The sequence below is a fragment of the Calypte anna genome, chromosome 2 (genome assembly GCF_003957555.1).
Source record: "Calypte anna isolate BGI_N300 chromosome 2, bCalAnn1_v1.p, whole genome shotgun sequence".
NCBI classification, from domain to species: domain Eukaryota; kingdom Metazoa; phylum Chordata; class Aves; order Apodiformes; family Trochilidae; genus Calypte; species Calypte anna.
Window position 1 is genome coordinate 33,401,109 of NC_044245.1, and position 72,089 is coordinate 33,473,197.

The 72,089-nt window shown below is 43.0% G+C and overlaps 1 protein-coding gene across 1 annotated transcript; it reads right to left on the reverse strand.

Moving 5' to 3' along the window:
- Nucleotides 1–13,143: 13,143 nt before the first annotated feature.
- LOC115597806 (uncharacterized PE-PGRS family protein PE_PGRS10-like) lies at nt 13,144–47,994 on the reverse strand. Its single transcript, XM_030444634.1, has 6 exons — nt 47,605–47,994; nt 47,290–47,450; nt 47,008–47,124; nt 26,725–26,865; nt 13,889–13,913; nt 13,144–13,266 (listed from the first exon to the last, which is right to left on the reverse strand). Exons 1-6 carry the CDS (start codon nt 47,992–47,994, stop codon nt 13,144–13,146), a joined length of 957 nt encoding a protein of 318 aa, XP_030300494.1.
- Between the last annotated feature and the right edge of the window lie 24,095 nt (nt 47,995–72,089).

Here is a 72,089-nt window from a genome sequence, read left to right on the forward strand (position 1 = left end):
CTTCCTGAGGCTCTGCAGCTTGTGCTGGGTGAGGTGCCCGGAGGAGGTGATTCACAGCTAGCATTCCAGGACACTCATGTCCTTAAAGCCTGCAAAAATGACAAATAGCTGGAGAAAAAAATAGGGCATATGCACAAAAATGCTGTAACTTTCACAATTACTAGCATAGGAGACGATTGGGGTTGCACAATCCTGTATTTGTACTGTCCTGAGATTTGTACTGTCCTAGACCCCATGCACTTTTAGATATCCATGGAGATGGATTCCAGCATGGAATCTCTACCTTTTTAACTCACTTGAAAGCCCCCTTTCCTTCAGAGCACTTAAATCTTCCTCCTTGTGGATATATGATGGGAACGTATTCCCTACAACTCCTGGTCCAGTGATTCCCTGTCCGCTCCTAGGATAGTATAGTTCTCATCCACAGAAATATTCTGTCCTAGCCCTGGCCAGCAGTCCCTGGGTTATGCTTCTTACACTTGATGTAAGGCATTTTTTTATGTGCTCTTGACTATTGCTCCTCTTCTCTAAAGTTTCCTGCTGCTCCTTTGATTGTGCTGTGAGTACAATAAGCAAGCAAATCCTAATTCTTAATGGTGGGTTCATGGGCACATGAAAGAACCTGGCCAGGAGGAAACCCTGTGGTATCTGATACCACTGGTTGGACATAAAGATGTAAAAGAAAGATACATTTTTAAGGACCACTTGCAAAAATGCTAAGTGTAGTGCTTCTCTATGCATCCACTGGGCTTTCAGGATTCTTACCTTTGGACCACCAAGTTTTCTTTGCCAAGATAAAGGCACAGAGTATGGGACAAAACTTGCTACTTTGAGGTATCCTATCCTCAGTGGCAATTGCAAGATGGTCTCAATACTTAGTGTTTCCCCAAAGTATCTAAGTCCTACATATTTCTGTGCCGAAGATTCTGACATACCCAGGGAGAACCATTTCTAATGTTCAGGCTCATAAGAAAACTTTGTGTGTTCTCCCATAAACTCATAATTTTGGCTACTTTCCAAAACAAAGACCCCAATGTCCTTCTTTTTCTCCTTTGCTCCCCCTTACTGTAGCTCAAAGCTCTGGCATCAACCACAACATTCATTCCCATGTACCACCCAAGAGCTGCAAGTTACCATCTTCACACCAAGTGAATTTTTGTTTATAACCCCTTGGCTAGTTATGAGGAGAGGGGCTTCCCACCTTCAAAAATAAGCACCTGCCTCTTGTTCTGATTTTTTGCACTTAATACCTAGGAAAAATATAACAACAGAAACACTATTAAAAATGTATAAAAATTTTTTCCAGGGTTTATTCAGAGAATACCCAAACACTGTACATAAGCTTCCATGTGAAGCTTATGTTGGCAAACAGATAAAGAACACAGTGGGATAGATTTCCTAAATGGTCTAGGTAAGCAGTGTTCCTTCAGCTTCATTCACATGGTGCAAGTCTGCCCTGAGATATTTAAGCCACAGGCATCATGATTAGGAGTTAAATTAGAGCCTGCAATTCCCATCAGAGCTTCTTGTTATAGAAATCTTTGCTGGAACTGCCATATCTTGGTCCTTTCTGGGGTATGAGTAATTACTGAGGATGTTAAAAAAAAAGTCCTTTGGGATACTATCATACACATACCTACTTTGGCACACCTTTGCAGGGAGCCTGGCTCATTTTTCTGCTTAACACTAGATGTCTGCTTTTCAGGATGATGTTTTATGCCTGTAGATGACAGCACAGGCAAAATGTCAGAATAGTTATTTCATCTGGCTGGTGGAGAAGGAGGCTTGCAATATCCAAACTAAGATATGTTACCCTTTGGAAAGATCACATCACAGCCAATAGGCAAAACAATCAAAACTGCTTATCAGCTGCACTTGAAATAAGCTCACAGTGAGGCTTGTAACTATCCCTCTGCATCCAAGAGCAGTGCACCAAGGTCTGGAGCAGAAGGATGAGAAAGCATCTGAGCTTCTTTGCTGAGTGCTTCCTGTTTCATTTGTTTCTTTGTTTTGAAAAAGAGAAGAAAGAATCTGTCTGGGATGTCATGTATAGAGACTCTGGCACTGAAACTGCTGCAGTCCTCCCATTCAACACCAAGCATCCCAAAGCTCAATGGCTTTTTATCTCCCAGTCACTGACATGACAGGAACTGCGGTTACCATGTCACCGGAGGCTATTGGAGACTCAGAGGGATCAGGACCTTCAGCCACAGGTTATGGACTCCATACATATTCACAGAGTCTGCTGCTCTCCATGTTACTTGGACCCCGCAGTTATGTTGGGAATGCATCTAGTCTCTCTATCACAGCATCTATGTCATATAGCATGCACAAAATCTAAGCACTTGTATTTTTTTTTGTAGTGTTAGAAGAAAATTAATAATTCCACTGATCTACTTTGTGAATGTTTAATGAGCTACAGTTTTGCAAGAATGCTGTGGAATCACTGACAAATTAATAAGGTCTCTTTACCTGCTCTGACATATAATTCATTGGTAAAATGACTCTATTTTTTTTTCCTGTGAGTTCTGCTTGTTCCAGGTTGACTGTTTGAGCCTGTCAATTGTAGTTGGTTAAATCACCACGTAGTGGTCCACAACCAAATCTTATAAGCAGGTGTGCAAGCAGGTTGCTGATGAAGCTGCCAGCAGAAAGCAAAGGAGCAAGTTTGCCTTTTGCAGTCACTTGGTGACCCAAAACTCCATCACATGGGTGATGTTGAAGAGAACACAAAGAAACACTAAGTTGGACAAAGTGAACTGGTTAGAAAATTCACCTGAAAGTCCACAGAAAATACACTGCACTGTGCATCCAGCTCCAGCTTGGGTATCCATTGCCTGCTGTCTAATAAAAGCTCTGTCATGAACTCAAAGCAGGTATTTTCCCAATGTTTTGTAAAACAACCAGAATTGTTCCTGCACCCAGGTGATATTAAGGCAGACCTCAGCTTTTCCAGCATTCTCCTAGTATTTTCTGCCAGGAAATTGATGTCAAAAACTAACCAAAACAGCTATAATCATATTTAAATTAATTAAAATAAATAAATAAATAAATAAGATGTCTTTTTCAAGCTATAGAGACGTTTTTAGAAGAATTTTAGAAGAATTAGCTCCCTTGATAAGGATAAGAGTCGGGTGGGAAGAGAGGGGAGCATGGGCATGGAAATACTGGGAGTTTTTACAGGAGCGCAGCTTCCCCAAAACCAGATTTTCACCAGCTTCCCCGCTGTATTCAATAAACCCATTGTTTCAGTTGAAAACCACCCAGCAGACCAAGTCTGAAGGCGAAAACCACTGAAAAGGGGAGACAGGGGGGGCTACGGCAGCGGCTGCAGAACTGCCCGCACGGTTCCTCCGGCCCAGCCCGGCCCGGCTCGGGGAAGGGGAGTTCGCCCCGGAGCCTCCCGATCCGTGGTGTTTGCTGCCCCCTGGCGGACGCACCGCGGAACTGCGCGGGGGCAGTGGGCGGGCACTGGGGGGGGGGGGGGGGGTCCGTACATGTGTGTCTGTGTGTCTGTCTGTGTCTGTGTCTGTCTGTGTGTCTGTCTGTGTCTGTGTGTGTAGCATGTGTGGGTGCAGCTGTGCAGGGACAGGTGCACCCACGTGCATTTTGTATTTTTATTACTCCGTTCAGTTTTGGTTGCCCCAACATAAGAAAGGCACAGACCTGCTGCAGCGAGCCCAGAGAGGGCCGCAAAGATGGTCAGGGAGCTGGAGCACCTCTCCGATGGAGACAGAGTGAGAGAGCTGGGATTGTCCAGCCTGGAGAAGAGAAAGCTCTGGGGAGAACTTAGAGAGGCCTTCCAGTACCCGAAGGGATCTACAGCAAAGCTGGGGAGGGACACTTTACAAAAGCATGTAGCAAGAGGATGAGGGGTAATGGCTTTAAACTGGAAGAGGGTAGATTTAGATTAGAAATTATGAAGAAATTATGTCCTGTATGGGTGGTGAGGCACTGGAACAGGCTTTCCAGAGAGGCTCTGGATACTCCCTCCCTGGAAGTGTTCAAGGCCAGGTCGGATGGTGCTTGGAGCAACCTGGTCTCGTGGGAGGTGTCACTGCCCATGGCAGGGTAGTTGGAACCAGATGATCTTTAAGGTCTCTCCCAACCCAAACCATTCTATGGTGCTCTGATATAAATATACACACACATATGTATGCATATAAATGTGTGTATGTGTGTATATATACACATCGTGTATAAGATCATATGTCTCTGAACAAGATATTTCCTCCACCCCGTTTCATAGCTTTGGGGACATATTCAGAAGATTTGGGGACTGAGTTTAATAGCACCCCATAGTGCTTTCTTATCAGGAACAAAGATATAATCCAATACCAGAGAAACACACACACCCACCACGAGCAAACACATTTTTTGCGTGGAATGAAATAATCCAGGCCATAGCAACAACTGTTGCTCAAGATGCATGAAGTTTTTTAAAACCACAATTTTTTTTTCTGTTTCTTTGTTTTCTGGTTTGTTTGATTGTGTTTTGTTTGGGGGTTGTGGGTTTTTTCCCCTCTTGTTAGTTTTCCAGCCCCTCCTTCTATGGAATTGCTTTCCCATGTTGAATTCAGAGACATGACACTGTGGGAAAGAAGCCGAGCTGTACTTTGCCCTGCTCTGTTGCCCCCAGCATGGATCTGGCTGCTTTCCACATAGCATTCTTGTGCAGCCTCTTAACTTCATGGAAAGGGGAAAGCCGAGGGTTAAGGAGGGGGATCTCAGGGTTTCACCATTGCAGGCAGGTAGCCCATGCTATAGAAATGAACGAACGATGCCATAAAAGTAGTTTAAAGTCACAGTTCTCATAGTCTGAAGAAAAACATAATATACAGGAAAACAACAGGCTCAGCATTCAAAACCGTATGGGTGCAGACTGGTCCCACAGAAACCAAAAGAAACAGTTGCCCAAAACAGGTCAGAAACAAGCACGGATACTGGGGAAGGTCTTTGAGAGGCCAGGAGCCAGGGTTCAGCAGTGACCCTAAGGAGCTCATCAGGGACCACACGCATTTCACCGCAGGGCCTGCTCAGCTCCTGGCACAGTCCCTGGGAATGACCAGTACACCAGGAAAACATAGGAAAGCAGGGAGGGGTACCAATTTTGGTCAATTATTTCCAATTATTAGGGGATGGGAGAGAGGATACTTTCCAAGCACTTTGGCTAATCTGGCATGTTCACTGAAGCATAACGTTTGTTTCTCCTTGTTACCATAGCAGATACCTCCCCTTGGCTGTGGAGCCATCTCCATTTTCTTGAGCCCTCACAACTCAAGGCCCCTTTCACTTCTCAGCAAGCTATGCAGTCATTTCTTGAAGGACTGAATTCCAGCGTGTTATTCTCTAGGGAAGCTTTCTTATTTAGAGAGAAACCACAAGCCAGGGAAATCTGGGAGAGGAGGAAAAAAAAAAATTAGGTTTGCTTAGAAGCAGCAGCTAAACAGCTGGGAGATCTTTCAGTTGGTTTATATTTCTAACTTTGTTTGGATCTTGCTTTACAACCTCGAATGAAAACAAATCAGGATTGTTTCCTCCTTCTTGGAATGTCTGTTTAGGATTTTCAAGGGGAGGGGATGGAACTCTGCATGAGTTCTCAGGAATCACTGCTTTCCCAGCTCCTGCAGCCTCTTTATCCCCCAGCTAACCTCCCCTGCCCACACGCGTGTGCACACGCACACACTCACAGACCCCACTGTCTCCCAGTCACACAATACAAACAGAAACATTCGTAAACTGCTCCTTCTCTGGTAACAAAAATGGCTTTTCACTCTTCTCTTGGAAAGGGGAATGTTTTGGGTTTTTTGTGTGCCATCTCTGCAGGACAAACTGTCGTGAACCATCACACAAAGAGGATCTATTTAATTTTTTCTTTCCAAGTCACAAAAGCAGAATGCCCCTCAAAAAAAAAAAAAAAAAAAAAAAAAAACAGCAACAACAAACCAAAAATCCTTTCCTTGCTACATACGAACATACTACATTTATTCTTTCACGGGACCAGTTCTAAGTGCCAAGCACTGAATTTAAGCAATTTTCTGTTTACATGAGCGTTTGTGATCCATCACAATGTGGCTCCGAGAGGCATACACGGACACGGAGCGTCACTGTACCCGTGCTGGGCAGACGTACACAATGAGGTTCTTTTAGCCCAGGTTTAAATTGTTTAAATTACCAACTATAAGCAGTAGTCTCAGAGCGCTCCGTCCGCTAAAACAAACTTAAAAAGATGAAAGAAGGAACTGCAATCTCCCCAGGAGGAAAAAAGGCAACCCCGGTGAAAGCGGGATGAGAACACGGGATGGACCCGCGGGGAGCGGCGGCTGCATGCGCCGGAGGGAGCTCCGAGGGCGGCAGCGGCCCCGGTGACCGGGCTTACTGTGACAGTCTCGTGGCTTGCGACAAGAGGATAAGAAGTAGTTCAAGTGATCCTGCCGGTTCGTGGACGTTGTGTAGAGGATAACTTCCCTTTTTCACACGTAAAATTAAACGCATAAAACACAAACCCCTACCCGTGTGTGTGTGTGTGTATGTATATTTACACTCCCAGCGTGGGGACCCGGGCGTGCAGACCTAAATCACAACCGAAGCTCTTCGGTAAGAGCCGGTGGCCGCGCTGCAGCTGCGGGCTCTGCCGCGGGAGGGACGGGGGAAGAACTGCGGGGTCGGACCCGCGCAGAAGCTAGCGAGGGTGGCCCCAATCCGGCCGCGTCCCTGTTCGCCTGCCCGGTGTCTGAGGGTGTTCCAAGAGGTTCCCCCAGACCCGCAGCTCCCGGCCGGGGCGGCCCGGGGCAGCCCCAGAGCCTGACCCGGCAGCAGCGGCTCTGCCGTGCTCAGCCCGGGCGGGGAGAACCGCTCCGGAGGCGTCACTGAAACCACCCCGTGAAGCCCTTCTTTCCGGTCGCTTTCCAGGGAAGAAATAAACCCCGCGCCAGGGATGGTTTTCTTTGTTTAATTAATTCTAATAAAATTGCCGCTTCCCATGGTCAAGGAAAGGAAATTCGCTAGATAGAAAATTAAGGTCGAGGGGAATATTGAAACTCCCCGGGTGCCTGATTTTACTCTACATTTTTGTCGCCGGGCAAAGGTGGAAAAAGTGAGAAAATTCAAAAAATTAAACAGGCAAGCAGTGCAAACAGCTGCCTGCCCCGTCTCCTCGTCATCGCCCCGGCCGCTGCGGCCCGGGACTTGTCTTTGTATATATATATATGTATATATATAATAATTTTATTTTAGCAGTGCGGGTCAATCCCGACCGCAAACCCCGCCGCAAAGCCCCTCCGCGGAGCGGCGTCTCCGAACCGCGGCCGCCGCCTGCCCCGACACGGCCGCTGCAGCGCCCCGAGCCGCCACGGGGCGGCGCCCGCCCACACCACCCACACACCCCCCTCCGGGAGCCCTTTATTTGCATACGCAGTGCGGATTGGTCAAAGCTTTCATGCGCGTCACAGTGACGCACGAGACCCCCGGCCAATGGCTCTCAAGGAGCTCTGCCATTGGCTGGCTGCGGGGATGTCAATCAGGGGTAATTTGCATTCGGCGGGGGTGGCGGGGGCTGCCGTGGGATCGGGGCGGGGATGGGCGGCAGGGCGGTGACAGCGCCCGCCGGTCACACGGAGACAGGGAACGTCATAAGGGTGACGCCCCCCGGTACCGCCTCCCTGTCCCTCTGTGTCGCTCCGGGGGACGTCAGCTGTCGGTCCGCACGCGCAACTGCGATAAGGCCGTGCGTCTGCCTGGCCGGCGCGTTATGATGTGCAAAAAAAAAAAAAAAAAATTTTAAAAATTAAAAAAAGGGTCAGAAAAAAAGCGATGAAACACAGACGCGTGTGCCAGCGGCGCCGTGTAACCCGGTAGTTATCACCGGGTGCCCGGCTCCTCCTGCAGCGGGAGGGGAAGCCTTGACACCACCGCTACCGTCCCCGCCGCAGCTGGCACGGTCGTACAGCACGACACTCCCGCCCCCTCCAACCCACCTTCCCCATCTCCCCGCGGGATGTAGGGGCCACCCTGCTGCTCCCACGGCCTCTCCCTTCAGAAGAAACTTAAGGAGGGAAGACAGGGAGAGAGATACATCCAACAGCCCCTCGCTGGAGAGAGCCCCTCCGGAGGTGCGGGGCAGCGCCAAGCGGGAAAAATGGCGCAGGGGTGCACGCAACATGTCGCCGCTCGCTCTGTTGCACAACCCGTGTGTTTGGGGCTCCCCTCTCGAACCCGATGCCCTCCCCGCTAGCTCCGCTCTCCGCATCCCCGGCACTGTCGACACCCCGTGCGTCACCGCATTCCGTCATTCCCCCCCCCAGACAAAATAAAGGCATGCTGTGACGTCATCGATGGCGAGCACCAATCAGCGAGCGGGCTGGGAGTGCGCGGGTCCGACGATTTATCCGCTTCGGAACGCGACAGGGGAGAAAGGGCCCAAAGTGCTACAGCGGGTCCTGGGGTGACACCGAGGGTTCTGCCGGCCGTCTCCGACCCCCCGGTTTCCCTCCGCCCCGTGCAGACGCTCGCTGGTATTTTGGGGAGCAGCAAAGCAGCCTCTGAGGCGCTGTCGTGCTGCCTGATCTCCCCACACGCCCCCAACACACCCGGCGATGGGGTACAAAGTGGCTGCTTGGCAGGGGGGCTTTTTATGTGTGTTTACAAAACAAACAAACAAACAAGAAAAACCAACAATCCCAGGTGCGTCCTGACTCTTTCACTGCCCTTATTTACTGCAGAAATAGAGGCTGGGCAGTCTCTGAGAGGGGGCTGGGTGACATCACAAGGGAGGGGGCCGTTTCGTCACCTGTGATGGGTACTGAAGGCTGGTTCCGTGGATGCCCCCTGCAGTAGCGACTGCCGCCGGGTGTCGGGTTTCCGAAGCGACGGCGAACTGATGCTTTAATTGCCCGAAACACCTCTTTTTTTTCCTCTCTTGTTTCTTCTCTCTCTCTTTTTTTTTTTTTTTTACTTCTTTCCTTGTCTTCTTTTTTTCAATTTTTTCCCTTGCAAATAAAGTAAACACAAGAGGGCGTTTCGAGCCTTTGATCCCCGCTCTTTACAGTAAGGAAAACAAACCGTGAACTTCAAAAGGGATGGAGGCATTCTGGGGTTGATTTCGCTTCCTAAGCGGCTGAACACGGCAATAAATCATAACTTCCCTCCCCTCCAGGAAAGCGCTAATCGGAGGAATATGTACCAGAAGCGTCTTTTACCATTGGCAGCCTCAGAGACGGCGTACGCTGTCATCTGACGGATCAAACTTCTTGAGGGAGATATTATAAATCAACAGGTTTAATAAATCTTTTGCAGGCGACGGCTCCACGGGGCCGGGGCGGGGGAGTGTCCGGCGGTAATGTGGGTACCGTGAAAATTCACTTCCTCACAAGAACGGCATTAAGTAAACCTAACACCGAAATGTTGCCTGGCAATCTGTCTTGAAAAGGTTACAGCGTGTTAAAGATTCTGAAAGCTCCATAAAGCAGTAAGGGTTATGAAATACAGCTTAAAGGTTTATCAAATGACTTCCCGTGCCGGGACAACCTTTAAACCGAAGGCAAGACCTGAAGCCTGTGATCTTTCCAGCCTTAGCCCATAAATGCGTTTGAGGGCGGATTCTGTTTTCCGCCGCTTTATGGTATCACTTCTCTACCGCGTAATTTAAATCTACTTTTCAGGAGTCGATATCTGGCAGTAAAACTAATACCGGGCAATTAGATGTGCTGCTTTAAAACCGCGTCGGAGTAAATGCCATCCCGAAGGGGTACACACTCAAAACCAGGCGCTGAGGAGTGGGAAAACATTCCCTAAATCCGGCTGCGACTATCCTGAGAGAATGGGGCAACGAGCCCGTGCTGGGACCGGGGAGCCCCGCCAGGGAGCGGGGCGGTGGGAGCTGGATGGGGAGATATGGGGGTTGTTGTGATCTGTAGAGGCGCAGAGGTGCCTGCGGGCTCTCCCCCCGCCGGTTTCCGTCCCAGGGCTGCCCCGCTGCTCCCTCCACACGCACACACCGGCTCTGAATCAGCCGGCGGGTTTAAGGGAGCTCTTTGATCTGGCCAAGTGTCAGAGTCCCGAAAGCCGGGACTCAAATAACACGTCGTTACGGCAAACAAATTTCTGCAGTCAGCTTTATGGCTTTATTGTCTATGGCACGAATAAACTCTGGGAATTAACAGGTTAGGGGAAGGAAGGAAGGAAGGAAGGGGGGGAAAAAAAAAAAGGCAGAAAGCTCGCCTGAAAAAAAGTACACATCTGTTTCCAGAACAAAATATAGTAAAAAAAGCCCACCGACACAAAAGCCGGTATAGTCGCCCCTGGCGACCACAGTCTTCTGTATCTAAGTGGATATTTACATGTATAATAAGTCTTTTAATCAGCCACTTTAGAATAATCCGTGGTGTGCGACTTTTGCAATGCAGACATTAAAACAAACAAGACAGCTAACTGTGTCCATACAAACATATGTTCACAATTCCTTTTGCCTGCACAAGCAGGCGCACTTAAGGAGCAGACCACCATAAAATTTAAATAGGGGTAGATTTTTATGGGCTTGTGTATTAATAGTCTGTAATAAAATAAAGCCTACTGAGTATGTGTGTGGTTTGTGTGCATACGGCTACACTCACCATCCAGTTTTCAATTTGTTCGATAACCAGTGCAGGTAGTATTAAAGAGGGCATATACATATACCCATTAACACGTATTAATAAATCGCTATACGTCTATGTGTGCACACGTAGTGAAATCTGGTTTCCAAACACAGAAAACAATATATCATCTCTGATATTTCAACAAGTGTAGGGTTTTTTTGATGTCTGCAATATTTCGTGAGCTAGACTACACAACTGGAAATAATGGATTTTCTATGAGATATTAAATAAAAATCGAATAACTTTTTTTTTCCCCCTTTAAAACTCTTTAGAAGTTTGGAAACTAAAATCCCAGAGGTTTTCAGGGGCATGAAATCATTTTGTTCCCTCTTCGTGTGTACGCGTGGGTGTGCCCGATCACAGACATCCTTGTGCTGGCGAACGCCCGCTCCCCTTTGTGCAGGACTTTCCGTCAAAGCCATGAGAGGGCACCGATGGATGTGAAATCACACGATATAGCAGTTTTCCACCTAATTTTCCTTAGGCTTTGCGTACTTTTTTTCCCTATGTATTTTATAAATAAATATTTTACGTGCATATAATCACATCGCATATCTATCTAGACGTGTGTATATTTACACATTCTATACAACAAGAAATGCAGAGAAAATAGTTTGAGGTCCGGCCCCAGGGAACCTCGGCGGACCAACCAGGGTCTGCCTAGAGGGGGCTGGTGGCAGATTCGCCCGCCAGGTCCCGTCGTGCAGGGGAGTGCGGACCGGCGGGGAGCAGAGGTGACTTGTGTGGGGAGAGAAAAGGTGGGGTGAGAGATGGGAGAGGGTTGGAGAGTACAGGCAGGAGGGGGGCGGCTGGCCGGGATTGGAGGGTGCCCCAGGCTTTATTCCCTACTGTAGCCCACATCTTCGAGTGCCTTTAATAAGTCCAGATATTTACCCTCTAGAGATTTGCTTTATGTGGCTGCATGAAGGCCGGTAACCTTTGAGAGGGGCCGTCACACAACACTCTTCTGTAATGGACCACAGTGTGCGTACATCTAATTTATTGTGCTAAAAGTTATTGCAGGGGCTGCGGGAGGGGGTCTCCAGACTACAAATAAGCGTTTTGCCACTGAGCGGAAAACATCGCCCCTGGGTCAGCCGGGCAAACCCACGGGCTATCCGATTCGACCCCATCATCTATCCCATGTGATGCCACTTTCATGGTTTTTTGAAGAAAAATAAATACAATAACAAAGCAAAACACCGGATACTGCAACACGATCCCCTGATAATGGGCCAGGCAATATTTTGTCAGCGTATCCGAAAAAAAGGGAGCGTTTCCCTGAAGGGTCCCTGGGCAGGAAATCGTTGCCGGGTACTCGGGGAGAAGTGGGAACCCCCCCCACAGGCGCGGCTGGCGGCGGTACCAACGCCGGTCCAGCGTCACCGGGAGCTCCGCGCTGGGACCAGCCACGCTGCGGTGCGGGCTGGGGGTATGGGTGCCTGAATCGAAGCCTCCCGCCTGGGGTGAAAGCAGCCCTGGGGACCTTTTAAAAGTGGCGGCCGGTGCAATCTAATAAGAGGGGGGACACTTCAAGCAGCAGCAGCGGCCGGCAGCAGCACCCGTGGGGGCAGAGCGGAGGAAGCCCGGTGGTATATTACCCTGTTTGCTTTCCCTTTGATCCGTAGGAAATAGGTCCTGCACTGCGTGACCCATTAAACTAATAAGATTATAAAGATCAGCACGAGGGGATGGGGTGGCTAATGGTTCCCATCTGGCCCGGGTTTCAGCGTTATTAAAAACGGCGAGGAAGAGGGCTTGGGTTACAGGGCGGCGGTGAAAGCGGAGAGCGGGGACCACACATCGCACCAATTAGCGCGGCGGGGCGGAAGGGCCCGGGGAGCCGGAGGGGCTCGGGCCGCCCATAAACCACGGCGGGACATTTAGGGCCCGTGGCCCCGCCCCTCTTGACCACGCCCACTCCTGCATATACAAATAAGCGACGTCTCTATGCAAATGAGATCCCTGGCTCCGCCTCGGGCGGGTGGTGCGCTGGGCGGGATGATTTGAATAGCTCCACCCACAGGCGTGACGTCTGCGAAGCTTTCCTCCAATGAGAGCGCTCCTGGTCTCAGGTTGCTCCTGAGCACGCCCCCCCGCCCTCTCCACCTCCCCGGGGCACGCCCGCTCGTTGCACTTTCCAGCCAATAGCAGCGCAGAATGCAAATGAGGCGTGGGCGGTGCGCGTTTCGTGGGTGCGCATTGGGTGCGGAGCGCCGGAGCCGGTTGGCTCCGCCAAAGGGGGCGGAGGCGTCTCGCTATTGGCTGTCCGGCGGGGGCGGGACTGGCAGGAGGCGGGGTGGATGACGCAGTACGGGGCGGATGATGCATACGGGGCGGCTGACGCGCTATGGGGCGGCTGACGCGCTATGGGGCGGATGACGCGCTACGGGGCGGATGACGCAGAGCGTTCCCCGCCCCGCTCCTCCCCACCGCCTCCGCATCCCGCCTTCTCTCCGCCCCGTCCGGCCCTGAACCACCCACCGGGGCGGAGAACGTCCTTCTGAAGTCATTTGCGTGGCTCCGCCCTACTCCTCCCTGTCCCTGAGTCGCTGACGCTAACGCCCAACCCTCCGACCGTGTACTGGTAGGCCCCGCCCTGCAACCGTCGTTCTGAGGCTGCGTCTGTTTTCTTTTTAAGAAAAGGGGGGGGAAAAGGAAAAGAAAAAGACCTGAAGGGGTGCGGGCCGGATCGTTTGTAGGAGCAGAACCGCATCCCCCTGAAGCCTGTCGCTAATTGCCCCGAGCTGCCGGCGGGACGGGGGGGTACGGGGGGGGGGGGGGGCTGGGATCTCACTTGGGAGCCTAAAAGTCCCTTGGGAGCGGGTGACAGCCCCGGGGGGAGGAACGATCAAGTCAAGGCAAGAAGTGCTGACGTTAAAATACAGCTTTTTCCCTACAGCCGGGACTGGGAGAAGTTTGGGGGGGGGAAGAGAGGGCAGGTTGTGCTTATTTGTATCCTCCTCATTTCGTGTGTGACGGAGGAAAAAAAAATAATGTAAATTGCAGCTACTCCGTTAATAGCAAAGACACCGGTAATGAAACGCCGTCCCCCGAGCTGCTGAAGGAGTGATTAAGCACCAGTTTTAACCTTTCCCCAAGCCTCCCCTCTGCGATTTTTAAATGAAGCAAATAGTATTGGAACTATTCGCCCCCGGCAGCTTTGTGCTTTTTAAGTGCCCAAACTTTGCTTCGCAACAATTTAAGTGATTCTCTGAAGTGATTTAGGTGATCGTCTTGCCATAAGCGGTTACCTCGGCTTTTTTTCGTTGAAGTCGCCTTCAAAGCAGAATAAAACTTTTGATGGTCAATAAAGTCTTAAAGGCTCCGTTTTAAAGCGTTTATTTTTAGCTAACAGCTTAGGAATGAAGAACGTCTAAAGTGTAAATGTATCTATAAATGTGAATAAGCATTCTTCACTCTTCTTTACAATTGTTTTTTACTATTTGTCCCCTACTATTGAGAGACCATGATTCGCAAGCTGTTTTTCCCTGTATTTCTTGAGTATGCACTAATTAATCTCTGACAACAAAATTGCGGGGAAATAATATAGCAATATTTAAGGCTGTAGCAGGGACTTTGGATCTGAACACAGAGCTGGCCAAAAATCCATAAACGACGCGAAAATCTCAGAACAGCAAATAAATATTTCTTTCCAGTATTCTACAGCATGTTTGTACATGCGGGTGTTTTATAATGTACTCCTCTATATATTAAGGTTTTTTTCCATATTTATTCCAAACACGAAGTAAAAAAAACTTGCCATGTATTTCTTTAAGTGTACTGACAGCCCAAGAGACGAGGGTTCAGGTTCTGACACCTGGGCAAGTTTGGGCTCTGATACTCTAACTGCTAATGTAGTGAGTGCTTGCTATTTATTAGGACCACTTCTAGGATAAGTTGTTCGTAGCTTTTGCAAAAAATAGGGACAAAATCCCCGCTTAAGGATCAAGCAAACGAAAAAATTAAAATCCACCTAATGGAAAATAAATCTATTGAAAAGTCAAGGCAGTTACCTGAGGTGCTAGGTATGGCTCACTTTTATGGATCATACTCGGGTAGAAAATTGATAGAAGTGCAGGCAGTTTGTGGTGGCATTGAAAACTAAGTCAAGCTCAAGTTTGCTGTGTTAGAATATTTGGTGTATGACATTCCCTTGGAGTCTGAGAGAGGGAAGGGAGAGCCTGCAACTTTTATCTTTCTGTGCTTGACAGAATGCCTCCAGGGCAGTTATTTTTAGATTTAGAAGGTGGGTCTAATTTAATTCAAAATAGGTTAAATGCCTTCCCTTTCCCTTTCCCTTTCCCTTTCCTTTTCCCTTTCCTTTCCCTTTCCCTTTCCCTTTCCCTTTCCCTTTCCCTTTCCCTTTCCCTTTCCCTTTCCCTTTCCTTTCCTTTCCTTTCCCCACATTGTTAAAATTTTTCTGTATTTGCAGGCAAAAGCTAGCTGAATGGTTGTAGCATGCCCACACGACAGGACTAATTTATACCTTAATTATGTATTTTTCTAGACATTATCTGCTGCTTATTATTTAAAGACATTCTAAAGTATGCAAATAATTCCTTGGCTGTTCATATGAGAGTATTACAGATTCCTGATGAAGAGACAAAGGAGACAATACAACTGCATCAGCTTTGGTTACCTGAGCAGAATTGCTATGGGTAGGAACATCTTCCACTCTCTGGGGATATGTGATATTGACAGGTTTATATGCTACTGAAGTCCTGGGATTTAATTTTCTCAAACTGTAAAGGAGTTTTGATGGGTAAAGATACAGGAGGAAAAAAACACAAACAAACAAAAAACAAACAAAAAAAACCCCAGCAAAAATCTATAGCTGAACAACCAGTGTCACCTTATTTTTTTCATATCTTAAATCTTGTTTTAGTTTAACTTTCCAAATTACTTCTGAGATACAGATCATCAGCATGTCTAGAACTCAGTGCACAAGGTGCTACAGATCCAAAAAAGGATTTTTTTAAGGATTATGTAGCTGTGTGGATAATAGAAACTGAAGTACTGGTAATACATGCACATATAAGGGGTATTAATACTTACACATCAGCGTGTGACCAATAATTAGATTTATGTTGCTGAAAATTGTTTTTCAGGTTATTATTGCTGAAAACCTGGTGCAGGTTTTTTCCTAATTGCCTGTAATGGGTTTTCTTCTTGTCCCTTACTTTGAGTCATCTGGGACTGGTATGTCTGAAGCAGAACAATGAAATATATAAATCACTTTTATTTTTGCCCCTGCATATGTATATTTTCCTTTTGAATATCATAAATCAGTGTGTTCCCTTCTTCATCGAAGATCTGTTCTCCATTAAAATAACTGGGAGTCTTTCTGATAGACTTTGGAATATGCCCTAAAGGAATTCTGCAATGCATGTCATGCCAAAGAATAAATAAGCATGGAATTTTATTATATTTGCTTTTCTTGTTAACAAATCTTCTTAGATTTGTTATTGTTTGCACAACTGCTACATAACATTTTGCAGGTCTTCCACATTTATTTATTTGATGCCTAGGTGTTATGTAGGCAGCTACTCACAGATAGAAGGAGTAGACTAGTTAGTTAACTCTGCAGGGAGACCACAATAATTAATTATGGCAGCAAAGATTCAAGAATGGTTTACACCTGGGACTGTACTATTTAGTACAGTCTAACTCCCAAATTCTGCTTCCAATCCTGGGGACAAACCAGGTGTAAGAAAAAGAAAAAGAAAAAGAAAAAGAAAGAAAGAAAGGAAAAGGAAAAGGGAAAAGAAAAGGAAGAAAAAAAGAAAAGAAAAAGATAAAAAGAAAAAGAAAAGAAAAGAAAAAGAAAAGATAAGAAAAGAAAAGGAAAAGAAAGAGAAAAAAGAAAAGAAAAAAGGAAAAAGAAAAAAGGAAAAGGAAAAGGAAAGGAAAAGGAAAAGGAAAAAGAAAAGGAAAAAGAAAAGAAAAGAAAAGAAGAAAAAAGAAAAAAGGAAAAGGAAAGAGAAAAGGAAAAGGAAAAGGAAAAAGAAAAAGGGAAAAAGAAAAGAGAAGGGAAAAAGGAAACGAAAAGAAAAAGGAAAAAGGAAATGAAAAAGGGAAAGGAACGAAAAGAAGAAAATAAAGGAATAGAAAGAAGAAAAGAAAAGAAAAAGAAAAAGGAAAGGAAAGGAAAAGGAAAGGAAAAAGGAAAAGGAAAAAGGAAAAGGAAAAAGGGAAAGGAAAAGGAAAAGGAAAAGGAAATAAAGAGGAAGGAAGAAAACAAAAGAAAAGAGAAAGAGAAGGAAAAAGAAAAAAGAAAAAAAAAAGAAAAAAAAGAAAAAAAAAAAAAAAAAAGAAAAAAGAAATGAAAAAAGAGATATATGAATGTAACTTTATCTAAACATCAGATGTGTAAGAATGTGAATACTGCTCTGGAGATTCCTGGAACAAAAAGATGAGAATGTCGTATGATGAAATGATAAAGAAGCTCAAAGCTCTGTTCGGAGGCAAGGTCTCAGGCTGTTTCACACAGCAGCAGGAGCTTCTCCGGAGTCCGACTTCTGGAGGCTCCTCAGAACCGAAGGCAGGGTCGCAGCCCTCAGCTCTCACTGCGCACGAGTTGCAGGACAGGCAGTTCGGGATAGCGGGGCACTGAGGTAATTCTGTCATCAGCCACAGGAGGGTCGGGGCACCACAGCGAGGTTGAAATCTAACTCGGAGGGGTTGCCGCAGTTCTTCACTTAAATCTTATGGCAGCAAATCAGAATGAGTAAAGAATAAGGGAAGTGACGGGAGTGAATGTGATCTTGGTGAAACAAAAGCTGCGTTAGCTCAGGGTAGCACTGCCTCTCAACATGAGATGGCTTTGCATTTCTTGGACAGGTCTGTTTTTCAAATACACAGTTATGTCAATGCTTCAGTCTCTGTCTGTGCTGAACAGTTTTGTGTAACCTGTTTTGGTCATTCTGCACTTTTTCTCGTCAGTAAGCTGAAGTACCTGTTCCATGGTTTTTAACCATTAGAAACCTTGTTCAACACCAAAGGAGGCAACAATAGCAAAGGACAAAATCTCATTCCTGTGCCCGAACACACAGCAGTGGCAGAGGCACTGAGGAGCTGCTGTGTTTCAGATGCAAAGTCAGGGCCAGGTGTAAGGTTCAGTCTCCTCTAAGAGAGGCAGAAAAGCCTCTTAATGCCACTTAAATGGATGTCTCCATGCTGTCATCTGCCCCAACACAGCAAGTGGGGCTGCTGTGCCAGCCATATAGGGAGTGGGAGAACCCACAGCCAGGGGAGCCTGGGTGATCTGGTGATGTTCATGCTGCCACATCCCAGACCTGGGCAGCCTGTGTGTCTGTCACTTTTCTCAACCCAAACATCTGCCCTTGCACACCCACCTTCCCAGCTCAGAGACAGGGGTGCCAGGAAGGGACAGGCTGGCTCTGGGGTGGAAGAACAGATAATGCTGCCAGCTCAAAACAGAAAAGACTGAATTTGTCTGCAGAAATAATGTCATCAAGTGCACATTAGAGGCCAGCCGGTCTCTCCTTTGCCATAGCATAACTGTAATTTGCCTGTTCCCCAGAGCTTTACTAGTACATAATTTTCAGATTATCACTTCCATCTTGTGAATATGGAGAAGCTGCTACAGTAGAGTTCATCCTCAGGAGAAAATATTATGCATTTTAAATTACTCTCCTTGTCTTTTCCCTGCAGATATATTTTGTGCTAACAGGGATTCCAATCTCCAGCACAAACTCAAGAACAACATGGTGAACTATAATCATTATTGGACCTGTTAGGTCTATTGTGGAAATAAATCTGCTGTGAACCAACATTTCCCCTTATATGTTTCACAGAGAGACAGTAACCCTTCTGCTGTCAATGAATTAATTTGCTAAAAGAAGCTGGAGTTCATAGATAAATCTTGAGATTGTTTCTCATTTACATATTAGCTTAGCATTTATGTGCACTTCTAGTTGTGTGATACTCCTGGGGGCAATCCAGGAAACAGTATGAATCATCTAACGTGTGAAAGTTAGGCTACAATAGAAGGGGGAAAGCTACCTTTTTCTTTGGGTTATTTTTTGTTTGCTTTGGGGTTTTTTGTTGTTTTGTTTTTTGGGGTTTTGTTTTGTTTTGTTTTTTTTAAGTTTGAATTATTTGGAATGGACTTTGTGAATACTTTAATTATCTAGCACTGTATTCATAGTATTCCAGAGTAGGTTTTGCAGCTGTCTGATGTTGAACCACGCTTGAGGAAAGCTTTCTGTGCCGGGACTCATTCAGGGTGCCTGTTATCCTAAGGACTGCTGGTGAGGGCTTGTGTCTCAGACACAGATTGGTTTTTTCTTTTTATTTATGGTTAAGAACCCAGGTCAGAGGCATAACTGAAAGCAGGACCAGTGTACTTTCTATTTCCTGTGGAGTCCCCAGAGCTCTAGTTTGAAACCATTACTGTTCTTAATTAATGATTTGCCAGCTGTCTGCACTAATTTTATAGCATTTATGTATGCAGAGCCATTGTGTCTCAGATTCCTGCTATGGAGTCCTGTGTGTGAGACACTGCAATTACAAAACCAGCATCACACTTACATGTTCATTTGTTATTTTGAATGTAGTCTGATCCCAGATAAATTCCCTTTAGCTTTTCAAATTGGACAGTTAGCAGCAACGGGGTTCTATTTTGGGGCATTTTAGACATTTTCATTTCAGATCTTTTCTTGGTTTAGGGAAGCAATACACTAGGACAAAGGCAAAGTGACCTTCTGCTGCTTCTTATTTTGAGGATATACCAGAGTAAAACCAGAGTGAAAATGCTGGGCACTACAGTGCATTAGCCAGACAGATTCTTACAGAAAACATAATTTCTATTTGTCTTTGTCACTGTCCCATTACCCTGAATGCCTATACTCAGCTGTGATGTATGGCTTTGCTTGCCACTTTCCATTACCCCTTCATAAACTGCTCATTTTTAGATTTTTTTTTCTGAAGGTTTGGGAAACCAGATGGTAGCAGTAACAAAATTCCCCCTGACCAAGGCCATTTTGCTGTAGCAGTCCTGCAGTTACAGTTGGCTAAAGGTTGGGTTGTTTTTTGTTTTGCTTTGTTTCGTTTTTTCATTCTCTCCTTTGAGGGTTTGTGTCCATGTGGGCTGTTAAGCAGCTGTAGGATTTCTGCCAGAAATGGCAATATTTCAGTGGTGGCTGACTGTACACACACACCATACAGTTTATAGAGTGGGATCTTGCTACTCCGGAACTGATTAATCTGAATGGCTGTGTTAGTGTTTGGGCTAATTCTGACCTCCTGCTGCTTCTAGTTCCTCTACAAGCTTTATATTTTTCATATCTACTCCTTGAAGTTATTGTTTAATTTCTGTACTATTCCCTGTAGCCAAAAGACTCCTTCCTAGTGAGAAAAAATTTTTCAAAAAATTTAAAAATCATGAGTTTAAAGCATCTACATAATTCTCGCTTTAAAAAAGAGCAATAGTTTAAAATGAATGTGAAAATAAAGCAATATTATGGTAATTCCAGTTTTCAGTAATCTGAACAATTATATAGTCCCTATGCCCTTGAATTAACAAAGTTTCATTGTATTCAAGTTTAAAGCAGTAAATGGCAAAATTTCCACAGAAACCAAGGGAAGGTGCAATGGTTTGGAGTCTTTTGAAATAGGCAGTGTTATACAAATGTTGAATTACCAAAGTAACAAAAAATTTAGGTCAGCTGGTTGGTTTATAGGCATATGTATAACACAGGTGTGATCTGAAGAATTACAGTTCTCCTCTAAAGCCAGGTTGTGCTTGTTTCTATATCACTTTTACACTCTCCTGATTCAGCAGTCTGCAGCTTCTGCTGTCTTTATCAGATCTGGTCATTTATGGGCAAATGCCTTTCAAATAAGCACCTTTAAATGCTTGCCTATATGTTGAATTATTATGATCATAAAGTGAGGTAGAAAAAGACTCTTAGATAACAGCAGGCACAAAATACACCAGAGGATTTATCTTTTCCTCCTCCCCAGACCTTCTATCCCAAGCAATCCTTTTCAATATTGAACAGATCTGAGAACAATCCAATCCACAAGGTCAAGATAGGGTCAGATTTTCTGACCTGCTTGCCCCCACCTCTTGATAATCTAGAAATGAAAATCAATTCTTGTCTTTGAGCTTGTGAGGAGCTCATAATTGCTTTAGACTAAAGCACCGAGTGCCTGCTTTTTCTGCCACCTTTCAATTCTTGAAGATGGGGATGTCATTTTTCAAGTCGGGTGCACTGTCAGGATTAGATTGCATGGTAGCCAAGTAGAAAGATTTTTGTTCAGAATGAGATTTTTTCTCATCACTATGCCTTTTACTGAGGTCCAAAAAAAATATTTTTTTTTCCAGTGTTATCCAGAGGGATATCATAATATGCTTTGAGCAAATTATGTGTGGAAAACAATTTTTTTCTTAGGGCCAAAACTGAAAATATTTTGTAGCAGTTGGAAATCATAGTTAAATAGAAACTGAAGCTAAATTATGTTCTTGATCTTTTATCTACACTTTCTGACACAAATCATACTGGTCAAATGTGGATAGAATTACTTTTTTTTTTTTTTTTTCCTAGCCTTTTAGCAGACTGAAGTAAAATGTGTTATCTTTTCCATTATGATAGACCATTTCTAAGTCATTTTGGGTTGCTGCCAGTTGCTGTCCTGCAAATGAGTTTGTATGTGGCCATAGCCCCTCTCTGACAGGGCTTACCTGGCACTGTGGGCTCTGACAGGCAGGTAACTTCCCTGGGAGTCAGGAGAGTGGGGCTGGGAATATGGTCCCACCAAACTCCCAGTTAGGGGAGGAGAGAATTTGCTTAGAACCATATTTCCTTCTGATAATAAATCCTATGTGAGCCTGTAATCTCAAATCTTCAACACTTTTTCTGCAACAGTTGCCAAAATGGAGAAAATAGAGATCCACCTTTTTTATGTGAAAGACCCTGAGGACCTTGTGGGGAAAGTTCAATGAAAGAGTGATTTATGACTCATTTTTCTCCATTTTTTTCCTTTTCGTTCCTCACAAATATGTATATATTTTAATCTATCCTGAATAAAAATACCTTTGAGATACTGGTGAAGACTGGAGTTTTACTGTTTTTGTCACTCATGCCTAGTATTATGATTGTTATCTAAAGAAAGGTCACCCTCACCTTTGGGGAAGAAGAACATATTTATGTGAATTTGTTCCTGTGATTTTCAGAAGTTCTGCTGAACCACTTCCTCACTTCTGATAGTACAGTTATTCAACATTCCTACATTAAAATTAGACTATCCTTCTGCTGCTAAGATTTGTGATGTGGCCATAAGAGCCATTTAGATGACAAAAGAAACCATAAGTAAGATAGTGATTTATTGCTAGAATTATTTAATTTTTTAAAATATAGACTGAATTAACATTTTAATATATTTTTTTACCTGATTTGGCTGCTGAATGTTTCAGTAAGGAAAACTGCCAAGAACTGTGGTAAAATAAAGCCTAAATTTTGTCAGCAAATGGGGGTACAAAATCAATTGCTAGCAATAGTTTACAAGCTAGTGGAAAAAAAAGATGGAAGGAAGGACAATCCTTGCTTTATATCCTTGTGAGGTGAGCAAAATAAAGGCAGCATTACAGTAAAATAATTTTTTTATTTATTTTATTTTATTTTTTTTTAGCTCCGTGCTGGTTCCTGGCTCTTGCTTTCAAAGACTGTTGCAACAGGTAAACTCTCAGAATGAATTCACTTTGAAACCACAGAAAGTCTGATCTGCGGATGGCAGTATCAATCCTTCTTCTCTGACAAGAAAAAGCAAAATAGAAGGGAATCTTTCAACAAAGCAAAACCTATTTCTCTACTGGTACCAGCTGGATCAGGGAAACTGCATCAGGGAATGGCAGCAGAGTCTTTCTTCCATCTTTCTTCTCTCTACGGATTGATCCTTCCTCTTCTCAGGCCAGTCTCCAGGTGGCACAACCTTACTAGTGTTGGTGGGAGGGAGCTTGAAACCAAAGGCCCATCTTTATGCTTCTTGATGCCAGAGAGAACTGCACCCACTGCTTTGGAATTTTGCATTTTGAATTGCACTAATTGATACCAAGAATTTTAAACTGAAAGAAGGTAGATTTTGGTTATATATTAGGAAAAAATTCTTCACTGTGAAGGTAGTAAGATATCAGAATCCATTGCCTAGGGAGGTTGTTGAGGCCTTTCCTTGGAAGTGTTCAAGGCCCGGTTGGACAGGGATTGGAGCAGTCTGGTCTAGTAGGAGGTCTCCCTGCCCATGCAGGGGGGTTGGAACTTGATGATCTTTTATGTCCTTTCCAACCCAAATCATTCTATGAATTGATGGATTGTGTAAGGAGAGCGACCAAGAACTGCAGTAAAATAAACCCTAAATAATAAATTCCAAACAAAACAAGTGTTGCTCTTGAATAGGGAGTGAAATAACATGTATTTTAATCAGTTAGGACCCAAGTTTTACTCAGGTACAAGCTGTGCTCAGAACCACAGATGTCTCTTCCCTGTATTAATGCATAGAATAAAGATATTTTTTTCCATCCAATGTGACCAGAAACACCAAACTCTTCAGTTTACAGTCCTATGCTTGGTACGCTGTCCCTGTAAGGCAAGTTATGGTTTCTGGGGCAGAAGAGGAACATTCTGAAGTTCTAAGGGATTTATTGTATCTCAGCTGTTGTTAAAATGTAACTTTAACTTTGAATGTCCTGTGACTATTGCTTGACCTTGTGCTGTTCTTAGAGAAAACAGTTACCATCTCACTATTGTTTCTTTTTCCTCACTGCCTGCCTTCTCTGTGCAGAGAAGTCCCAGGTCTTGAAGTGAGCACAGAGGTGCTAACAGACTTCCCTTCTGTTTCTCAAGTAAAAAAAAAAAAAAAATAGAAAGAAAAAGAAAAACATTTTGCAACTAAATGTAAATCAAGAGCGAGAGTAACTTTTCTTAATTTTTTTGTTTTGCTTTTGATAATTATACCATATCCCTATAATACGTTCTACACTGAATTATTGATATGCACTTTCAACCTCAGCCCCTGTGTCCCACTGTTGCTTCTGACAGGAATAACAAACACACTTCCCTCTTTAACATCCCTCTCTAGTGGCTAAAGACAAATATTTATCACCACCTTCCTTGCCTGCATGCATTGTGTGAGCTGTGGATGTTAAGCTCAATTGCACAATTTTTTTCCCATTATTTCTTGCTCCCATGAGCTCAGTCTGGGGCCTGGGGTCTGTCCTGCTCATAGGACTGGGATGGCCATGAGGTCCCTGCTGTGTGTGCAGACAGCTGGGCATGCGGTGTGATAGAGAAGGGCATGTTGCTTTCAGAGTCTGCAAGCTAGGGAGAGAGGAGGTTTCTTCCTATAACTTTTGGGAAATAGGGTCTCTGAGACCCCCTTGGTGACCCCATTTTTACAGTCTTTTTTTTGACAGTTTTTTACTTTTACAGGTGCAGCAGTGTCTAGGTTGACAATTTCCAAAACCTGATGACTGTAGTATCTCCTGTTTAGGAGCTCTGGCCTGAACCACATGAAGAAGTCCAAGCAGCACTTTAGCAGCCAGACATGGCAACCATAACTTCTTTTCTCTTTCCTTTCCTTCTCTTCTCTTCTCTTCTCTTCTCTTCTCTTCTCTTCTCTTCTCTTCTCTTCTCTTCTCTTCTCTTCTCTTCTCTTCTCTTCTCTTCTTCTCTTTCTCTTCTCTTCTCTTCTCTTCTCTTCTCTTCTCTTCTCTTCTCTTCTCTTCTCCTCTTCTCTTCTCTTCTTCTCTTCTCTTCTCTTCTCTTCTTTCTCTTCTCTTTCTCTTCTCTTCTCTTCTCTTCTCTTCTCTTCTTCTCTTCTCTTCTCTTCTCTTCTCTTCTCTTCTCTTTCTTCTCTTCTTTTTCTTTTATTTTGCTTTTTCTTTTCCCCCAGTGGCATTTCATTTTGACTTGCAAAGCTACTTCAAAGGCAGTGCTTCAGACTCTCAGCATACTCAGGGCTCTATTAAGTCATATGGCTGCTGGATGTTGATCTAGATCCAAACCACCTCAAAAATAACCTACCCAGAGGCCTTCACTGAACAGGAGCAATATTTCCTTTTTTAGTCTTACTTAAACTAAACAGCAATGTGTACTATATGGGTAGCACGAATGGTAGATAAATCTAGGTTCTGGTTTTGACATGGAATGGTATTGCTAATAGAAGAAAAATGTTTCGCACAACTTCTGTATAAATCATGGTGGTTTTTTTTTTAGAAGATTAAACAATGGTTTGGTCCCTCAGGATATTCATGAACAGATGAAACATTAGCCACTGGGTCTTAAATGTTTTATAAATCTGCAGTACATTCCTGTGGTGGAGAAATAAAGAAACATGATTTATGAGTCAGCAGTCTATGGAGGAATAGTTACTTTTGCAGAGACGGGGCTGCACACTAGGTAGGTTTGGTACATTTTTGCTTATCAAAATCCAGAATAGTCTCAGATGAGTCACAGTTGTGCAGTGAGTTGCAGCTCATCATGCATGAAAGGTAAATTGCACATTAAATACAGGATTTATTTGCTTGCATGCAACAGTTGCATCTCTGGACTTGCAAGATCCAGGTTACCGGACAAACAGTGGATGCAGTAAAAATCCAAGGAAGCACAATTCCCCTGAATTTTTAATGCAAATACAGTATGAGGTAACCTTTATAGCACAGGCTATCTGGCAGCCCTAGAATAGGGTCAGGTCACAGTCTGCCCTAAACATATAGCAGAGAACTTCTGCAAGGGCCCTGAAGAGGCGAAAAGATTGTTCTGGGCTCAAATACAATGTTGACCCCAGGAAGATGGAGAGCAAGTTTGGGTTATCCGAGACCTACTACCCATAACAGCACGGGTGAGACCTGTCCTTATGCCCACGTCCATGCTTAGTCTCTGGGACAGCACTCAACAGGAGGACTTCACCATGGATTATTAAGTATCTGAAGATGTCCACAGGCCTCCAGTGGAATTTTCCAAAAAGGAATGTCACCACCCAAACCCTGTTGTTTCCAGTGATTGGGCTGTGCTTGGGTTTCTTGGAAACCTTCTACATTATGTATGGAAACCTCGTGAAGTTCAACAAAGCCAAGTGCAAGATCCTGCACACGGACTGGAGCAATCCCAAGCACAAATGCAGGCTGAGCAGAGAATGGATTGAGAGCGGTTCTGAGGAAAAGGACTTGGGATGTTGGCTGATGAAAAGCTCAACATGACCCAGCAATGTGTGCTCAGACAGAGCCCCAAAGCCAACTGTATCCCGGGCTGCATCAGGAGAAGTATGACCAGTAGGTCAAGGAAGGTGATTCTTCCCTTCCACTCCACTCTCATGAGAACCCCTCTGGGGTACTTTCTCCAATTATGGGGACCCCAACATAAGAAGTACATGGACCTGCTGCAGTGAGTCCAGAGGAGGGCCACAGAGATGGTGAGAGGGCTGCAGCACCTCTGCTATGAGGACAGGCTGAGAGACCTGGGGTGGTTCAGCCTGGAGAAGAGAAGGCTCCAGGGAGAGATCTTATAGCAGCCTTTCGGTGTCTGAAGGGGCCTACAGGGAAGATGGAGAAGGATTTTTTTTACAAGAGTATATAGTGATCAAATGAGTGACAATGCCATTAATCTGGAAGAGGTTGGATCCAGGTTAGAAATTAGGGAGCCATTCTGTCCTGTGTGGGTGGTGAGACAGGTTGCTCAGGGAAGTTGAAGGCTGGGAGAAGCTGCAACTAGATGATCCCTTCCCACTCAGAGCATTCTGTGACTATTCAGCAAATAAACCACGAAGCTGGGGGCTGACTCCTTCCTCCAAGAGCGGTCAACAAATGCTGAGCGGGCCTCTTAGAGATGGTTTGTCCTGCCAGGGTGGGTGCCCTCTCAGGGGAGGATCCTCCTCTCCCCTCCTCTCCCCCCGCTTCCTGAGGCGGCGGCGCGGCGGCCATGCTGCGGGCGGGCAGCAGGGGGCGCTCCGGGACCGCGCAGGGTGCAGCGGCGGAGGCAGCGCCGGGCCCCGCCCGCCGGTTCCGTGTCCATCGTTTCAATGACTGTAATTAAAGGAACGAGTCTGTGTCCGGTTCTGTGTGTGCCGGTACCCGCGTGTGCCGTCGCCACACCCGTGTGTAGGTGTAGCCACATGCATGCGCGCTCGTCTGCGCCCAGGTATCTGGGCAGACGCGCTGTTCCCGCAGGCAGCATCACGGGTACCAGGGCTGCCGGTGCCGCCCAGCCCCGCCCTGCACACCCCCAGTTATTAGAGATCGGAGACCAAAGAGTGTGCAAAAATCAAAAGAGGAGTACAAATAAACCCAGTCCTGGGTCCATTCAGTAGGACTTCAAGGTATAACCGAATTAATTTCAAAGGCTGAGGTCCAAGCCTTCGGAACACAGGCTACATTGCACAGAGTCTGTTTATTCAAGCTAGCAACTTCAGAATCAAAAGCTTCTCTTAAAATTATCAGGCAGTTGCAGTCAGCTGTGTGTGCTTTTCCTGACTTGCTGTGGTCTTGCTAAGATGGCTCTTTTAGGTTTGGGGAAATGGAGATGATGACAATCATCATACCCTATCACTTACATCTCACATAAGTCCAGTCAGTTATAACCACATGGTAATATATAATTAATTAAATATCAAGGCCTGTCTGTCCATTTCTGCTCTGTAGCCAGTGATATTGATCTTTGTGCTTCTGAGGTTGAGAGTTAAATAACTTTATTCTTGTGCTGCTGGCTGATTGATAACAGAAGGCAACAGCTTGCATTTTTTTTGTTTCCACAATGAAGCATTGTTCAGGAACATAATAATTTAGTGATACTGTGAGGTTAGCTTATTGTCTCCCTGGGCAATCATCTCAAGTTTGGCCTGGAATACTTGTGAGCTTTTGTTCTGTGAATAAAGGCACAGATTAATTTGAAATCCAAATCTTTTTAGAATATGGAGCAAAGCCTGCTCTCAGCTACGGACAGGCAATCAGTGCCAGGCAGGCTATGATGCTATTTCAGATTTACTCGAATATAAAACAAAGTTTAAAATGGCCTTTTAAAATTGCTTATGTATTTTCTGTGTGTCTTGTGCAACCATCATAGAGCTCATCATTGCTTTGGTAACATGTTTAAGAAGGGTTTTTTTTTCATATTTTAAGCCTAAGCACTACCAGGCAATGCTGAGACAGCAACCCAGAAACTCAGAGCACAGCCCAGAGCAAATAAAATACCTTTTGTTTCACCTGTAACCTGGAGAGAGGGGAAAAAATAAATAAATAAAGTTCATTCTGATATAAAAATAAAGTTTTACATGATAGTGTATCTTCACATGAATAGGTTTTGGGGAAGCAGCATCTAACCTGGACTGGGCTTTCTCCAAGCCCTGTGAGTATGGGAAAGGTGGTGCCCTCAAAGTTTGTGTTACACCTACTAGGGCCCTTCTGGGCTGCAGAGGAAAAATGAGGGGTAGGACAGGAAGAAGGAAACATTTTACATTGAAGCTTTGGCTTCGTGGCAGAATGGAGAAGATGAGAAACCTCTGCATTGACCCTGAGAAATGCAAAACAAAGAGAAAACACAGCAGCTGTTTGTTTTCATGTTGATAAATTCCTCAAGCAAAAGCTGGAAAATGCTGGACATGACCACCAAGCTCAGCAAGCCCAGCTTTAACCCCATGTTCCTTGGCATGGAGTTGTAGTGAGAACTTTGCTTCTTCTCATCATTCAAAATACTGAATGGCTGTCCGGAGCCAGCCACAGCTGGGCAGCAGTGCTGCTGCCACCTTCACCACTGTGGTCAGCTTTGCTCAGAGCTCTCTGCCCACCTCCTCAATAGCCTAATGAGCAGTCCATCCAGAAAAGGAGCCCTTGGAACAACAACCCACAATGTACGTGTGGGAAATAATAATCAAATGTCTCCCTTCCCACATTTTCCTTTCTAGAGGGGCCAGAGATTTGGTATTAGCAGATGAGAGAGTGTTTGTGACCAGAGAGGGACACATCATGTTGGCATCTGGAGGCTGGTATTGTTGTTCATCCGTCTTGTCACATGTGATTCAAAAAAGTAAAGATGGAGCCAAGAAGCATCTGAATGCTCTTTGCTTGTGAAAAGACCAAAGCCTCAGCTAGCCAGCTGTGAAGGGCACAGATATCCCCTGCTGTTAAACTCTTCCTTTCACTTGCAAAAGGACCTTCACTCTTCCTTGCAAAAGGAATTCCTTTTTAACCTAAACCATTCTCTGATTCTGTGAAAACCATTTCACCTGGATTCACCTCATTTTCACTCATGTAGGTTTCCCTTGCACTATTGCCCCTTGGGGCACCATGCAAGACATTTTATACAATAAGGACAGTGCCCTAATAGATCACTTCCACCTTCACAGACAAAAAGGCTTCTTTGTCAGGGGCTAGAGGGACATGCTAAACCTGACTTCCCAGATTTCTTCCTGCTGTGAGAGCAGAAAATCTGTTGGTGAACTTCCCTGAATGTATTTTAGAGTTCTGACAGTATCAGGAATAATCAAGGAAGCAATTCTGTTCTCTCACCCATGTCTCCCCTTTCCATGTCTGCTGAGGCTGTCCAAGTGCTCAATTTTTATTTTTTTGGGTGTAGGCTTCTGGTCTTCTAAGAGCCACATCAAAACAAGTTAATTCATCTCAGTGAAGTCATTGAGAAGTCTGGTGATCAAGCAGTGATAGGCCAGGTCCCATAATGATGCCATTTGTTGGTTTCTGTTACTGTTTTCTGAAATGCACACAAGGAATGCCACACTCTGTCTTCTAAGTAACATTTTTGCTATAAGAAGAGGGCCCACAAGGTGGCTCAGGTGGAAAACAATTGCAGAATTTTTGATCTCAGATTAGCACACACAGGACTAGGATAGGAAAGGGCTGCTCTGAAACGTCTACTTGAGACTGTCCCAAAAAATCTGTTGATGTTAATTCAGCTAATGAATAAGAGATGGAGACCTCTGCATCTGTGGCAGTCAGTGCTGAGGGGACCTTATCTCATACCTACTCCAGAGACCAAGGGCTGAGAAATAATAGCTTGGATGTGCAAAGAAATTTGTATCCTTGTGATACAGATCTAAGGACCCTGCCCTTCTGATTTGCCTGCAGGTAACTTTTCCAAAAATTAAAAGTACCCAAGTAAGACTGAAAAGCAGGCATCTGTCAGCATTTTCTTCTGAGTCAGCCAAGGAAGTTTCTGTTGAACCAAGAGTTGCCTCTCATGTTTGGCAAATCCTTTCCAAAGCCTGTGAAGTACTGTGTACTATTACAAGATATTTACAAATGGAGAAGCACAGAATCTGTGTGGCTAACGAACTGCTCATGGCAATAATTCATTATCCTGCAGTTCATAATGTATGATTAGCCACGGGGTATTGTTTTTGCTCTCTGAGTAGATGATGGGACATTTAACAGTTGAATGATGAGAGGAGAACAATATGAAAGCCTGCTGATATAAGTTTTGTGTAATTCAGTATTTGTAGGCTATCATTTATTTCCCCTTGAATCATCTGAAAAGTCACACAAGACACAAGCGAAACAAACCTATCAGTAGCCTGAAATTACATGCAAGTCTGTCCTAGCAGATATGTAGAAATTTCTTCACAACACAGCCTGAACTATCATCTGACTTAGGTTCTGTGCCAATGGTATTTTACTTCCAAATGTCAAGTTCAGAAAGTGACAGTACAATTAGAAGAAAAGTTATTTCTACATCAACCCCATTGCAGTTTTGAAGAAGTATCAAGTAAGCAAAATAATATACATGATATTAGGGAGATAGATGGCAGGGCCTGAATTGCCTGAATAGGGCAGATTATAGTACAGCAGTTATCTGATGTTTTACTTTGTGCTTGCATAAAACAGCTGCCAAATAAATTGTTACTCTCTTTGCTAAAAAGTCACAGTTGAAAGGTGATGAGATGGATGGTTTGGTAAAGTGAGACTAGTCCTTAGCTAGCAAAGACTGGCTCTTCTGATCTCTGTCCCGTATGGTTCCAACTACAATACATAAAGCCTTTCCAATGAAGTGTAGCGGAGGCTCATCTAACTTCTCTGAGACAAGTTTAAATAGTCCAAGCAATAGCCTCTCTGTCTTAAATGCCTTGTGAAGTGTCTGAGCAGTCCTATTCAAAAGCGTGCAGAGGAGAGAGCTGCCTGTCTTTTTTATAGTTACTGGTGACAAATTTCTTCTGGAGAAATAGAATAGTGATTCTTGCTGACATGAAATTGCAGTTTCTCAAATCTGCTGAAAAAAAAGAATGACCACACATAAAGCCTTAAACTTTGACCAATGATTTCCAGTGATGCATTTTGGAAATAGAATATTTTATGATACCAGTCTTGCTAAAAAGAAACAAACATCTATGCCGGTTGTGCTCACCCTATTCAGCACTCATTGCTGAAAGTGACAACAGCAGAACCAAGCAATATTTTTCACATCCAAATATAATGGGGGATGATTTTGCCAGCATGCATTGTTGCCACAGGTATGTTCTCACACACCCATTCCTACAGTGAGACTGGACTCACAGTCAGCAGCTTCCATCAGCTGCTCTCAAAACATTAAGAGGCTGGTCAACAAAAGTTAGCAGCCAAGAATGGGGTTGCTCCACACTAGCAAATGTAATTACTTAGTACTTTTATAAGGTCTCTTTCAAGATCTCTCACTTGTGCACTAAGACATTTCTTATCAGTACAACAGGGAAGAAAGGTGAACGATATAGGGCTTTTTTTCATTAAATATTCTGAAAGAGACCTGAGAACCCGGAATATTTTCGTCCTGGTAAGCCTTTAGTATGCCCCTTTGATAAATGTTCCCCTGCTCTTTAAACACTGAGGATGTTGCCAACAGGGTTCAGCAGCCTTTAATCTGTCAGGAAGCCTGATTAAAGTCTCCTGACACTATGATTTCACCACCAAGTGTGGTGGTGCCTGAGGGCCACAAGTCACTTCTGCTGGCCCCTAGCTGGTGCTGTGACATCCTCGGTCCTTCTTCTGCCCCTGCTCCTGCAAGGCTCCACCAGCACTCCAGGCATGCCCTGCTCTGATGCTCCCCATAAAGTTCTCCTCCTCCCCAACAGAAAACAAAACCATTCTGCTTCATGCTAACGCTCATTACTTGGCATTACTCCTTTGCTTTAGGGTGTCATTACTACCTCTTAATTTCATAACCATGCTGTTTAGAAAAATTAGTTGCAAAAAGTGGTCACTGATATAATAAAACTGAAGTGGTCTAGGAATTGCTTCAAACTAATGTGCTGTGCCAAATATGTTTGAGTAAGATTAGCTAATTCTGCTAATTCTGCGTTCTTTCTGTAGAAGAGAGTTTCTGTAACAGCAGCAGTATGAGATACTGAGGGTGCCAAGATCTGATGAATGACCAAAATAAGCATGACTTAGAAATTACCTTTTCCACAGATGAGAGAAATTAATCAAATTTGTCTTATCTCAAAAACCAAGCTCTTATTATGTACAATGAAACAAGGCCCTCTAATGAAGATAATAATTATTCTCAGAAACAGAAGACATCACAGTAGCTTCCTACCTCCAAATCCCTGGAGTCCACCAGACCTGAATTTTAAGGGAAAATTAGATTTTGCAGAATATGAATATGTTTTAATTAAAATGATCCAGACTAACTCCAGGCACTTGTACACCTCCAGTGGCAGCTTTCTCTTGCATGAAGACTGTCAGTCCAGCTGATGGAAACCCTTTCCCAAAATAATTTTCTTCTCCTATACCCAAGTCCAACCTCCAGCCCCGCTGCATCCCTGATACTCTCAGCCCTATGAGCTGGGGAAGGGAACCTTTCTTGAAGAGCTGGGGGACAGCGACACTCTACCAAAGCCACACAAAAACTGGATTTCTAGAACTAATCTCAAAAAAGCAAAAGAAGATCAAAAGCCCAGTGGGGATGGAGAACCAGAGAGCTTTCCTCTAAATCAAAGGACAGTGGTGTGAGTTTGAGGTAGGATCTTCACAACTACTTTTTTACAGTGGAGCCATGGAGAGAAACTGGCCTCATCTCTTTGTACCAGGAAAGTCCTCAGCAGGGAAAGGAAGCCAGTGACTACCACAAGGAAACTGATAGCAGCTACAGTGATAACAAGTGATAACAAGCTGAACTTGGCTGCATGTATAAGCTTAATGTACCCTGTCTATGGGGTGGCCAAAAGGGGTTGCATATCTGGAGAGGGACATACACAGCAATAACTCCATCAATCACTGCCCCAGCTTCTGGTGACCATGTGCCCAGCTGGTGCTTGAACACCAAACTTGTCTAACAGCTGCTGGAGACCTTCAGACCTGTTATGTGTCTAATAACACCAAAAAGCAGACATAACACTCCCTGTATATTGTGCAAGGTGCTTAATTACAGAAATTCTTCAGTTATAGATCTTGTGGTAACCCTCTACATGCAGAAAGGACAGGTTCAATCTTAAAATACTTACAAAGCTTCTTCCAGGCTGTGACTGAACATTGTGAGGCATAAACAAATTGAATCATATTTCACGTCTCCTGAAATGATCACCGACTGAAATCTCAGGATATTCTGGAAAAAATTACTGCACTTCTTATAAAATTAAATGTTTTTTTACTGTTTTGCATCATTTAAGATAAAGTTGCCTTTCATGTTTTCATGCAAGCTGCGTTCAGACAATCTGTAGTTTGAAGACATGCTTTTTGCCCAGAGAAGATTTTCTGAGCTCAGGAAGTGCCAGGGAGTTTGGCTTGATGAGCACATTTCCAGGACACATGAGGAAAGAGTTAACGTAGAGCTGCTTGCCAGCCTGGAACATAGGAAATGATGGATCAGTGTCCTAAATCAGCATGCATGATAGCAATCACATAAACAATGTATGAGTGGGATGATGGATTATTTAATTTACAGTATGTGAAAGGTTGCTGGATTTTTTCCTTCTCCAAAACTGAGGGTTAGCAGTAAAATGGACAGAAGTTAAAGCATTGCATTAATTCTTCTTAAGAAGAATATTAAAATCTTAAATACGAAGTATCATAGGCAGTACAGATACCATTAAGTGTTTTGAGCTAAGAAATGGTGAGGGAAAAAAGGAGTATAGTTAGTTGATGTTTCTTTTGGGAAATTCTCCCTTTTTGTTAAGTATCCCCATTTATTAATCATACCTAGGCAATTCCTAGCTAAATGGAACATTCAGTGTAGATTATTTGAAATTTAATTTGGAATTCATTCAAATCCTGTTCTCTTATACTATAGAAGTCTTTGGTCTTTGAAGGGCTGATCTTTAGATTAAATGCTTTCCTCTCTGGAGGAAAACCAATAGCCTATATATGCAAGAATGCAGTTAAAACACTGGCACTGCAAAAGGACTTCTCAGATTATTTTTTTCCATATTTCTAGAGTTTCCTTGGAAAATATGCTGTTTGACCTCCTGAGGGAGCAAAGCATCCTCTCCACAAATTAGGTTGGAGAGCTTGGAAGGAAAGCAGCCATTTGCTTCAGCTTTGTGCTCTGTGGGTTACTAATTTGAGTTTCTGTAAAATGGAACCAACTTCAAGTGCCTCAAACGATTCCTATCAAGCTCTGACATTTCCAGGTAACGAGAACATTAGCTCCTATGCTGTCTTTCTCTGTAACCTCAGCAGAGTAGTTCTTACCCTCTGCTTTACAATATCATTGCATGTTTACTCTAGCTTTTGTTTTCAGTGCCAAGTGGCTAGAATGGGAGAAGTTTCTGGGAGGGTTTCTACACTGTAGGGAAGAACTTTTTTTTTTATGAAACAAAACAGCTCAGTAGAAGAAATGAAAAGTAATTTTGTATAGGTCTTGAGGTAAAAAATAGTGAATGTTAGATGGGTTATTTAGTGGGGCAAAGTCTGCTTTGGTATTTGAAACCTTCAAGAGGCTCTTGAAAGAAAGAAATTAATTCAAGAATGTCTTGCTTGTCAGGTTATTGATATCAGGAGTGGGTTTTACTAAGGGCTGTATGGGAGGGAGAAGCCTGGCAGTGTTTTCAGCTATGTGAACAGGGCATGGCTGAGTAGTTGGCATCCAGCATCCTCATTCACTACTTGGTCCTGAAAAATATCATGGGCTTTGAAACTAATTCTGTACTGAACGTCAGGCCTGGTCCTTATCCCACGGTTGCTTCAGCTCAGATGAACCAGGCCACTGTTCCTGCCTGGTCCATACACCCTGTTTCCTGGCCTGTGGGATGAGCAGGGATGCAGAGAAATAGTGCCAAACCCCACAGGTGTCACATTTTTCATTACAACCTGCTGAAGGACCTTGATCAGCTTCTGCAAGAGCTGGTGGAGGGAGTAAGCATGGGGGCTGACAAAAGCCACCTCTGCCTCACATCATTCTTCCCTGGGGGCATCTGTTGGGTCTGTTCAGAGAGACAAACACACATAGAGTCCCACAGCACTTCTCTGTGTGTAATAAAGTCGTGCCTGCGATTCAGTTCCTTCTCTGTGACAAAAAAACCCAAAGCACCCTATGAAGTGCCTCCCGCAATTAGTGTATAAAGCAATGACATTTCATCACTTGTGTAATGAGCTTAATAGCATTTAATGTTCACTTAAGACTATTATTTCGTGGCTGACCACAAAATAAAACCAGGTTTATAGGGATTAATGGCTTTAACACCAAGGATATCCGGATTGGAAGATGGTCACTTTATTTTCACAGAGTTTATTATTCTTGCTTTTATCTGGACTGCTGGTCTTATTTCTAGAGCAGCATTAAGAAAACTTCATTCCATACACTATACAAATGTGTGTCAAGAAAGTGACCATTGTCATGGGCAGCATACTAGTACTGCTACTGCAGGACTATGGTACTGCTGTGAATCTTCTAGATACAATAAAAATAATAGGAACTGATGTTATTTGTTACCAGGGACTGGATTTTTCCTCTGTTCAACAGATATTCAGCAATGAAAGTACTTGAAAACTAATGACAGAAGAAGTTGAAAAGCAGATTAAACAGAATTAATAGCAATGACCATCCAGTCCTGGGAATTGACATCTGAGCTTTGATTTACAGCTGACCTTCATTTCTCAAACTGTTTATGTTATTACATATATGTGGAGCTCTTGAGGATGAGTACATTTGTCTTATTTCCTGGTTCAGTTTTGAAACTACATCAGCCACTGCCTGCCACTCTTCCTCTCCTGCTGCCATCAGAATCACCACCAGCTCCAAATGGGATGTTGTGCATGGGCAGCACCAAGGCAGGATTAATTTTGGAAGGAGCACAGTGTTTGGACACATGACCAAGGGCCTTGGTACAGTCTCCTCATTCCCTCACAGTTTATTTGTTTTTTCTGCTTTGAGTTCCCTCAGAAGCCAAAGAGATTCAAAAGGCATCTTCTTTCTGTGCTGGGATGTTTTGTCGACTGTTTGGCTGGCAAAAGACAGGAACCCTGGTTTTCCAGGGTTGGCATCAGTACCTGATACAGATCAGAGAATCAGACCTCATGCTGCCACAGTGTAACTTACCCCAGAGTATGGCTGCACAACCAGAAAGCAGAAGCAGCCACATTACTCCCAGAGCAGAGGAAGAAAATGTTTCTCTACATCTGATGCCTTTCACTTCTCCTGCTCCTAGTTATAAATATTCTAGTGCATGAGCTCAGATGAATAATGCCCATACTACAAATAACTAAAGCTGGAGAGCTCTATATTTAAAGGTGAAGAATCATTGTTTCAGAATAGAAAGAGGTGTGTTTTATTGTTTTGTTTTTGTTTTTTTCATTTTGTTTAGCAGCTTTCAAACGTGAACAAAGTTTTTCATGAAAGAATTGAAATTATGGGTTTGTGGTTTCATTTATAAACCTAGAAGCTCAGGTACAGCTTTCTATCCAGCTTAGTTTTTAAGACAAAATTAAATACTTCACAAAAAAATATTTTTTTTAAAAAAAGGACAAGTGGAGCCCCACAACTATGAATGGGAATCTATGTCATGTCAGTAAAAATCTTCTAATTGATCATTCCACTTTTAAGTGATCTTATCTACACTGTCTTTTTTTGCTGATGGTTTTTGTTTGATTTTTATTTCCTTTCTCTTCCTTTTTATTTTTATTTCTTTTGTGCTACTCCTCCATTAAGAAACTTCTACGATTGCACAGTTCAAATCCACACACGGAGTCTGAGATTTTGTTGTTCCTCTTTTGCTAGGTTGTGGTTACTAATGACTTAGGTGATGATTCACAATCCATTTGTAGTCTTAGTATCTCCTTGAAGGACACAGACAAGTTTGAGTCTTCTCTTCACAGAGTATCTTATCAAGGAGTCTCTTCTAGGCAGAGCAGTACTGATTTAAACCCAGTTACAAGCAATCAAATAAACAGACAGAATTGGTTTTGAGTAACTGAAAACTTGGGTGACACTGCAGACACCTTTTTGTTTTTAAAGTGCTGTAGTGAAAAGAAAAGCTGGATTTTGCTTTTGTTCTCCCATAAAATCATTTTGAGAAGCAATGCTAAGAAAATCGTGATGCCTAACAGTGACAAACATCTCTGGCATATTGAGGGATTTATGCATTAGGGACAGGATGACACAGAAGCCCACAGACTGATGGGATTATGGTGCAGATCTTGCTCACGGCCATGCTCAGGGTTGTCTCGTTACTGCAACTATTTAGCAAGGAGCCCTTTCCGACCCGCCTTTTAAATCTGTCCCTGCCAAACCGCTGCAGGCTGAAACCAGTCATTTTGCATTTGGCTGCTACCTGTTACCATTCCTTTCTTTTCCAGTTAGGAAGCTGCTTAACCCCTGTGGTGCCTGCTCTATTTTTCTCCTTGGTGTTCAAGCGAAAATGGGTGAACATTTAAAACTTCTGCAGTGTTGAATGGGGACAGTGACTGTTGAAAAGCAAAAACCTTAACAGCTTTAAAGAGGCTGCAAGGTAGTAGCTGCACCTTTGCTTGTGATGTTTAACAAGATGCATAATATTAGTTTTGTAGTTCCTCGTGAAAATTCAAATGCCTTCAATGATTCTATGATTCATATCAGGGCTTCAGCAATGCAAGAGAAGCTGTGCCTTTGAAGGGGAGGCCCACTGCAGGTATAAGTCTGGCACTCCAGTAAAGAGCAGGAATGAAAACATGTAACAAGTTCTATCAGGAAAAGGCTGGATCGTGTTAATTATGAGCCTAAATAAACCCTCAAGATTATGCATGACTGTCAATACACAATGGGCAGACCATGTCGTCAGCAGAAGGTTTGGACAAAGACCAAGCATAGAAACTCACTTGTGTTTCCAGCTTATGCAATAAGTTATTTGTTCATTTTAAGTCAATATAAACTGTCTCCAGGCCTCCTTAAGTTTGCTAGTCCCTAAATGCCTTTCCTCACTCTTTCAGTATTTCTCTATAACACTAGGGGGATCATTATTGTAATGGCTTTGAAAGGAATCCCAAGTCCAAAGACTCCTCCATTTGAAATGCTGTGGGCAATCAATGTGCTACCAATGCATCCTGTCACCCACAGCCTTATCTGTCTCCTGAAAGACATGCACTGGAGCTGCAGTTCAGCTCATTGCCTACACGATGTTCCACCAAAAAAGATAAGTTTTGTTGTCTGAGAGAGAACAGGTAGATATATAATTTAGGTTCAGATTTTGCTCCATGGCATTTGTGATATATGCTCAACAGTACATTTGCAACCCTAGGTCTCTCTCTGTTTATATGCAACCTGCTTATCATGTACTTAACAAACTAAGAAGTATTTTCAAGTTCATTTGGGTGAGAACGAAGAATGAATTACACTGAGTTTCAGATAACGATAATGTTTGTTCATGAATAGGCATGAAACTTTTCACACCTATGGATTAAAGCCAAAGCTGCATTTCTATTTGAATACATCAGCACTTCTTCCTGCCACCACTTAACCACTGGTTTCTAGTCCTACAGAATTTTGTCACACAGAACTGCCCAGCACCTCCAGCTGGGACACATTTTGTGCTTTGCACCATCCCATGCCATAATTTGTGTCCTTGTTAACAAATGCCTTCAGCTCCTCACACTCCTTACTAAGACCTTTTGGATCCCACAAATACTTGGCACCTTCACAGACTTCCTTGGCAATTGATGATTCAAACAGCCACGTCAGACATGAACTCTCTCACACACTCCTCTGTTCTCACAGGCATTGCACCACCTCCCTGCATGCCAGATCCTCAACCCTCACATCTTCTCCCCACCTCCTCCACACCCCAGCTCCTCACCCATTTGTTTTGGTTGAACAAAATTCTTAACACTTCTTCTATACCTAGCAGTTATTTACAAAGCTGCTCAGAGCCTCTGCTCATCTCTTGTCCTTCAAGTTCAATCAGTTTTGGATACTCATGCAACAGTGGCGTTGCCCCTGCCCTAAGAAAAGCTACTAGAATGGACCGTTTGGACAGAAATCCTCTCTCCAAAACCATGCTGGATGCACCACAGCCCAAGTCTCCCAAACTCTGGTACACCATGCACTGGAAAAATGTTCAGCTGTACACATTTCTCTACACCATGTCATTTATGTGCTTGTTCTTAAATGCTTAGCTTTTATTTCCTGTTTGATGAAAATGTTAGTATAATTAAAACAAACAACAACAACAAAAACCAACAAAAAAACAAACAAAAAACCTCACCAAAACCAACTCCACTGACAAGACAGCAAATCCACTCTTTTAGGTTTCCCCATAGTACTAAACTCACTTGCCTTCCTACTACTCTTTTTATAAGCAGTCTAAGTCATGAAAAGTTTACCTATTCTTGTGAAAACATCCCTTAATTAATCCTCAGATTTTTTGCCCCTTTTCCTCAAGGGAATAAATGCCCTGGACAAGAAGAATCTTCTGCTGGGAGAGCTCATTTCTCACAAGGAACTTCCCAAACTGGTAGCAATGCCAACCTCTGCCCAGAGTCACACTTCCCAGCGTGCAACTACCCCATTGTGACATTTGGTGCAAGAAATCTTACTTTAAAAAAGCATACTTATTAGTGTCTGGAGTGAATTAGGCTTTGACTAGACAAAATCTATGTTTAAAAGATTCTTTCTGTACACCACACACTTGAAAAAACTTCATAAACATCAAATTGACAACCTGTGTTCTTTACATACATATATAAGTGCCTGTTTATGTGCATATATTTAGATAATCATATATAATTTAACTTTTTTTCTCCCTCTCAAAAACCCCACTTGCTGAAGCAGAATAAATGGCATTGATTTGCCAAAGTATGATCCAACAGCAACTCCACTCACAAATGCTTTTTATTCCTAGTGAAGGGAAATAATTCCTGCCTGGAGACTGTAAAAACCATTTGTAGTCTGAAGTATTTGATTAGGTTTCTTCTCAGACTGGATAACTTTGAATGTGACTAAGTGACAACATTTTTGTCAAAAGCTTTACAGACCCTGCAATACCTCTACTGCTTATTGTCCTCTGCACTGAAACAGTGACTGTCACCAGTATGCTTCCCTTTATACATCAGAAGTCAGCTTGATGTGGTTACATAAAACTTAGCATTTTAACATTAACATAAAAATAAGCTGCTGTTTTAAGATGATTTAAGTGTGGAGATTTCAAAGCAGTGAGATCAAAACCAATATGGGCCAGACTTTTCATGGAATCTCTAACCTTCATGCTGCTGACTGTAAACAGCAAGTGGTCCATGTAATGCTGAATCTCAGCAATAAATCCTACGAGCCTGAGCCCTGAACTACAGCACCCATGCCCTTGCTTCATTTACATGCAGCAGCTAAGGTTTGCCTTTAGATATTCTCATTTGGTTGCTTGATCCCAATAGGAACTAAATTTAACTCCAAAATTTAAACAACATGGTTTAAACAAGTGAACCATATTGAACAACAGTGTAATCCAGAATTGAGTGCTTAACATTAAGCCAAGAACACACAATTTGAAAAATGAAATCTTTTAAAGACAGCATTCAATTTTCATTGTATTTTTATTCTTGCTGCTTAATCAAACCCATATGGGAAGCATTGTGCTTAATGAAACTGCAAAATTAATATTTCAACGGAAGCCTGTACACAAAGTCACAACTGAGTACAAGTTGAACAGGTTATTTGAAAATAATTTTGAAAAAGCCTTCTGTTAGAGAAATACCCTCCTTTCTCTTCTCTCCCAGGAGTGATCCAGAGGGAGGGCAACTCTCTTTCACCACCAGACTCTCTCCATGCACTATTCCCTGCTTTGGCTAGCTGAGAACACATCAGGTTGCATATCAAAGTTGTCATCATCCATCTATTTCCTCAGTCACTTACAATGCTGCTGTCTGAAACTTTTACCTCGGAGGAACTGTTAGTCTTCCCTCCTTCTTTAGGATTTTATTAGTATTGACTTTTTATTCTGCATGGGTTAGGTACAGCTCTGCTTTCTTGGCAGCGCTCTAGTAACATCTTTCTCTGTAAATTAGAGTTAACTATAGTTTGTTTGCTGACAACTGTCAAAGCACTGCAGGCCCTCGTTGGTTTAGCTTAGTTAACCAGAGTTGAAATAATGGATTTACATAGTATGATAAAAAAGCCCTAAGAATCCAGAATTTGAAGGCTACTTTTAATTTCAAATTCATGCACAGCATCAATTAAAAGTGCAGTGTTATGTAACTATAATATTTTTATGAGCATTATGTTTCAGGCACTTTCTAAATAAAGTATCTCAAGAGGCACAGGCTCCTTTCACAAAGTGTAACTACACACAAAGCTCCTGAATTAGTTTGGTCAATGTACAGTCTGGCAGTTTAACACCTCAGAAAGCGCTTACCAAATTGTGATCACATGGCCATCAAAGTTCACAGCAGGACCTAAATCTTGCTCCACTGACACCTTGCACAGCCTTTTCCTCTACCCAGCTACACCTAGATCTCCTCCTCCCTGTCCCCCAAGCCATACTTGCAGAGAGTACGTTACACAACAGCAGCAAAGCAAATATTCTCTAGTATATGTTTTTCAAACCAAGGACTACAATACACTTTAACACCTAGCATGAAATGCACTTTTTCTCCAAAGTTTGCTTTACATTATCAGTTTCTTGCCTTAATGACTACACGGGGGATGTAGTTATGCAACTCCCTGAAGAGCAAACATGAATGACCTTCAAAAAGAGTCAGTACAGCCAATCAGATGTTCCTTATCATTATTTGAAAGTTTTATGTCCACTTGATGCTGCTCAGTGAGGGGAAACCACCAGCAGCTTCTTTTGCCAGCAGCTACAGAAAATCCTCACCTCACCAACACTCTTGTGCTGGCAAGGTTCTTCTCTCCCACAGGGAAGTGTGATTTGCCATGCCCCAACATGACTTCCCTTACTCTGGTACAGGGAATTTCCCCTGCTGAAGGGGCAAGGAGGCAAAGAGTAAGTCTTACCAATACCAGTACTGTTTGGTTAAGAGCTGCAGTCACACTAGGTGTACTTTGTCAGTCTATTAACATCACTGCACTAGGAAAGCCTTACGCAAAATAAATGAAATTCAGTTGCTACTTCTTTTGGGCTCAGCAATGACTGAAGAGGAAACCCCACTACTTAGAACATTAAAGAAAGAATGTTCCTCCTCTAATGGGATTCAACTTTTGTTTTACACTCAAGCCTCAGCTTGAGCTAATTAGCATACTGGAATCAAAGGCTGATCACTATGTGCTTTACATTACATTTATTCAGAGTAATATTGATATTCTGTAACCCTTCTCCCCCTCTGCCCTCTTATTTATAAACAAAAAGGACTATTCATGTGACAATAAGCAGCAGTGGAAGAAACTGTGGGATGGGGAGAAGACAGCAGAAAAGGGCGGTGTGTGTGTACACATACCTGTTCCTGGGTATAAAGTTAGAAAAAGAATCACACAGAATTCTTAAGGTTGAAAGGGATCTCTGGAGGTCATCTGGTCCAACCACCCTGCTCATCCAGCAGGGCCACCTGGAGCCAGTTGCCTGTCCAGATGGTTTTTGAGTCTCTCCAAGGAAAGAGACTCCACAGCCCCCCTGAGCAATCTGAGCCAGTGCTCATTCACCCTCTGTGTGTTTCCTCATGTTCAGACACAGCCTCCTGTGTTTTGGTCCATGAAGAAACTGAAGGACGAAAGCTGATTACTTACTATACGTCCATTTCTCCAAACTAAGACCATCCTTTCTCTGCCTCTTCAATGGAAGCAGCACCTGAGGGAACTGTTACAGTGCCACAGTTCTGAGACATGGCAATGGGAGCTGGGAGCCAAAGTGGCAGAAGCAATAGCACTCGTTGCCTATATATGAATTTACACACCTCTGAACTCACTCAGCTGCCAAAATTCAGAGTATTAAACAACTCTGGCTTGCCTAAATAAGACTCCTCACAACCTAAATACAATGTTGCACATTAGAGTCTCTTGATACTGTTAATGATGTTCCCACAAGGGCTCCTGCAAGTTACTAGAAAACAAACCAAATTATTTTAACTGCACAAGTGGCTCAGCATTCAGTATTGAGACTTACTTTTATTAATAGCAGCAAAACAACATTTTACCTCTTAAGTTAAGAGCCATTAGACTGGGTAAAAAATTGCCACTAGACAAAAAGGCAGCAATGCCTCACTGCCCAGGTGAACCCAAAACAAAGCAGCAATCATTCATCAGTAGACTAATGCTGAAGTCTCATGGAGCTCAGGGCTTTGTACACTCATTTCAGAATGTTTTATGTAATTCAAATAATTACTTTTGTGTTGGCTACATCAAGCCAAGTTTCAGCTTCCTTGTTTTACAGTTAATTAGGATGAGGTTTCAGCACACCTCCTCTAATATCTTAAATACAAGTTCAACTGCACCAAGGTATTTTCAATAGCATTAGTATTCCAAAAAAATAAAACGTGGTCATAACAAAGGTTATTTCTAGGGAGTACAGTAAGCACAACTTACACAAGGCTGGGTTCCTAGCCTGTCCATGACATGAGAAAATAGCCTTATTTCACTGGCATTTGCCAAGCTTTCGTAACTTCCACTTCCCTCCCAGAAGAAAACATAAAATAAACTTGGGATTGCAGTTCCAGTTTCGATTTGCTCTCAACTCAATGCCCCGTTTCTACCAGAAGCAGGCTCCATTTCTGGCTCCAATGATGATGCAAATCCTTCATTACACACAACCACTGACCTACCTCAGCTGCTCAGCTCTGCTTACCACTCTGCAGCTGACAGGCAAATAACAGCTTTGTGTTGGCAACTTAGGTGTCCTGCCAAGTATTTCTACCTTGCTGTTCCAAGCTTGAGAGAAATGACCATCGCTACACCACCAAAAGCCCAACAAACCAGACTACAGAACTTGCTGCTCTGGGTGGTCTTGCAGGACACATGGATCCTGAGAAGCTTCTTGAACATAGCTGCCCAGGCAGCAGATAAATATAAATATCCCAGGGGTTTTTGGAGTCAGCTCATAACTTCCAATACTTTATTTGTATTTCATTGGACTCTACGGTCTATTTATAAATTGTTTATTTTACAGCTGCTAAAAGTCAGCTAGTGTATTGGTTTACTAGAAACAGCAGTAGAAGTTCTATGAAAATACACATGACAAATATGGCCTTTTTACAGCATTTTTACATCAAAGGTACAAAGTTAGATTTTTGCTTAAAACTTCACTAGCTCAAACCAGATCTCTGGGAAATCAAGTAATCACATTCCTCATCTCTATCAGGTCCAGTGGCATCCTGAGACTAACTAGCTCCAGCCTGGGCAGCTTGCTTTTACTTTATATTCCCTGTGCTTGCTCTTATTCTCCCATTTTAATTTAAAGCAAATTAAAGCAGTTGCCATTTAACACGCACACTTTCTCACAGTCACTCTGAGCAGTGTGAAGCAGAACTAAATCTTAGAATTGTAAGGAGATCCTGACCTGGAAAAGAAAACATGCATGAGGCAACAGCTTTTATGCTTGTAAAATATCTCTAAAATTGTGATTTCAGACTTCAGCACCTACATACATCTAAGCACCTACATACATACACAGCTGGTTCATTACACGCTCAGTGTCTGGGCTGCACTCAGATGTGTTCAGTCTCAGCCTCCAGAGTACTTGACAGCAAACTCCTTTCCTGTTCTCCAGCTTGCAAAATAAATAGGTTGGTATAATTTCCTTTCCCTCTGCCCCTTCAAATAACAGACCTGTACTATTTTGGAAATTTGTGTAATTTACTCAGCATGCTCATTTGCCACTCTTCCAATAAGGAAAGGACCATAATTGGAACTGACACTCTAGAGTGTAAAAAAGCATTAAAAAAAAATTTTTTTTGGAGTAGAACTCCAGTGATGTAGTTCCTAAAAGAAGATGCCAAAAAGCCATGGGAAAACAAATTATATCAATGCAGTTATACAGTTTGGCATTCAGACTTTATTTTACGTAGCATCACCAGTTCTTGTTCCCAACTCCTGCATCATCTTAATCAAGCACTGTTCTTAAAGGGTTAGTCAAGAATCTTCATTTCAAGGCCCCAAGCTTGAGCTACACAGCTCAAGCTGACTTTCACAAGTCCTGCACTTCAATGAAGTGAGGAAGCTTCCATGTCAGGGGACTAACAGATCACATACATTTCAGTGCCAGAACAAAGCACAAAATCAGAAGCAAGCATTGAGCTCTTTCCTAGACCGACCTGATGGCCACATCATTTCCTGTATCAAAGCCAGAGCGTCACCAAAAGGTCACTATTCAGGTATTACTTGTTGGACAGGAGGTACAACATGCTGCAGATGGATGGCAAGGACAACTCAGGGCTACCAGGAGGCCAAGCATTACTCACCTTGCCTTCACAGCTGGTCAAGCTGACCACAGGGGAACTCAAGCAGATGGAAAAATGGCTCCAGCTGAAACATGCTGAGAGAAAGTGGGTGAACTCCTCAATCTCAACAGAGCTGGGCTCAGGTTTGCCACCTGCCACCACATCCAGTGCAGTGCAGCTTCAGGATCTCACCCCCCTACTCTGGGCTGAATTGCCACTGAAATAAGCTACTATGCAAACATGTTACACTTACCCAGAAAAAAAGTAAGCATATGCTCCAGTCTGAGTTTCCAGAACTGTTAATCTACATGGAGTTTTAACCACCAAATGTGAGTATCTAAGAAGCCTTTATAATATCAGCTGCCCTCCTCCCTCAGAAAAAAGGCTATTTAGTACAAAAATTAGAAACTGCAATTTGCATTACATATCCTGCTAGGAAGGAACCACCCCTAAATTAAATACAGTGGGACTTTAGCCCTGACAGTACAAGGTGTTTCCCTATAACTGCACTGATTAAACAGTTGCAGACACCAGACTTCCAAGTCCTTTTTAGCAGACGTCACACTATACACCATAAAGCTGCAGGCAATTGGCCAAAAATGGTTAGCAAAAAGGATTCCTTAAACCTCCAGCATCCAAATATAGCCCTAGCTGGTCACATGGGCTGCCATACAGTAAGTGCTCCTCACTTTACCTACCCTTTGATTAAACAGTTTTAGCTAAAATGCACATACTTAGAATAGCTTTTTAGTTTCCAGCCCAGTTCCATGAACTGTGTGATCTTGCTGTACCTTCCACGTTCAGACTGGCAGAAAGGCAAAGTTGAGTCAGGTTTCTAGTGAGCCCAAAGGGGTTCATTAGCTACAAAAAGCTAACAGACACAAGACCTTCAACATATGTATATACACACACACATCTGTGTGCGCAGATAAAAGCAGCATATCCACCATACAGAACAGCTGCTGTGACCAAAACTCTACAACACATTAACTTTTAATTTTTAATAAATCACCGTACCTTACTCTGACCCCTACGAAATTCCTTGTTTTCATAGTACTCTCATTCTGATGAAAGGTGACTATGTCAGCCTCAGAAGAATTCCACAGCTCTTTTTACATATCAAGAATCTGCAAAATTTCTGAAGAGAGACGGGCTGGCTATTGTGCTGTTGCTGGATTCCAACTCAAACTGAAAAGAGTTGTGTTTGGCCCTTCCTCTCTCAGACCTTAAAGCTGTTGTCCATGCCGAGTATGGTGCCAAGCAAGCTTGCATTCTAAAACCTTACAACTGCACTAACAACTACAGGTGTCACTCATCTCTCCAAAGCTCCCCCTCTCTGTACCAGTGAGGGCAAAGCCTGGCAGCACTCACTTAAAAGAAACCTTGTGATTTTTGAAGGTGCAGAGATTTAAATTAAGTAGCAGCTGTTACTCAAGATAAGTTGGGGTTCTTGGAGAGCAAGCTCAGTGCCCCAAAGCAAGGCCTAAACATTGAATTAGTGCCTTATTGCTTTGTGCTACAACAGGGCTCTGCAGCACAGATTTTTGCTAAGAGAACACACTCTTTTATCAACTCCAGCCCCTAGCTAAGGCTACTGCTCTGTTACACCCCTGAAACAAAGCACAAGCAGGAGCTGTGCCGAGCACATTCACATACCCACCACCGACTGGGCTGCACCGAGCACCAGTTAGTTTCACATTTACACCGAGAGCCAGGCGGGCCTGACTACACCGAAACAACCCTCGGTACCCAGATGCAGCAGCTATATTTACCCTGAAAAAGAAAAGGAAAAAAACCCAAAACATAACACCAACAAAACTTAAAGAGAGGGAGTCCAGGACAGCAGAGAGTTTATTCCGAGGCTGCCGAGCTGGTTCCAGTGCCCGGCAGAGCCCGGGCTCCCCGTCCCGGCAGGGCAGCCCGCAGTGACGTGTCCACCTGAGCCTCCCGGGGCCGCCGCCGCCTCCGGAGACAAAGTTCTGTAGTGCACTGACTGCTATCGTACCCAGAGTCGGAGTGTCACAGAACTTTGCTTCCGGAGACTCCAATCCTCCTCCGGTACCGGCACCGCGGCCGTCTGCCAGCACAAGTTTCCCTGCCTAGGGAGGGAAGGCGCAGACGGTCAGAGATGGAGAAGGGAGCCGGGAGCCCTCTCCAACCCCGCGGAAGGGCTGCAAGGCGAGGAAGAGCTTTTTTTAAAGGGAAAAAAAAAAATAACATAAAAGCCCCCCCATCCCCACCCCCGGAGCTAACGGGCCGCCCTGCGCAAGTCGCGGCCGAGCGGCGAGCCGGAGCGCTGCCGATGGAAATCAAGCCGGAGCTGCCGGCTGCCGCTGACAGCCCCACCGCCGCGGCCCTGAGGCGGCTGCGGCCCCGCTTGGCAGCGCCCGACGGCCCCCCGCAGCCCCCTGGCCCCGGGGACCCGGAGCGGCGCTCCCCTCCCCGCCCCTCCAGCCCTTCCCCTCGGCCCCCGCCGCCGAAGCGCAACAGGTCCGCTCCGGTCCTCTCCCGTCCTCCCCGCTCCGGTTCCGCTCCGTTCTCGCCCGCAGCCCCCGCCGGTCCCCGCGGCATCGGCGGCCTCGTCCGGTGCGGTCGCGTCCCGCCGGGTGGCGGCGGCTGCTGGCGCGCGCGGCGCCGCTCCATCTTGACTTTTGCCGACGTGGAAATTTTGGGTTCGGGGACGAGCCGCGCTCTTATTGGCCGGCGGCGGGCGGGGTCGGAGGTCACGGCTGCTGTCGCCGCTCCGCGCCAAGCGGCCTCGCCGGGCGGCCCCGCCCCGCCGAACCGCCCCGCCCACACGGGGATGGGGCGGAGCCACGGACGCGCCGCGGGGCCCCGGTGGCCGTAGCGGCCGTTGGCGGCGAAGGAGGGGCGGGCGGTGAGGGGGCAGCGGCGGGACGGGCGCTGGGGAAGAGGAGGAGGTGTCCCCGCAGCTCCCCGCCCCTCGGCCTCAGGCAGACGCTGCCCGCCGAAGGCTGGAGGGTTGGGGGGTGGGCGGGGGAGCCCAGGGGGGTGTGGAGGCGGCGCCTGTTCCCGTTATGCCTCGGCGCTGGCGGCTCCGAGGTGTTACTGCCCCGGCCGGTGAGGGCGAAGCTGCGCTCCGGCGGAGGCGCGTAGGGCGGGTCCCGGTCTCGCTCCCGGGGTGCTCGGCCCCGTCCTTGGCAGGCAGCTGGGGACACACCTGAGTGCCGGCGGCGGCGGTGGGAGGGCTCCCGGCGCGGCTCCCGGAGCCTTGGCGGGGAGTGACTGCGCACCTCAGCGGTGGAGGTGCTGCCCGGAGCGCTGCGGGAGCTGCCAGCGCTGCCTGCTGCCGTGCTCCGCTCCGCAGAGCACCTGGGCCGGCCTGGCTTGCCACAGCAGCCCGGAGCGTGGTGGGCGTGAGCCGAGGGACATCCCAGGTGCCTGTAGTTCCTGCTGCAAACTTGAAAGCTTTTGGGAGGAGTGACAGCTTTGAGAGAAGTGAGTTCCCTCTCTCTGAAAGAGCTGAGGGGAGGGCTGTGTCTGAAGAGGGGATTTTCTGCTCTCCTCTTGAGAAGGTGTCGACTTTGCCGTATCTCAAAGTGCGTTACAGTACAACGTTGCCAGAATCTGGATTTAAAACTAATAATTCCTGCAATTGTTTTTTATCTCTTGCGTGGAATTAAAGCCACTGTGGTTAAGCCTATCTTATTGATCAGCTTGTTCGCCAGGCTCAGACAAAACTGCTAAAGCAGTTAACAGCCTAAAGAACTGATCCAGGATTAAGCTTGTAGTCATGTAGGCCTCAGCTGTGAAAATACTCTGCTACGTAAGGCTGGTGGGGAAGCAGTGATCTCTAGGAGCTACCTGTGGATGGGAGGGGGTGTGCGGGCCCTGTCCTGCAGTGGCATCCCTGCACTACTGAGCTCCAGAGCTCCCCTGGGCCATTTAAAACTTCTGCAGTGTTGAATGGGGACCGTGACTGTTGAAAAGCAAAAACCTTAACAGCTTTAAAGAGGCTGCAAGGTAGTAGCTGCACCTTTGCTTGTGATGTTTAACAAGATGCATAATATTAGTTTTGCAGTGCCTCGTGAAAATTCAAATGACTTCAATGGTGCCTTCCAGGGCATAAGTGTTGACCAGCTACCAACCCCAAAAAGCAATAACCAGCTCCTATAGGCATATTGAGGTCCTGGAGCAGGTCCAAACGAGGGCAACCAGGCTGGTGAAAGGACTCGAGCACAGATCCTATGAGGAGAGGCTGAGGGAGCTGGGGCTGTTCAGCCTGGAGAAGAGGAGACTCAGAGGAGACCTCATCACTCTCTACAACTCCCTGAAAGGAGGGTGTAGCCAGGTGGGGGTTGACCTCTTTTCCCAGGCAACTCTCAGCAAGACAAGAGGGCATGGTCTTAAGTTGTGCCGGGGGAGGTTTAGGTTGGACATTAGAAAGAATTTCTTTACCGAGAGGGTGATCAGACATTGGAATGGGCTGCACAGTAGTGCCTGTCAACCCCAGCCTCTGGCTCTCATTTCTGTATCAGAAATGGAAATAAAATGAAAGATGCTTTGAAATAACTTGCTATTTTAAAAGTTTATGTGATTATTTTCTTAACTTAAGCCACCTTTAAAGCCTCAGAAAAGCCGCTCACCTTTAAATTCTTAGATTTTGTCTGCGTTTCTTAAGCTTGTCCACAGAACCAGAAAAGGCAGCTCTTTTCTGAGCCTTCCTGTTTTGTTTATGAAGTGTATTTCTCCCTCCCTGGTAACACCTTCACCATGCTGTTCATTCTTCAGCCCTGTTCCATTTTGTTGTGGTTTTCCATGCGTGGTGTTATTCCTCATCTTCCCGCTCTATCCTTGCTCCCTGAGTGTACACCCCCTCTGCTAGGCCACGGAGTTGGCCTCAACTATGCCGTTGCCACTCGTCTGCGTGTAGGGGAATATTGATTCTACAGTGTGTATGCTCTGTAAAAAAAAAATAAATCAATATTTCAGTAGATTAAGCAGAGCGTACAGCAGTGTAGTGGAGCTCAGCTTGCTAATGTAATGTGCAGGGGTCCTCATTCAGAGATTGAGGTCAGTCAGAAAATGGAAATGTGTTTTCTTGTTTTATTGGCTGTTTCACATTTAATGTAGGTGTTTATGATCTGGTGTTTAAATTGCAGTGGGGCACATGGCTGCTTTAAAGTCACATCCAACAGAATGTCACACATTGCAGGCAACATCCACAAAAGAGCATGCCTCAGGCGTACAATCCATTTTCTACAGCTTAATAAAGCCCCTCCTCCTCTCACCCAATGTATGTTTATCAAACAATAGTCATGAGGAAAAATTATTGTTATAATAATTATTGTTTCTGCAAATAAAAAAAATAATTTTCCATTGTTTGGTGTGTACTCAGGTTGTGATTATGTAAAGAAACACATAGTGCTTTAATGAACTCCCAATACAGCAGTGTGAATCACTGCCTGTGATAAAATGAGTATAAGTGAAAACAGTGAGGGAGGGGAAATAAGGAATGTATGACACAAAACCAGAGTAAAAACTCCCATTGATTTTAATGGGCCTGGGATTTCAGCCAGAGTGTTCTCCATGATACCTTATCCTCTTCTGTTAGCAGTTGCATCATGCCTTAAAATGTAGCAAAAGTGCTTCTTGAAACGACATGTGAAACCGCTGCATTCTCAGACTCAGAATGTAAAGATTAGTGTAAACTGTTGCTTCACAGCTCTGGAAAACCTTGATACACCTTTATCTTTACTTAATAATTTTATCATCTGGTTTTGTTGGAGTCTGTTTCTCATCTACCAAAAACTCACTGCAGCAGTGAATACAGATCTATACAATGGACAGAGGATTAAGTATTACGCGTGTATATGTTTTGTGCTGAATAATGTGCATTTGGAGATGCTACAGGGGCCCTCATGTTCTGTAAAAAGGCAGCGGTATTCATCTGACAATTGCATTATTGGAGCCCTAAATTTGGGAGTTGTGGCTGGGGAGGCAGGCAGGACTGGAGCAGTGATGTCTTAGTTCAGTTTCAAGTCTGGTTTAGGACATGACTCATGTAGAAAGCTTTTGAATGTAAAATATTGCTACCTACAGATGCACACTATACCCACTTTTCTCTTAAGTCAGTTTATTTTCTTTAGTCAGGGACCACTGTTTTCTGATACACTTGTATGTTTCACTCTTTTCAAGAAATATTTGTTACTCTCAAGCATGAAGGTTTTTTCCTTAGAGGAAGCTGTTCTTTTAAGCATTTTTAAAAGTTCATAAAGAAGTAAAATGCAAAAGAAATTGTAGTAATACAGTTACCAGCTGCTAAGCACTTACCACTCTTAAAAACACACCTCAAGACATACCATATGTCCCAATGTATTCTAGGTATGGTTTTAAAAATAATAGTAAAATCCCAGAGAATGTGAAATATGTGAAAAACACTATGATATAATTTTATTTAATTCCAGAATGTCGTTCCCAGGATAAGTATGATAAACTGCACTTATTATTTCAATTTAAATTACAACATAAATATCATAGCTGAAGAGTAAGGAATAATAATTAGAGTTGCATTTTGCTTTAAGAATCCATCTGCTTTGGCAGCATGCTTCCAGTGAAGAAAATTCAAGAAGATGGTCACTGCAGAGGAGAAGGCAAAAGCATATATATGATCCAGAGGACAAAGCTGCAACTTTATTGTGAAGTAAGGATGAGCAATATTTCATGGAATGTCAGCTTTAACTTAAAAGACATGAGTTTTATGGTAGAATTTAATTTATAAACAGAAAACTTTTTTCCATGAGTCCTCTTCTGCCAGCTTTGTGAAACAATAAATTGTTGTGTGTTGTTTGGTTTGTTTTTGTTTGTTTGTATTTTTTTCCATTTGAAACACTTAGAACATTATAAGAATTAGTATTTAAATCTGATTTGAAACTGGACTAATGCAGGTTGGAAAATTAATTATCTTATTAGTTTGTGAACTTTTATGGTATTTATACAGTACATAAAGACTCAGTCCTAAACATCAATCAGTATTATGGAACATTTTAAAACAAATGTAAACAGTTTATATTATGAAAGTTTGTCGCACTACTTACTGATAAAAAATGACACATATAAACTCAGTGGCATATTATTCTAATTCCTAGCTGCTTATTATCTGAGATTTATCTTGATTAACTTTTATTTGTGTTATATTTGTGTAATTCTGCATTCATTACTTTAATAAGCGTCTATGAAAACTACATTATAATGTCCTAATTGTGAAATTGCCATTGAGTAAATTAGGGTTATGAGCACTGTAATGCAGAGTTTTACCAGAATGTTGTATTTCTTAGCCCTTTATTATCCTCACATCTTAGAATAATAAAATTAGTTACTGAAATTAATAAATAATGATAGATAGTCTAAGCAAGTTAATGGCAAGTCAGGGAAAAAATCCAGGTTTCCTGAGTTCCCACTGTCTCTAAAAAGTAGCAAAGTCAGTACCTTGTTCTGCAGTTTTAGAGATGAGTGATTGATTTAATTTTGATAGAATCTGAACTTCAAAATGAGAGAAGATCAAGTGTCAAGTTAAAACTTCAAGACACAAGGACATAATGTAATGAGCTTGGTTTCAAGTCCAGTGGAAATCTTTCTGGTGACTTTAATAAAACTTTATGTTTGCACTATGCTGGCATCAAGGGTATGAATAGCTCCATTGGTTAAGTAACCAATGCAGGTTTGCTCATAACATCTCATAGTTTATGAATTTGCAGAACCAGATCCTAGATGCTTCCTAAAAGCCTACAAAGATTCCAAAGGACTACGTATGTGTTGTAGATCCCAAATGCACTGACTCTCATCTGCATTTTTAACAAGATAGGAGAGGATCTGCAAGGCGATCGCTGCTGAGTTACTGTATCTGCAAAACATTAGTATTTTAGAAAACAATAGAAATTTCACAATTTGCTTTTGTTGTGTGTTGAAACAAAATTAGGACCTTCCTGAAAAATTGCTGCAACAGGCAAAAAAAAAAAAAAAAAAAAAAAAAAGACAAAACCCAACAAGAATACTCCCTTTTACTTTGTCTGTAGCTGTTTGTGCTCTGCATAGCTTCCCCAGAAACAGTCTAACACACTGAATCAATGGCATTTGAACCTCTCTTGCCCATGTCCCCCAGGGAATGCCTGAGCAGCTACCTATTAGGAGGAAAAGAAGGGAAAGTTTGTTTTTCCCTTTTTTTTTTTTTTTTTTTCTCCCTCCAGAAATTCACTTCTGAATTTGAGAAGCCTTCTTACTGGAATAAATACTTTCCCACAAAAAGGTTCCATTTTGACGGGTCAGCATTTTCAGATACAAATAAATATATTGTGGGAAAATTCTCAACAAGCTTTACTTTGGAGTCCTTCAGAAAAAATAATGCCAAGGGAGAATTATTAGAATGGCATTTACAAAGGGGTGCACATATCATCCTCCATAGAATACTAATAAAGTGATATGGCAGTATCTAGGACAACGACTTGAAGGAATTTAACCTTTCATTTTTAGGGCAGTAGAAATCTCTGACAGGAGAAAATCAGCCAGAGATAAATAACCAACCAAATTCTGTACCATTTGCCATGAGCCATGATATGATCAGTTTATAGTAACTTTAATGGGGATTGTGCAGAAGTTCATTGGTAAATTCTGCAGGACTGGGGCTGAGATGTAGCAACCAAGAAATTATTGATGCAACAGGCCCCACTTTCTTTAGAGATGTTTCCTAGAAATGGAAACCAAGGGTCATGTTGCTTACACTGGACTCACTGAATTCAAACCTGTCCTGAAATGGTAATTACCATCTTAATGGTAATTAAGACAAATAACTAGAATAACAACTATTCAGTCTGTAGTTATTCTTGTAGTTGCTCTTGCAGAAATGCCTGGGTCAATAATGAAGTTACTTTCTTCTTCCACCTGCCCAGTGCTGGCTGTTCTGACCAACCCAGCTGCTTTCAGAGAGACCCTTTCTCTGGTGGAAACTGTAAAGCCTTCTACCATCCCTGCCATGTCTCTGGTGAAGATCTGACTGTGGCCTCAGTACTTGACTGCAACTCTTCCTCAAGCCTAGCAAATCACAACTGGTGACCTTCAAGGCTGAGGGAAAGAATTCATGTGGCAAAACTCAATGAATAAATGAGAGGAATGCAACTGGCAACTTCAGACAAGCTGAGAGTGTAAAGAATATTAAAGATTAAGTCACACCCTGTACACACATTTTCTCTGGGCCTTTTTAATAAAGAGGGAAAAGTGGTGTCACTTGCAGCTACAAGTCTTGTAGGGAAGTTTGGTAAGCTTTTGGGAAAGGAGAACTCTTCTTACATACTGAGTAAGTGAAGAAGATGGTGGTGGAAAAATGTGTGTCAATTGTATTGTGCTACAATTTTTCTGGCAAATCCCTTCTTTTTGCAGCTCAGTCCTCGAGGCACAAGCACAAATATTAATTGAAACTTACTTGCTAAGTATCCAACCTAAAATCTTACGTTGTAACTACGTATATTTAAAAAAATAATATTTGACTTTAAAATACCCAGTGAACACTGACTTGATAAAATTCAGAGTATCTCTAACACATTTGTTTCATTTCTTGTATCTGCATCAAAGCATGAATTGGGGGAACATATGGCTATTCAAGGGAAAGAAACAGAAGCTCCAGCAGAAAGGCCATTTCCTTGCTCTCCTTAAACATATACATCACGAATCATAAAAAAATCCTCTGCCATGGAGGCATTTGAATAGAAAAACCCCGCTCTGATGGAAATGCTTTAATTAGCACAGGGAGGGGAGAAATGCTGTGCTTTCCAATGGATCCCAGGGCTGTGGGTTTTTCTAGTTCATTTCAATTCTAGCTCCCTCAGAGCCCGTGGCTGTGCTGAACACTCAGCAGCTTCTGGCTACTCCAGAATGTACCCTGCTCCATGATCATATTTAAAACGTCAGCTTCTGTCTCTGGGGTAATAAGTTGGGTGTGATAGCTCGGAATCCCACCAAAATAAGTGTCATACAACCAGCCTTCAGAGGCCATCTCTCCCTCCTCCAGAACAGTGGTTTTTCATAGGCTTGAAAAAGGAAATGCACTCACTGCACCTCCTGGGTATTTCTGAAGAATACAGTACAAAAGTTTTAATTTCCACTATTTTCTTACTCTAAGGAAACAAAAATATCTCTGTCCTATCCAAATCTTGAAGAGTTGTAATGAAGTTTGGCACCTTACGTTCAGAATGTTAGCAATCACTTAAGACTTGCACCTCTCCTCAGGTCTTATTTACAGCTCTCACCTTGCAGGGCACATAATTTAAAGCACCATCTGATAGGTCCTCAGGGAGAATCTTCAGGCCAAACCATTACAGCAACCCGTTACTCCTCTGGCTTTCTACACCACCAGGAAACAGCAGTGAATGCCAAACTTTTGCAACTGCAAACAAAGGGAAATGGATATTCATCTCTACCATTGCCTTCATAATTGGTTGAACAGGGAAAAAACAATCTTACCAGGAAATCCTCACAAGTCTGAACTACATCTATCAGCCTTGTTCGCTTGCCAGTTCTTCTGATGAACCACAGGAAACATATTCCAACTCCAGCACAGATTGTTCAGAGGAGACAAGCCATGCTCATTAGCACTGTAACCTACAGGCAGCAGGCATGCACACGAAACACTCGGCTTTTGGATGGGGTAGCACAGATGCGACCAAACGCTCTCGCCTGACGTGACTGGATTATGTATTTGTGTTTATGTTGGTCATATAACCCTAGCTGGGGTTCCTTATCAATGCACAGTGACCTTGATAGAGAAGGTTGTTAAATACCAAGCTCATGCGTGTGAGAAACCAGGATAATGTGGCTCCCACTGCATGCAACTTTCCAAAGAGCTGTATTTCTTCTGTGCTGGAGGGTAAGTAGCTCTTCAGTAGAAGCACTCATTGAGGCAGTGACCACTTTATTAATAGTCACTTGAGAGAGTGGTGGAATTGCTGCACAGGACTTCCTAGGCATAGGAAGCCACAGCATGGCTTAGAGTATGTCAGTTAAAAAAAGATATGATTTTGTCCAAGCTATCTGTAAAAGACACCATGAAACATATTTAAATAAATAATTTGAATAACTGAACAGTATAGTTAAAATGAAATGCATCAGAAGGTAAATGAGGTACCTTCCATGGATCTGAAGGTTTCTGTTTGCTCCAGCTGCGTTCCCTATGATTAAATGGAGAATTTCAGTAGATTTATTACTTTTCTGTCTGTAAAACCTTTAGCAAATTTTACATGCCCCACCCAGCTGCTGTCAAATAAAGAAATTAGAAGATGTCTGGCTAAAGAATTATTATTTTTTTAATCATTGAAACCCACAGGAAGATTTCTGTTAAATTCATCAAGCAAAGAAGGAGAACTTTGTAAGTTTCCTTTTGAAACAGATTGCCTGGAATCCCATACTGTAAAAAAAATGTTACTCTCTAGATCCCATCATAGCACTCTGCTAATTTTATGAGTTAAGGAACAGCCTGTCAAAATTCTGAAACACACGAGAGTCCTAATCATGAGCAGCTTGTTCCAGCTAGAATCATATTTCCTATGTTGCAGGACAACTGTGGGAAAAGTGCTTCATTTGAACCTTGCAGAAATGTGCTTTTCCTCCCTGATTTCTCAACCAAATGCAATGGGACATTTCCTCTGGCCCTTAGCAACAGCCCTTAGCGAGGGCTGACGGACAAGAGCAAGGAGCAAAGCCAGGGCTAGCAAAGAGCTATTGATTTGTGAATGAAAGAGAACATTTTCTGAAATAAAAAAATCAGCTAGTCACAGTAACTCTAAGACAAGTCTAACTTCAGTGACTAGAAATAAAAAGGAAAGGCAACTTAAATTGACATTGATCTTGCTGGCATTCCAAGGGTAATATTTTTGTTATGATAAAATGTTCTTTAACAATCCTCCCGTGAATTGGGCACAAACATGCTTTTCTTCTACATTGGTCCTGCCTATCTTCCTGTTCCACCTATTTTTATACAGTTAAAAAAACATTTGTTTAGGCAATGCAAACAAAATTCCCCCCTTCCATGTGTTTAAGTTCCCTTGCCATTTATGCTATAATGTAGGCCAAGACCAGCAAGACAACTGAGAATTGTGTTTCAAGCTAATTTTTCAGTCTCCTTTTCAATCTCCGCTCATAAAAGCAATCATAAAATTTGTCCAAAATGTTAGTAAGCATGTAGGACCTGGATACAAGTTCTACAGCACCCCTTCCCAACACAGAGACAGACGAGCATAAATACATACATAAACACAAACACACTTATGTAGGTGTACAGAGAAGTGTGTTTTCTCCACATACATATTTTTATGTATGATAATATAGAATATTCACAAATTTGCACCTATATATATGTGTCTACTTATGTAGCTGCTTCTGACATTTTTAAACTTTGGTGCCTGCAAGTCAACAAGGGAAAAGATGCAATTACAAATAACCTCAACGGATTCTCATCTTGCATAAGTTTCCATGGTTTTCTTTGTCCGTTTTCATCAGGCAATAATTTGTCTCATTAACATTTTTCATAGCAGGAAAACAGTTTGTGTGCCTTTCGACACTGCTCCAACAACATATAGTAGTGTTGCATGACAAAATATATTGGTAGCAGATAAATGACTATTACTTGTTATTGTAAAGCATCAACAGTGCATTCATGGACTGCATAAAAGACACTCTCTGACTGAAGTCCTGTAGAGTCTCTGTGAAGATTTATGTGATTTTTTTTTCCCCCCTGCAGCTTACGATGTGGCAGAAAGACCCATTTATGATGTGGGTGGAACTTTGTTCAACACATGAAAATGCCTCCGCTCTCCAGATTATGTTCTCCTGTGGTAGGCAGTAAGGCTTTCTGCCCTCCATATGGCCACCATGTGCCAGCAGACACCAAATGGGTATGTGGGTTATATGTAAAATAACCACAAGAGCTCCTGAGCCAATAATTACAAAGCTCCTTTTGATATGGTTAGTGTATCATTATCTGTACTGCGCAATAATAAAACAGATCTCGTGTTGTCCCTCTCTTCTCTTGCGGTAGCTGGGGAGCTCAGTGCAAAACTACCACACACAATTGATGTCCACAAAATGCTTTTCAGAACTGTCATAGCAGCAGCAAAAAGCACACTGAGTTCTCAGTTCTAATTAGACATTAGCTTGGATAAAATGCTGGAAGAAAAAGGGCTTGTTCTGGGCATGCACTAAGGGCACGTACCTTGCATCCCGTTCCAAGCTGCTTGGGGGTCTATCAGCTGATCTGCAGGGCTTCTCAGATGTTTAAGCAGTCTCTCTCTCTATTTAAAGCCTAAATCATCACATTTTAGCAGTCACTATTTGTATGTACAAGGAATTTGAGGCTCTGTAAACAGTGCTAGTTTCCTGCTTCTATGCAGGTGCAGTTCAAGGCTTGGGTGTGAGGCATTTTATGATTTTGGCCTTGCCACAAGTATATAAAAAACCCTGTGCTTTTACCCAACACCAGAGATAAGATGGGATTCAGAAGCTAATAGGTTCTGATAGCTCTAGCTAAAGGGTTAGGAGAGGGTTAGTTAGTAGAGGTCTCATGACAATCGCTTTGTTTCAGTGCACTAGATCCCAAGATTTTCACAAAGGTTTTTTTATAGACTTGAAATTTTTGAGAAGGTGAATTTAGTGGGAGGATTTGTTGAACCAGGAGGGCTTCTGCTGTGTTTTTTTTTTACACTTGGAAAATTCAAATTATAACTGGTCATAGTTCATAATGGTATTTTGTGTATGATTGTGACTGACCTGCTGTGTTAAAGGAAAACAAATAGGACTTGTAACTCATTTGCCTTCTGAACACGTAGTTCAGAACATCTTAGCTGTCCGGTCCAGGATGGGCTTCCTACTCATCTCCTTGCAACATCTAAAGTGATGGGTGAGCACAAGTCTGTCTTTATCTGAAAATGCACAAACATTCCAAATATTCCATAATAGAAAAGTTGGTATACATATAAAACCCAGTTAGAAAGTAAGTCACACAAACCACAAACAGGATTTTCTTTTTTGTCACCTATTTGTAACAACTGACAGTGTTTCTTATGAGTTTTGTAATCTTCCTCCTTATAGTGTATGAATTATATTATTATGTCATTAATTATAGTGCATTAATTATGCCGAATTAAATAAAGAGAAGTATGTCTTGAGTATATAGAGGAAAGCTATGTGTATGTATGAATGTGTGCAGGGACAGGACTCTGTTAAATCTCTGTAATGGGTGGTCATTTTTTCAATGCTTTGGGTGTTACCTCTGGTGGAGGACTTACACCTGAGGGAAGTGAAGGACATTTCAGTGGCAGCTTCTCTGGCCAACATTTGCCACCTAGGCTGCACATTGCCTGCTCAGTAAAACCAACAACGTGGCACTTCATTGAGAACCATGTCACACGTCACGAGTGGCTGCAGCTCCTTCTCACGTTTTGTATGAGTGATTCCAATGCAGCTTTAATCTTTATTAAGACCTACAGGGGACACTCAAGCAAAAAAAGTCTTTCTGATTTACACTGATATATTACATGTAATTACAGTTGTATTTGTAACTAAAATGCTAGTTATTTTGTTTCTTTCCCCACCCCAATCTTTTTATTTTTCTTTTTTTTTTTTCAATTCATAAATTAGTCATTGGTTTCCCAACCCAGACAGCTCCCACGAGTATCAAACACCCTCTAAGTACTACATTCTTGCACTGGCTCTCAGATTTGGCTGACAGACATGCAAAATCACTCACAGGCAGACTGCTCCAAACCAGGCTGGCAGAGGCTGAAAGCTGTTACTATGTGGAGTCTGTCCAGAGATAGATGGATATGACAGTGATTTTGGAGTCTCCTGGCTGACCGATATCTACATCACAAAGCCACCACTATGCCCTTTACTTGGCAGTGGTTAGTACTTTGTTAACAGTCTCCATAGGAAACTGTTAGGAAAAAAAACATAAGAATGGAGAGACAGTAATAGGGAAAACAGCTAAATATCCAAAATAGCTATAAGCAAATATCGATAATGTGTTGAATAAACTGGAAAACTCAAAGCATTCACATGCACAAAACCACGACGTGATAGGTGCCATGAAGTCTTGATGGAACAAATCAGGTACCTGGAATAGGGACACAGTTACTGCTTATTTCAAAAGAATGGACAGGACAAAGCATTCAGACTTGCTTTCCACTTCAGGGGAGGCAGAGAAGCTGAAGTCTCAACTGCCTTTGGGCAAAAATGTGGAAAGAAAAGAACAAGCTGGGTAAAAACAAGTTCTGGACAAAGCTAAATCATGAGAATTATTTTTGTTTGGGCATCTCACAGAGAAGCTCAAAAGAGTCTTCAAGGCACATCCTGTACCTTAATACCTACTCAAAAGCAATAGAGGAGGACACAGGCAGTTGCTGGGGTCTTGGAATATACGGAGGGCAGGATTTTTCTCAGAAGGCAGGGGAGTGAGGAGAGATGATATCTGGGGACACATCTAAAATCGATTTGATTCAGCTAATAATGAGGGGTTCCTTGAGAATCCACAGGTAGAAGATAGTCTGTGTAAAAGCAAGTATGAAATGACATACCACTATTTTAAGAAAAGATTTTATATTAAGGATGTACAACCAAAAAAAAAAAAAAAGCCAAACAAAACCCAAACAGGTTTCTAAAAAAGTGGAAGCTGTGGTGGAGGCCTCTTGAGAAGGTAATTGAAAGGATAAAAGAGTAGGGGACCACTGGCAGATACTGAAAAAAATTACATATTAAAGGTTCTACAACAAGCTGTTCAGGTACAAAGGAAAGAGAAAACATAATTGCAGATAAATGTGGTACTCTAAGGTGTTCTTTAGGCACCTGGAAATCAAAGTGTCACAGAAAAACTGGAAACCAGGACACTTGACTATATAATGTGGAAAGACATAGCAAAATGTTTGATACACGAGGAGTTACAAATAGCAGGAGGCATAAAGGCAACAGGAAAATATTGATAGAATATAAGGTGACAAAAGACATATAGCTACATAACTGGGAGAGCAAATAGGCAGCACAAAAGAGGCCAAAATATTAAATCCCTTTGTTGTTTCAGTCTTCACTAAAGAAATTAGTGACCAATATCTAATAAAATTTGTTTAAACAAAGAATAAATAAATGAATAAAGGTGCAGGCCATAGCACAGACATTCTTATGAACAGGCTGGACACTAACAGAAAATATTATCTGGTTAAGTGCAAGGAAAATTGATACCTAGAAGAGCAAACAGGAAAAGCTGCAGCCACTCAGTTACGTGACACACACAATGGTTAATTTAAATGGAATATTATTGGAAGGTCTTGTACGTCTGTTTTGTGCTTGATATGGATGATACCTGGAACACAGAATACACCTACAAAATTTGCAAGTGGCAGTGAGGAATGGGGAGAGGAAAGCTCCCAGGAGTTTCAGAAACCATGATCTGAATTCAAAATCGTCTTCAGTCCAAATGAAAAAAATTGAGATGGAGTTCAGTAAAAACATATCTAAAGCATCACACTTGGGAAGAAGAAATCAAATTAGCATTTACAGAACAGGAAAGAAATGAAATATTTTCAGGAGTACTGTGGGGCAAAAAAAGAAACTTGAGGTTCTGATATATTTCAAATTCAAATAAATAATATTGTGGTGTTGTTACAAAAAATGCAAGCCTTACTTTGGAAATGTACTCAGATCTACTCTGTGAGTAAGAAGCAGGGATTAGGAAGCTGCAGCAGAAGTCCATTTTCCAGTTCCAGGCACACTTAAAATGTTTGGAAAAATAGAGATGGATGGTCTCTAAGGATCAACTAAAGTTATAAGAATGTATGAATAAAGGTGGCAAAGACTGAGCTGCATTCTCTTAGAGGGGAATTACAAGGGTCATGATAACAGGCTTCCAGGGCATAAGCTTGTCACAAAGATGGTGATGGTCTGCTGGGAGGTGGTAGAACAAAAAAGAATTTAATTTCATTGTCAGCAAAGCGATTGGGATTTGATAGTGAGGACAAAATCCTAGCAATGAAGCAAACTCATTTATAAAGGCTGTGGAGTCCTCCTTCCCTAGAAAAGAACTGTGTTTTGAACATGCATACCCACAAAAAGTCTATAATAAAATAAGATAAAATTTTCTTTTGCAGCCAAGCATCTCAGCCTGTCCTACCCTGAAAAATGGGATGATTACTGCTAGCCTGCTTCACATGCTTACTCAGCATTATAATTGTCATCACCTACAGACGCATTGGGTTCTGATTTGCCCTCCACTGAATTACTGGTTTCCTAGTAACACTTTCTTCAACTCCATTTTTTTAATATCAGTTATTTTTATCTTTGCATCATTTGTCAAACTGCACACGGTAGCAGAGGCTGAGGACTTTTCATGCTGTATGAAGTCTATGTCCTACTATGACAGATAGGCTTTGTTATGCTCTTCAGGAGCTCTTGGGTCGTACAACTTGTTATGCCAGCTCAAAGCAGTCACTTCACCCAGCTTTCCTTCTCTGGCAGTGTCTGTTGCCTTCACAGTATCCTCTCAATGAACAAAGAAAACAGAGAAGAAGAAAGATTGCTCAACATCAATTTTACTCCCTCTCCCTGCACTAAATACAGTTTGGCTACACCAGATATGTGTCTTCATTAGAAAATTATCACTGGAAATTATCACAGAGAACACGAATATTTCTTCCCACACACACATCTACCATGATATAGCAAAAGACACCATGTCCAAGGTCCATGACTGCCTTGACCCTTGCCTTTAGGAAAGAGGAACACTAATACCCACAGTGTCCCTAAATCCCTTCTCAGCACCTCTTTGTAGCAGTTTTTATGTCAAGAATTTGCTGGCTGGACTTTTGGCTTGGGATGTTGTCTCTAAGACTGTTGATTGCCCTTCTTTGATAGAGGCAGGGGACTGTATCAGCTACCATTATCACTTCATTGAGGTGATGGATATCTTCCCTATTAACAGTCTACATGGGACTTAAGGTCAGTTGAAGTCTTTCTCTGGCTGAAGGGGATGGTGGCTACAGGAGTGCAGGAATTACTGGAATGTGAGGTGACAGCCAAGATTTACCAGACAAGATGAGGTGTAAGACAAGTGGGACTGCTCAAGCTCTGAGCTTTGCTGTGTGTTCCAGTTCCTACTTTCCCTTTTGGGTGGTCAGAGATTTTTTCTCTCCTAAAATGCCCCACCACCTCATCCTCTCATTTTTATCTGAGTTGTAACATTACTTTATGGATAATGAAATGAGTGAGGTTTGCAGGCTGAACCTGGAGCACAAGTGCCTTGGAAAAGCATTGGAATGACTCTCTTGTCATTGCTAGCTGACTATGGACCCTCACCTGCAGTTTTTGCTTGTCTTCATGTTCCTTGAGCAAACCATGTTCTACCATTTCCTAGATAAGGGCTTGTTGCTTCAGCACCAGATCTACTTCCCTATTACTTCTCTCTGGCATAACTAGACACATTCAGGATCTTCACTGACTGCCATGAGTGAAGAGACTAATACATAGAATTATTCTTGTCATTTCCTTGAGGTCCCTCACAAACCTGAGCTGGAAAACCTGTTTACAACCTGTGCTCTCTGTAGTGGCACAGAGAGCATGTCCTGACCTCACCTGGTCTACCTCAATGTCTTACATCTGATTTTAATTAGTGGTCTCCAGAATTAAATTCTGCCCAGACCCTGGCTAGAGGCAGGGGCCTCTGTTCATCAGTCCTTGAAACTCTTTAGATAAAGAGTTTGATATTTAGACAAAGTCCTTGAAGACGCTTTAGATAAAGTATGTCAGCTGGGTATGCCAAGAAGCCACTAATGACTTCATCATTAGAAGCACACGTTTCCTAGGCTATAAATAGAGCCACTTTCTGCCTATGAAAGTCCCTTAAATATACCTTTATTATGGGTGGTTTGAAAAAATGTTTAGGGGCCTATACTATTAATACTTATGTAAGTTATAATTTATTGTATGAATGTCTAAGCACAGTCGTGGTTGTCCAAACTATCTAGGCAATTTCATCTTTTCTGTGGATGACATTAAAATAGAAGTATCAGAATTTGATGGAAAAGACACAAGTTTCAGTCACAAATGCTGCCACATTTCAGATACCTCATATTTGTTGCTTGACACAGTTTGTCAAGTGAGACACTGAAAATAGACTCCCCAGACTTGTCCAGGAGCCATCTCCCTTGTGCTGTCTCTGAAGTTTTCTACCAGTTCATATGGCAGCGTGTTAACAGAGACTGAGCACTGGTATATACATCACCTCTACTTTAAATATATTCTGGTTTCGAGCCAGGACCAAGTGCGTGTGAGTGCAGGGAAGATATCAAGAAGAGATTTGAAGGAAATGGAGGCTATCCAGATAGATGGCAGAGAAAGAGCAAATGGTCAGGAAAAAGTAATCCTATCCTGCCCATATCATGTCTTAGAATTTCTGTTTGCCACTTCAGCATTATTTCTGAGTGGCTGTATCATCATCTGTGTCATCATTACTCATTTGTCTGCAGCACAGTCATAGGGAAGGACAAGACCACCAGAGGATCCCATTACAGTCAGCAGTCATTTTGTGCACTTAACTACTGCTCAGAAAAGATAAGATGGCTGCTGCTCAAAAATCTGAGTTTCTGCTCTGCAGACATTAATAAAACAATGCAAAATCACAAAAGCAATTGCGTTCTCAAAGCTTCAGACCAAAGCCCTAAAACTAGGACAGTGCAGTGAAATGGGTTACTTGTTAATGTGCTCCACAGCCAGGATCAGGCACATGGTGCTTCAAAACATCAAATCATAGAGCTGATACATCTCAGGGCAGATGCCTGCGTGCTCCCATCCACACTTCGTTTGAAGGAGATGAAGAAGGAGATAGCAGAGCAAAGCAGAAGCTATAAAACTAACTGGATAGAGTCCCTGAGAATACCATACTTTTACTGTGGTAAAAAAATAAAAAATAACAAAAAATAAAAAATAAAAAATAAAATAAATAAATAAAAAAAAGCAGGTAACTTTGTCCTCAGCTTAAAAAATTAAAAGTAAAGTGGAGGAGTGATGATAGTGCTGCTGTGCTGCTATGCTGCAGAGAGATGATTTGTTCTCATAAATGTGATGTGCCAGGTTATTATGCTAAGCTAATTTATCTTATACTTTGCTGTAGGTAAAGACACTTACACATTTCTTTTTGGTTTGTTTTGTGTGGGGTTTTTTCCCATCCAAAAATAGTAATCTGCTTTATTCAATTGTAGAATATGAAAGCCAGAAGCCTTACACATTCCTTTGAATGTTATGTGTTTCTCCCTACTTAAAGGTTGTAATTTTTCCTTAATCAAGACAAGAACATTTTCTAATTTTTATTTTGGCCTCTAAACAAAGACAAAGTTTGGCTCAAGCAGTGGAAGATTTACCAGTTGTCAGAGGTGCATAATCAATAATTTTCAAAGGGAAGCTGGTGATACCTGGACACTTGCCAAGCACCATTCTCTGGGGAGGAGGTAGTTTGTAGGCAATCTTTGAGGGGTGGAGTGCACATCTGTCTTTGCACTAAGGACAACTAGTGAATAATATTTCAATCCAATATTTTTATATTGTCTTCAGTATTTTTTATTTTTTTTTAATCTACTCCAGGTGAAATTCTGACCTTTGTCATGCCAGTGGTGAAACTCCTGTAAGCTTTATTTGCATCTGGGCTTCACCCATGATGTATCAGAAGAATGAATTACTTCTTAATCTGTTTCCTGGAAGCTTCTTAGACAAAAGGACATTATTAATCTAATGTGTATTCTTAATATAGAGCTATGATATTCTTAACATAGGGCTAACATAAGGACTGAAACCTGTAATGGGAGAATGAAAAGAGGAGAGAAACTTGACTTCCAATGAAGTGTAAGAAGAGTTACAGTTTTGTTGCAATGAAATAATCTCACTAATGGAGCGATCACTGATGCCTGTGTGTCTTTGTCTCAACAGAAGAAGCAGAAAAAGAGCAAAGAAGCATTGGTATTTTGCCCAAGCACTGTCTGCTTCAAGTTCAGCTGTGGGTCAGTGTACACTGATCCCTATTATCCCTGGTGCTCTGGAAGCAAACGTACTTAGCAGAGTCTGATGCGAGTTTGGCTTCAGTTAAGTCACAGCAGAAGCCCAATACCTGCAAAGCTGTGGCCAAGGGAGGAACCAAAGGTGTAAAATATATATCCTGGTCCCAGTTCTTCAGTAACCATGCAGTGTAATCTGTTCACAGGAGGATGGGTATGTTTGTATGACAGGGTAGCATGCCAGGAGAACACAATTTACGCCAACAGTGGCATTCCCTGACATTAAATAGTTATCTGTGTTTTGGACCTGGGAACCACCAAGGGAGAGACATGACTATCTAAAAAGGAGGCTAAAAGTGGTAATGAGGTCAGTCTAACCAATTCTCAGAAAAGTCTTGAAAGTGAGATAAATAATAGCTGCCATTGATTTATTAAGGATAAATTACACCAAAACAATTACATTTTTTGTTATACGAATAGGAAGAAGGAATAGCTGGCATGTCATGGCATTAGTAAAAACCTGACACTCTGCAAAGAGGCAAGCTAAGTGAATATAAAGAAATGAACTTACCAAAGAGTGGAGATACAACTGGCCAGCAAATTACTCAGGGAGTATTTATTAGCTCTTCAAAGGGTCTGTCTTGAGGCAGTTTTCATTTTTTTTTTTTTTTTGTAAGGTGGAAGAATTTAAATGGGTTAATATTAAAGATGCAAACCTGGAAGTCTAGAATTAAGCAGAATAATTGAAAAGCATCTTGATAAACTGAAGAAATGACCTAGAAATTGGATGCAATCTGATAAGTGGATTTTACAGTTAGGCAAGAGTGATTAGCTGCCCAAAGAAAGAATAAGGAATAACTGATTAAGCAAGAGTTGTGAAGAAAGGGATCTGGGGCTTGTTGCAGATCACAAGTTGAATAGGTGTCACGGAAGACACACTGCTATGAAAAAGGCAAATGGGATGGATACAGACAAGTATTGTCTGTAGGACATTTGAAGACATCTTCCACTCGAGTCATCATTAACAAAAACTCAGCTGGAGGCCCATATCCAGTTTTAGGAAATGAGTTCCAAGAAAGTCACGCACCAATAGGGAAGAGTTTAGTTTGGGAGTCTTAAAATTGGGGATGTTTTATCTAGAGAAAAGAAAACTGAGGAACAAGATAACAATCTGGAAGTACTTTACAGAAGACTTCAAAAAGGGGTGGGATGATCTGTTTCCCATGTCCGTGTCATAACAAGGAACAATGGGCTTAAAATTAAAAGAAATAAAGCTACACATTAGAAAATAACTTTTTCTAAATCTTAGGATGTCTAGGGACAGAACTCTACCACTGGAAGCCTTTTAAAACTCAGTTATGCAAACCACTGGAGACACAGGTAAATCAAATGCTGCCTTCGGATAGGAGTAAGAACTCAATGTATTTCACAGGTCCCTACAAGCCTTAGTGTCTGTGCTGCTGTGTTCATTTGGAAAGGCCTGAGTTACTGAGAAAAGATATTTTATAAGTACATTGTAACAAAATTCAAATATTTTATATCCCTATGAAAACCGTGTGATCCAGCAGCTGGTTTTGTAATAGCTGCCATAATAAATTTTACCTACGAGTTAAGGGATTTCATACATTTCCCCTTGCCATACAAAGTAGTATTTTTCATTGGTGTTTTCCAAGGCTACATTCACAGTTGTGTCTTCTGAAACAAGCTCACTTTCTAACATCCACAGATCCTTTCATTATTTCTAACAATTCTGAAGAAGCACCATTGAAACCCATTTAGTTGTAATTGATAGAAAAATCCAAAGAGGTTTGCCTACTACTTTAAGAAGCCAGTGACTCGTTTTCAGAGGAGAAATATACCAGTAATACCAGAGCAGGCAGTGGAGAGGAGGTAGACTATCTAAGCCATCGCCTGCTAAGGCAGGGCTGTTCTTTACCAAGCATTTTATAGCAGTTTTTAATGATTGTTACATATAATGGTTGCATATGGCTGGAGGGTAACATTAGCTTGACACGCAGGGTGATATGAGCAGCCTTTTATGTTTTATGGGTTGCCTGTCATGCTGTTGCTCTTATGTAGTTCTTTGAACATGGTATATAAAGTACATATGCCAAAAAGAAGCTATGTAGTCATTCCAAAAGAGCAAGGGGAAGGGCAGGAAGGAAATACCTGCCTGTTAGATGCATCAGAGCAAAATCACTTTGTTAATAGCATGTTCAAAATCTGAAGGGGAAGAGTATTTGCAGGCAGCTGTCTCTGAACTCTTGAAAAGCAACTCACTCAAATGCATTCATTGTGTAATTGGAAGTGAGGATCCTCTCTGACAGTGCTCCAGATGATGATCCTGTCTTTCTTCCCCCACCAGTTTCAAACACAGGTAACTCAGTGTCCAGAGCTAATCCTGATTTCTGACACTGTGGAGGAAGAATCTGGACTTTTAGGTACAACAATCTAGTGATTTCCTATCAGTACCTATGAGCTACTCAGGAGTGTGACAGTGTGGATCATGCCAGCTGCTAATTTGTTTCATGTCTCGCAACCTGCAGTGGAAAAAAAGGAGCTCTTGAAGAATGAGATTCTTCTTTACGTATTTGTCTGACCAGATGCTGGGCCATCAGGGGACCATTACAGCTCTGCAACACGGTCACCACAAGTGCCATGGGACCCAAGTTTAAGGGAGCAATGGATGATACAAACCCTAGTTACATCTGCCAGATGTGTTTTCCCTGCCCTGGCTGGATGAACATCATCCTACATCTTCCTTTGGCAGCTCACAGGCAACAGTTTACCTGCTGCACTTTCTGCAGGAGATACAGGTCCTTCAGGCTATGGTGCCAGGAAGGGATGATGCAGATGTCACCCAGCATCAGTGGCAGCCCGGGCAGCACCTGCATCTCCCTTCACCCTTCCACTTGCTGCAGGTCTTGTGCTACAACCATGACTGCTCATGAAACTGGACTGGGGAACTCGGCTTGGTTAAAAAAAATTGTGTTTTCTTTTGCTGAGGTATTTTTAACTCGGATCAATTCCCTGATCCAGGTCACCATGCAGCTGCATGAATGGAATAGTTGTACCAAGATGTGCCAGCATATTTGCAAGGTGGAAACAAATGGCTGGAGAAGGCTAATTGTGGGGAGAAGCTTCTAGAAGCCTTCTCAGAGCTTCTGAGCAGGCATAGTGTGTGTCCTCACCCAGAGTCTTCAGCCAGAGGGGAACCCAAAATGCTTTGTGGTGTATGGTGAAGACACAACATCTAAGGTGCTACACTTTGTCTTGCTGGTTTGTGATTTGGGAAACCTGGGTGGCAGAACCCCTAAAGCCATTAGGAAGCTGGACAAAGTATCTTGTCACTAGATTTTCCATCTGCTTTGCTCACGTGGCTTCATAGAGAGATGGTAAGATGCCATTTTACAGGATGATTTTATGAACTTTACAGCATATGTATGTAGCATACACATCCTCTATAGTATCTAAAGTCAGCTGCTAGAAGCTGCAAGTCATGCTTAAGTGTATAAAGTAATCCTTTCAGATTAGGTGAAAACTGAATTGTACTACAGGCTGATAAGTATGAGCTGACTACAGGAGAGCTTGTTCTTCAGATTTTCATCTTAAAACAAAGCTGCCACAGGTAGCTGCCTGGGTATTCCAGAGCAGGGCTTGTGAACAAGCCCAGGTGGCAAGTGGAAGGTTTTTGAGACTGTTTAAATAAGGATCAGGAAGTGTGTTGCAAAGTAAATGAAGGAGAAAAATCAGCTGCCTGTGAATGTGCAGGAGTTAGTCAGTACAAGCTGGGTCACCAGCCCTCTGAGCTGGTACTGCAGCAGGGAAATTACTGCCCAGAAGAGCAGAGTCCAAGAGAAGACACAGCCCAGCAGCATCGGGAGTGACCCATTCCCAGGCCAACCTTCCTCAGACCCAAGGACAGCCCTTGGAAATCAGGGTGCTGCTGGGAGCCACCAACCCCCATCCTAGCAGCAAAGATACCTCAGTTCTCCTGAGTGAACTGTAATAAGCAGCTACCAAGAAATACAGTTATTACACTTCGACCCCAATGATGTTAGAAAGAATTTCTTTACCAAGAGGGTGATCAGGCATTGGAATGGGCTGCCCAGGGAAATAGTGGATTCTCCATCCCTGGAGATATTTAAAAAGAGACTGGATGTGGCACTCAGTGCCATGGTCTGGTAACTGCAGAGGTAGTGGATCAAGGGTTGGACTTGATGATCTCTGAGGTCCCTTCCAACCCAGCCAATGCTATGATTCTATGATTCTGTGATTCTATGATTCTATGTTTCACATCTGCCCTGTCTATGGGCTTTTGTTTCCAACCTTGTAACCAAACCCTTTGCCTGAATTCTCGCAGAGCAAACCATTGCCTTGTTCTGCCATGAGGGATGTCTGGTGCTGCAAAGGGAGATGAAATAAAGATGCTGCTACTGAAGTACCAGAGTCTGATAAAGTGATGTAACTTCACCCCCAAAGGACTGCACCCCGTGGCACATTGAGGACCAGGAGAGACCTTACAGCATAACATGTTTAGGGAAGAAGTTCCTGATGCCAAGAATGTCCTTCACCCCACTCCATTTCTTACTACTGCAGAGAAACTAAATACAATCCATAACTGCAGGCAAATTCCCAAGCTTACAAGAAGCAAACTGAAAAAATGTGAACTAAAAAGAAACTGGAAATTAGAATGACATTTTTGATGAGGTCTTTCTGGAAAGTTGTCCTTTTGGAAGTGGATTATGGCAGCATTGTAAATAAACCTTGTAAATTCTTCACCTTTCTGACAGGTGGCTAGTAAAGAAGTGGCAAATACATGCTTTTTTTTTGTCTATTTGTTTTGTTTTGTTACATATCTTTAAGCAAAATTTTAGAAGTTTTATGTTTGGTTATAAATTGTGTTGCCAGGTGTATTAAGGAAACCCCCTCTGAACCCTCACGTTTGGAACCCAGGATTTGGATGCATAGGAGGCATCCCTCAGACTCAGGCCCAGGTAAAGCATCTCTCAAAATCTCACTGTTTAGAGGTGCCAGAATGAGCCCTTAGCAACCTCATCCATGTTCCTGACTTCTTTTGCTCTCAAAGCCACTCCAGCACACCAGGACTCTGTGATCAGCACGACTGCAGTTCCCACAGTGGGGACCATATTGCTTATCTCTCAGTTTTGCAGAATACATGTGTTCAGTGGAGTATTTTCTGCACTGAATCAGGATGTTTGGGACTTCAGATCAAATGTTCTTACTGAGAGAGTCAGCCAGCTAATCTCCATGCCAGGAAATGAAGCCATCTGATGTCCTGAGGTGAAGCTATAGGAGGGTGTTCGAGTCCAGAACAACTTGAAATCTGTTTTCTAAATAAATCCTCATTGGTTTGGAGTCTTTGAGCAGCATGGACAGAGTTCCTATTTTCTACCTCAATCAATACAGCCTTGGGCTTATTTTCAGCTCCTGTGAGGGGGAGAAATACAGAATCTGCTACTAATAGGTATGGTTTTCTGGACTTATCTTTCTAAGGCCGCTCGTGAAAAGTTGTGCATGCTTTCTGAAGGTGAGAGAGTAGCGTTTCATACAGAAAAGTTTCAATTTGTGATTCTGCCCATGGATGGTCTGTATTGCAATACTGGGGAAAAAAGATCATGGAGACAGGGGGAGTGAGTGCCATTTGTCTGACTCCGAGGCTGAGCTGCTATAGGCAATGGTGGTAAC

Bases quoted from the DNA above. Each gene is read 5' to 3' on its own strand.
- LOC115597806 (XM_030444634.1), bottom strand. From the start codon at position 47,994: ATGGAGCGGCGCCGCGCGCGCCAGCAGCCGCCGCCACCCGGCGGGACG. The intron at 47,451-47,604 runs GTTAGCTCCGGG...TTCCCTCCCTAG, and splicing joins CGACTTGCGCAGGGCGGCCC to GCAGGGAAACTTGTGCTGGC. The intron at 26,866-47,007 runs GTATGTGAATGT...GGGGGTGTGCAG, and splicing joins TGCAGCCCAGTCGGTGGTGG to GGCGGGGCTGGGCGGCACCG.